This window comes from Salmo salar, chromosome 19 (assembly GCF_965601325.2).
Source record: "Salmo salar chromosome 19, fSalSal1, whole genome shotgun sequence".
Lineage (NCBI taxonomy): Eukaryota > Metazoa > Chordata > Actinopteri > Salmoniformes > Salmonidae > Salmo > Salmo salar.
Genome location: NC_138309.1, coordinates 73775196 through 73847284, shown reverse-complemented (window position 1 = coordinate 73847284; position 72089 = coordinate 73775196). Strand labels below are relative to the sequence as shown.

Genomic DNA, 72089 nt, shown 5'->3' with positions numbered 1-72089 from the left:
TGGATACACAAATCAGGTAAAGTGGGTACTGAAGCCAAAAAAGTTTGGGAACCACTGCTTAATTGTAAAAAGGTTATAATGATGGACAACCAGTAAACTGACTTACATGTACATACTGGTACCGCAGCTCTTTCACTCTATCAGAGTTCCTCTCAAATGGTACCCTGTAAATTTGCTTCATTGTCATCTGATTCTTCTTCAATATCCGGTCTATTGTGGAGTTGCTTATAGAGTTGACATTTTGGAATATGGCATTGTCTTGTAGGATTGCAGCGTGGATCTGTCTCAATGTGATGGCATTATTTTCCATCACCATGTTACAGATCTCTTGTTCTTGTTGTTCATTGAGAAGTTTTCCTCTGCCACCCGTGCAAGGTTGTCGTCCAATCCTAGATATAGAAGTCAAAGGACAACACTCCATTCGTAATGTATACCATATGTATTCCTTACAGAATGAGTTACCTATGTAATTGTTGTTTTACTTACAGTAACTTTACCACAATTCTAATGCATCACTGCACAGTGACTGGAATACTACTGTAAACTGTATCATCAATACTGTAGAAAATAAACTATTCCATAGATTATTTTCTCCATGTTTTTCTTGTCATTTTTAGTATCATAACATCCCATTGAGGTAGGATATTACTGTAGGCCTATCACACACACACACACACACACACACACACACACACACACACACACACACACACACACACACACACACACACACAGACACACACACACCACACACACACACACACACACACTAAATGAATAGGTAAATGTGTAAATAAATATATTTCTTGCTCTATGCACAGTGTCCTGTCCTATACAACATATAATTCCATCATTGACTGACTACATACCTGTTTTCCCTGCGAAAGGTTTGGATGATGGAGGAGACTGTTGAGCGAGGCACATTAGGCTGCACTCGGCGACCTGCCTCCGCCATTGTGAGGCCATGGTTGATAACATGGTCTATAATTGTGGCCCGAATTTCATCCGGGACAGCATGGTGTCTTCGTGCTCCTCGGCCTCTTCCCCCTATTCCACCACCACGCACCCTTACTCCTCCTCCTCCTCCTCTTCTTCTTCCTCTTCCTCTTACTCGAGCAGGCAGTTGCCCTTGTTCATTTACTTGGCCAGGTGCCTCCATGTTCAGAAATTGTACTGGTCCTGCATGGTCAAGCTCTTTACATACATGTTTGGCAGCATTCACAGTCATGGACAGCACCTGTCAGGTAACTAAACATACTGTTTGATTGGTCATCTGAGATGTGTGAAACTCCTCCTTCGTTAGTCAAGTTCTAGTTTCACCTGACTGTCAATTGCTGTAATAAATGTATCAAATGTTCCAAGGGATTCATATATGGTATTCATGGTATTATGTTCTTGACTAATTTTGACAATTGAACAGACTATTGTGCATGTGATGACTTATACAATGAAATGACGCTGACACGTTTTGGAGCGAACAACCATTAGACTGAGAATCAACAATCAGTTTAGATCGATAAGATCTATTCACTTGGAAATTGTGCTAAATGTAGGCTACATGTACTTAATCATTTGCAAAGATGTACTGAGACATTGAGACATGTACTTAGACATTTGCAATTTGATGAAATGAATGAGAAATTCAATTCTGTTGTGAACAATTGCCAAGTGGTTTGGAGGTTTGTCCATGTGTAACCGATGTGAAATGGCTAGTTAGTTAGCGGTGGTGCGCGCTAATAGCGTTTCAATCGGTGACGTCACTCGCTCTGAGACTTGAAGTAGGGTTGCCCCTTGCGTTGCAAGGGCCGCGGCTTTTGTGGCGCGATGGGTAACGATGCTTCGTGGGGTGTCAGTTGTTGATGTGTGCAAGGGTCCCTGGTTCGAGCCCAGGTTGGGGCGAAGAGAGGGACGGAACCTACACTGTTACACATGTAGTTTTGAGAATGTAATTTCTGTTTCAAGAAATGAGCCAAACCAATGGAGAAAAACTGTAAGTTGGAAAAATAGGATGATCGAGCAGCAGTGAGGGCTCTTCGATACTTCACGGTACTGTCTTTCCAAGCTAGTCAGAAGACTTCCAGTTTGGTGTGGCGCCTTTTTCGTTCCAATTTTATGGAACAGGTGTTTTCTGTATACCAGGGAGCTAGTTTCTTATGACAAATGTTATTTGTTTTTAGGGGTGCGACTGCATCTAGGGTATTGGGCAAGGTTAAATTGAGTTCCTCAGTTAGGTGGTTAACAGATTTTTTGTAATCTGACGTCCTTGGGTAGGCAGAGGGAGTCTGGAAGGGCATCTAGGAATCTTTGGGTTGTCAGTGAATTTATAGCACGACTTTTGATGATCCTTGGTTGGGGTCTGAGCAGATAATTTGTTGCGATTGCAAACGTAATAAAATGGTGGTCCGATAGTCCAGGATTATGAGGAAAAACATTATTAAGATCCACAACATTTATTCCACGGGACAAAACTAGGTCCAGAGTATGACTGTGGCAGTGAGTAGGTCCGGACACATGTTGGATAAAACCCACTGAGTCAATGATGGCTCCGAAAGCCTTTTGGAGTGGGTCTGGACTTTTCCATATGAATATTAAAGTCACCAAAAATGTGAATATTATCTGCCATGACTACAAGGTCCGATAAACATTCAGGGAACTTAGTGTATATGGCCCAGGAGGCCTGTAAACAGTAGCTATAAAGAGTGATTGAGTAGCTGCACAGATTTCATGACTAGAAGCTCAAAAGACGAAAACGTTGTTTTTATTTGTGTAAATTGAAATTTGCTATCATAAATGTTAGCAACAGATCCGCCTTTGCAGGATGCGCGGGGGATATGGTCACTAGTGTAACCAGGAGGTGAGGCCTCATTTAACACAGTAAATTCATCAGGCTTAAGCCATGTTTCAGTCAGGCCAATCACATCAAGATTATGATCAGTGATTAGTTCATTGACTATAACTGCCTTGGAAGTGAGGGATCTAACATTAAGTAGCCCTATTTTGAGATGTGCGGTATCACAATCTCTTTCAATAATGGCAGGAATGGAGGAGGTCTTTATACTAGTGAGATTGCTAAAGCGAACACCGCCATGTTTAGTTTTGCCCAACCTAGGTCGAGGCACAGACACGATCTCAATGGGGATAGCTGAGCTGACTACACTGACTGTGCTAGTGGCAGACTCCACTAAGCTGGCAGACTGGCTAACAGCCTGTTGCCTGGCCTGCACCCTATCTCATTGTGGAGCTAGGGGAGTTAGAGCCCTGTCTATGTTCGTAGATAAGATGAGAGCACCCCTCCAGCTAGGATGGAGTCCGTCACTCCTCAACAGGCCAGGCTTGGTCCTGTTTGTGGGTGAGTCCCAGAAAGAGGGCCAATTATCTACAAATTCTATCTTTTGGGAGGGGCAGAAAACAGTTTTCAACCAGCGATTGAGTTGTGAGACTCTGCTGTAGAGCTCATCACTCCCCCTAACTGGGAGGGGGCCAGACACAATTACTCGATGCCGACACATCTTTCTAGCTGATTTACACGCTGAACCTATGTTGCACTTGGTGACCTCTGACTGTTCCATCCTAACATCGTTGGTGACGACGTGGATAACAATATCCCTATACTCTCTACACTCGCCAGTTTTAGCTTTAGCCAGCACCGTCTTTAGATTAGCCTTAACGTCGGTAGCCCTGCCCCCTGGTAAACAGCGTATGATCGCTGGATGAGTCGTTTTAAGTCTAATACTGCGGGCAATGGAGTCGCCAATGACTAGGGTTTTCAATTTGTCAGAGCTAATGGTGGGAGCCTTCGGCGTCTCAGACCCCGTAATGGGTGGAGGAGAGACCAGAGAAGGCTCGGCCTCTGACTCCGACTCGCTGCTTAATGGGGAGAACCGGTTGAAAGTTTCTGTCGGTTGAATGAGCGACACCGGTTGAGCATTCCTACAGCATTTCCCTCCAGAAGCCATGAGAAAGTTGTCCGGCTGCGGGGACCGTGCGAGGGGGTTTATACTAACGTTACTATCTGTACTTACTGGTGGCACAGATGCTGTTTCATCCTTTCCTACACTGAAATTACCCTTGCCTAACGATTGCGTCTGAAGCTGGGCTTGCAGCACAGCTATCCTCGCCGTAAGGTGATCGTTCTCCTGTATATTATGAGTACAGCGACTGCAATTAGAAGGCATCATGTTAATGTTACTACTTAGCTGCGGCTGGTGGAGGTCCTGACGAACCACGTCCAGATAAAGCGTTCAGAGGGAAAAAGTTGAATGAAAACAAGTCGAGCGAGGGAAAAACTAAAAATATAAACGGTAATTAACTTCTATGGGCTACGTGGGACGCTAGCGTCCCACCTGCGGGACACAGCCAGTAAAATATCAGGGCGGCAAATTCCAAAACAACAAAATGTCATAATTCAACTTTCTCAAACATACAACTATTTTACACCATTTTAAAGATACACTTCTCCTTGATGTAACGACATTGTCCGATATCAAAAAGGCTTTACAGCGAAAGCAAAACATTAGATTATTTACATTTTTACATTTTAGTCATTTAGCAGACGCTCTTATCCAGAGCGACTTACAAATTGGTGCATTCACCTATAATATCCAGTGGAACAACCACTTTACAATAGTGCATCTAAATCTTTTAAGGGGGGGGTTAGAAGGATTACTTTATCCTATCCCAGGTATTCCTTGAAGAGGTGGGGTTTCAGGTGTCTCCGGAAGGTGGTGATTGACTCCGCTGTCCTGGCGTCGTGAGGGAGCTTGTTCCACCATTGGGGTGCCAGAGCAGCGAACAGTTTTGACTGGGCTGAGCGGGAACTGTGCTTCCTCAGAGGTAGGGAGGCGAGCAGGCCAGAGGTGGATGAACGGAGTGCCCTTGTTTGGGTGTAGGGCCTGATCAGAGCCTGAAGGTACGGAGGTGCCGTTCCCCTCACAGCTCCGTAGGCAAGCACCATGGTCTTGTAGCGGATGCGAGCTTCGACTGGAAGCCAGTGGAGAGAGCGGAGGAGCGGGGTGACGTGAGAGAACTTGGGAAGGTTGAACACCAGACGGGCTGCGGCGTTCTGGATGAGTTGTAGGGGTTTAATGGCACAGGCAGGGAGCCCAGCCAACAGCGAGTTGCAATAATCCAGACGGGAGATGACAAGTGCCTGGATTAGGACCTGCGCCGCTTCCTGTGTGAGGCAGGGTCGTACTCTGCGAATGTTGTAGAGCATGAACCTACAGGATCGGGTCACCGCCTTGATGTTGGTGGAGAACGACAGGGTGTTGTCCAGGGTCACGCCAAGGCTCTTAGCACTCTGGGAGGAGGACACAAGGGAGTTGTCAACCGTGATGGCGAGATCATGGAACGCGCAGTCCTTCCCCGGGAGGAAGAGCAGCTCCATCTTGCCGAGGTTCAGCTTGAGGTGGTGATCTGTCATCCACACTGATATGTCTGCCAGACATGCAGAGATGCGATTCGCCACCTGGTTGTCAGAAGGGGGAAAGGAGAAGATTAATTGTGTGTCATCTGCATAGCAATGATATGAGAGACCATGTGAGGATATGACAGAGCCAAGTGACTTGGTGTATAGCGAGAATAGGAGTGGGCCAAGAACAGAGCCCTGGGGGACACCAGTGGTGAGAGCACGTGGTGCGGAGACAGATTCTCGCCACGCCACCTGGTAGGAGCGACCTGTCAGGTAGGACGCAATCCAGAGGAGCGGTGCCGGAGATGCCCAGCTCCGGAGAGGGTGGAGAGGAGGATCTGATGGTTCACGGTATCAAAGGCAGCAGATAGGTCTAGAAGGATGAGAGCAGAGGAGAGAGAGTTAGCTTTAGCAGTGCGGAGAGCCTCCGTGACACAGAGAAGAGCAGTCTCAGTTGAATGCCCAGTCTTGAAACCTGACTGATTAGGATCAAGAAGGTCATTCTGAGAGGGATAGCAAGAGAGCTGGCCAAGGACGGCGCGTTCAAGAGTTTTGGAGAGAAAGGAAAGAAGGGATACTGGTCTGTAGTTGTTGACATCGGAGGGATCGAGTGTAGGTTTTTTCAGAAGGGGTGCAACTCTCGCTCTCTTGAAGACGGAAGGGACGTAGCCAGCGGTCAAGGATGCGTTGATGAGCGAGGTGAGGTAGGGGAGAAGGTCTCCGGAAATGGTCTGGAGAAGAGAGGAGGGGATAGGGTCAAGTGGGCACGTTGTTGGGCGGCCGGCCGTCACAAGTCGCGAGATTTCATCTGGAGAGAGAGGGGAGAAAGAGGTCAAAGCACAGGGTAGGGCAGTGTGAGCAGGACCAGCAGTGTCGTTTGACTTAGCAAACGAGGATCGGATGTTGTCAACCTTCTTTTCAAAATGGTTGACGAAGTCATCCGCAGAGAGGGAGGAGGGGGGGGGGGAGGGGGAGGAGGATTCAGGAGGGAGGAGAAGGTAGCAAAGAGCTTCCTAGGGTTAGAGGCAGATGCTTGGAGTTTAGAGTGGTAGAAAGTGGCTTTAGCAGCAGAGACAGAAGAGGAAAATGTAGAGAGGAGGGAGTGAAAGGATGCCAGGTCCGCAGGGAGGCGAGTTTTCCTCCATTTCCGCTCGGCTGCCCGGAGCCCTGTTCTGTGAGCTCGCAGTGAGTCGTCGAGCCACGGAGCAGGAGGGGAGGACCGAGCCGGCCTGGAGGATAGGGGACAGAGGAAATCAAAGGATGCAGAGAGGGAGGAGAGGAGGGTTGAGGAGGCAGAATCAGGAGATAGGTTGGAGAAGGTTTGAGCAGAGGGAAGAGATGATAGGATGGAAGAGGAGAGAGTAGCGGGAGAGAGAGAGCGAAGGTTGGGACGGCGCAATACCATCCGAGTAGGGGGAGAGTGAGAAGTGTTGGATGAGAGCGAGAGGGAAAAGGATACAAGGTAGTGGTCGGAGACTTGGAGGGGAGTTGCAATGAGATTAGTGGAAGAACAGCATCTAGTAAAGATGAGGTCAAGCGTATTGCCTGCCTTGTGAGTAGGGGGGGAAGGTGAGAGGGTGAGGTCGAAAGAGGAGAGGAGTGGAAAGAAGGATGCAGAGAGAAATGAGTCGAAGGTAGACGTGGGGAGGTTAAAGTCACCCAGAACTGTGAGAGGTGAGCCATCCTCAGGAAAGGAACTTATCAAGGCGTCAAGCTCATTGATGAACTCTCCAAGGGAACCTGGAGGGCGATAAATGATAAGGATGTTAAGCTTGAAAGGGCTGGTAACTGTGACAGCATGGAATTCAAATGAGGAGATAGACAGATGGGTCAGGGGAGAAAGAGAGAATGTCCACTTGGGAGAGATGAGGATTCCAGTGCCACCACCCCGCTGGCTCGATGCTCTAGGGGTATGCGAGAACACGTAGTCAGACGAGGAGAGAGCAGTAGGAGTAGCAGTGTTATCTGTGGTGATCCATGTTTCCGTCAGCGCCAGGAAGTCTAGGGACTGGAGGGTAGCATAGGCTGAGATGAACTCAGCCTTGTTGGCCGCAGACCGGCAGTTCCAGAGGCTGCCGGAGACCTGGAACTCCACGTGGGTCGTGCGCGCTGGGACCACCTTGTTAGAGTGGCAGCGGCCACGCGGTGTGGAGCGTTTGTATGGCCTGTGCAGAGGAGAGAGAACAGGGATAGGCAGACACATAGTAGACAAGCTACAGAAGAGGCTACGCTAATGCAAATGAGATTGGAGTGACAAGTGGACTACATGTCTCGAATGTTCAGGAAGTTAAGCTTACGTTGCAAAAATGTTATTGACTAAAATGATACAGTACTGCTGGCTGGTGGAGTAGGCTAGCTAGCAGTGGCTGCGTTGTTGACTTTGAACGTGTAGCTGGCTAGGTAACCTCGGTAGTTTCAGTACTACACCTTGTCATGATACAAAGCAACTTTGTAGCTAGCTAGCTAACATAACACTAATCAAGACGTTCCTTGTAGTGTATTTAGTTTCAACAATGCTGCTCGTCGGTAATAGTTGGCTAGGTTAGGAAAAATGGCGTCGCGGGGGACGGAAATAGCTGGCTAGCTAACCTCGATGGCTGGCTAGCTAACAATTATCAATTAACAATTATCAAGCTATGACAAAGACAACTAGGTAGCTAGCTAGGTAACACTGCACTAGTCAAATCGTTCCGTTGTAAAGTATTAGTAACTACAGCGCTGCTAGTCGGTAACGGTTGGCTAGCTGGCAGTGGGTTAATGATGACTAGGTGTGTTGAGTAAGTCTGGCGCCGCGTCGCGGCTGGCTAGCACACCTCGATAATACTCAAACTCAAACTACACAATTATCTTAGATACAGAGACAGCAAAGACAACTATGTAGCTGGCTAACTAACACTAACACCACACTAATCAAGTCGTTGCGTTGTAATGTAATAGTTTCTGCGGTGCTGCTAGTCGGTAGAAGTTGGCTAGCTAACAGTGATGACTAGCTAGCTAGCAGCTAGCAGTGTTGACTACGTTAGGAGGACGAAGATAGCTAGCCTCGATAATTACTCAGTTACTCTAAACTACACAATTATCTTTGATACAAAGACGGCTATGTAGCTAGCTAAGAAGAATTGCTCAGATCAAACAAATCAAGCCGTTGTAATGTAGCGAAGTGTAATATTACCTGTGGAGCGAAGCGTGGTGCGACTGCTCACTCCAAACCGGAAGTCACTATTATGTTAGGAGAGTACATAGACAAAAATAATCACACAGCCATTTTCCAAGCAAGCATATATGTCACAAAAACCCAAAACACTGCTAAATGAAGCACTAACCTTTGATGATCTTCATCAGATGACACTCGTAGGACATTATGTTATACAATACATGCATGTTTTGTTCAATCAAGTTCATATTTATATCCAAAAACAGCTTTTTACATTGGCATGTGATGTTCAGAACATGCATTCCTACCCAAAACTTCCGGTGAATTTACTAAATTACTCATCATAAATGTTGACAAAATACATAACAATTATTTTAAGAATTATAGATACAGAACTCCTTTATGCAATCGCTATGTCAGATTTTAAAATAGCTTTTCGGCGAAAGCACATTTTGCAATATTCTGAGTACATAGCTCAGCCATCACGGCTAGCTATTTTGACACCCGCCAAGTTCGGGGCACGCTAAACTCAGAATTACTATTACAAAAATTGTATTACCTTTGCTGATCTTCATCAGAATGCACTCCCAGGACTGCTACTTCCACAAGAAATGTTGTTTTTGTTCCAAATAATCCATAGTTATGTCCAAATACCTCTGTTTTGTTTGTGCATTCAGGTCACTATCCAAAGGGTAACGCGGGAGTGCATTTTGAGACAAAAAAATTCTAATTGTTCCATTACCGTACTTAGAAGCATGTCAAACGCTGTTTAAAATCAATTTTTATGGTATTTTTCTCGTAAAATAGCGATAATATTCCAACCGGACAATAGTGTATTCATTCAAAGAGGAAAAGAAAAAACAGCGTGCTCACTTGAATGCGCATATCCAATCTCTTTGTCACCAGGCAGACCACTGACAAACTGAGCTACTATACTCTGCCCAGAGACAGAAGACGCCTCAATCCGCTTTCTGAAGGCTTTAGAGAGCCAATGGAAGCCTTAGAAAGTGCTACGTAACCCCACAGATACTGTAGTTTTGATTAAGAATCAAAAGAAGAACTACAAATTCTCAGACAGGCCACTTCCTGCTTGGAATTTTCTCAGGTTTTTGCCTGCCATATGAGTTCTGTTATACTCACAGACACCATTCAAACAGTTTTAGAAACTTCCGAGTGTTTTCTATCCAAATCTACTAATAATATGCATATTCTCGTTTCTGGGCAAGAGTAGTAACCAGTTTAAATCGGGTATGTTTTTTTCATCCGGCCGTGAAAATACTGCCCCCTATCCCAAACAGGTTAAAAAGTAAAAACCGTAAAGTTGTCAGGTAGCAAAGAACGGTTAGCAACAAAAAGATATCTCGTCCAAGAAATTGACTCAAGTTTGCCAAAAAGCACCTGGAAGCACCTGGATGATCATCAAGACTCTTGGAAGAATGTTATGGACAGATGAGTCACAAGTATAACTTTTTGGACAACATGCCCCATTATGCCTGTGCTTAGCAAAATTCTGTTTCTTTTTTTATCTTGAAAAACTCTCCAGTCCTTAACAACAAGCATACCCATAACATGACGCAACCACCATTATGCTTGAAAATATGAAGAGTGGTCCTCAGTAATGTGTTGTATTGGATTTGTTCCAAACATAACACTTTGTATTCAGGAAAAAAAAGTTAATTGCTTTGCCACATTTTTGCAATATTATTTTAGTGCTTTTTTTGCAAACAGGATGTATGTTTTGGAATATTTGTATTATTTTCCCTCTGTCACTTAGGTTAGTATTGTGGAGTAACTACAGTGTTGTTGATCCTCAGTTTCAGTTTATCACAGCCATTCAACTCTGTAACTGTTTTAAAATCACCATTGGCCTCATGGTGAAATGCCTGAGCGTTTTCCTTCCTGTACGGCAACTGAATTAGGAAAGATTCCTGTATCTGTGTAGTGACTGATACACCATCCAAAGTGTCATTAATACCCTGCTCAAAGGGATATTTCATGTCTGCTTTTTTTTAAAACCCATCTACCAATAGGTGCACTTCTTTGTGAGGTATTGGAAAACCTCTCTGGTCTTTGTGGTTCAATCTGTATTTTAAAATCATTGCTTGAATTTACAGATAATTGTATGTGTGGGGTACAGTGATGAGGAAGTCATAAAAAAAACTTGTTACACACTATTATTACCAGTGGTGGAAAAAGTACTCAATTGTCATACTTGAGTAAAAGTCTGAAAGTATTTGGTTTAAAATATACTTAAGTATCAAAAGTAAATGTAATTGCTAAAATATACTTAAGGATTGAAAGTGAAAGTATAAATCATTACAAATTCCATATATTAAACAAACCAGACAGCACCATTTGATTTTTAAATTTTTTATTTACGGATAGCCAGTGGCATACAGTACTCCAACACTCATACATCATTTACAATCAAAGCATTTGTGTTTAGTGAGTCCGCCAGATAAGAGGCAGAGAGATGCCAGGGATGTTCTCTGTTTAGTGAGTCTGTCAGATCAGAGGCAGTAGAGATGACCAGGGATGTTTCTGTTTAGTGAGTCTGTCAGATCAGAGGCAGTAGGGATGACCAGGGATGTTCTCTGTTTAGTGAGTCTGTCAGATCAGAGGCAGTAGGGATGACAGGGATGTTCTCTTGAGAGGTGCGTGAATTGGACCATCTTCCTGTCCTTCAAAATATAACTCGTACTTTTGGGTGTCAGGGAAAATGTGTGGAGTAAAAAGTACATTATTTTCTTTAGGAATGTAGTGAAGTAAAAGTAAAAGTTGTCAAAAAATATGAATGGTAAAGTGAAGTACAGATACCCTAAAAAACGACTTAAGTAGTACTTTAAAGTATTTTTACTTAAGTACTTTACACCAGTGATTATTGCACACAGAGTGAGTCCATGCAACTTATTATGTGACTTGTTTAGCACATTTTTACTCCTGAACTTTAGGATTGCCATTACAAAGAGGTTGAATACTTATTGACTCAGCTTTTGACATTATGGGTTATTGTATGTAGGCCAGTGACAACAAAACAATCTAAATTTAATCAATTTTAAGTTCAGGCTGAAACACGAAAAATGTTGATAAAGTCAAGGCACTGTATATACATATCTACTGCATTTAGATTACTGAAGCACAGTGTAATTTGGCTTGTTAACTGAATTCATCCTGACTGTCGCGATTTCTTGTTTTTTAGTTTTACAATTATTGTTTTTCTGTACTTGTTTGACATTTTTACTGCTTTGTTAGGAGCAAGTAAACACAAGCATTTTGCTGCAGCCACTATAACTTCTGCTAAACTGTGTTACCTTGAAAGAGGCAACGCTTTTATCTGTGCAATATTTAAATACTATTAGGATAAACTTTGATTCGATTTGTTTGCTATTGCAGATATCAACATGCAGACGTCAGTATGCAAACCAACACGGATATGTATACACACAAACCAACACGGATATGTATACACACAGACCAACACGGATATGTATACACACAGACCAACACGGATATGTATACACACAAACCAACACGGATATGTATACACACAGACCAACACGGATATGTATACACACAAACCAACACGGATATGTATACACACAGACCAACACGGATATGTATACACACAGACCAACACAGATATGTATACACACAAACCAACACGGATATGTATACACACAGACCAACACGGATATGTATACACACAAACCAACACGGATATGTATACACACAAACCAACACGGATATGTATACACACAAACCAACACGGATATGTATACACACAAAGCAACACGGATATGTATACACACAAACCAACACGGATATGTATACACACAAACCAACACGGATATGTATACACACAAACCAACACGGATATGTATACACACAAACCAACACGGATATGTATACACACAGACCAACACGGATATGTATACACACAAACCAACACAGATATGTATACACACAAACAGATTATGGTCTCATCCTCTTTTTACATCCATATGCTCTATGCTCTCTCTCTCCCCCTCACACACAATTGCACGCACGTGCAACACACACAACACACACACACACACACACACACACACACACACACACACACACACACACACACACACACACACACACACACACACACACACACACACACTTTCAGTGTTAGGTGTGAGGTGATGATGTGTGGGTTGCGGTAGGTGAGCAGGTGTAGATCTCTAAGTGGATTCAGTGTTGCTGGTGTTCCTTCCACTGCCCTGACTGGCTCCACTCTCTCCATCTATCCCCTCCTAGCCATCACTCTGCCCTCTCTCTCTCTCTCTCTCTCTCTCTCTCTCTCTCTCACTCTCTCTCTCTCTCTCACCCTGCCTTTGTCCTTTCATCTTCTCTCCTTTTCTTGTCTTTATCTCACTCTCTTCCTTTTGTCTTTCTCTCTCTCTATCTTCAGCCCTCCATCCATCTTCTCTTTCTCCCTCTCTATCTTCAGCCCTCCATCCACCTTCTCTTTATCTCTCTATCTTCAGCCCTCTATCCGTCTTCTCTTTATCTCTGTATCTTCAGCCCTCCGTCCATCTTCTCTTTATCTCTCTATCTTCAGCCCTCTATCCATCCCTCTCTTTATCTCTCTATCTTCAGCCCTCCGTCCATCTTCTCTTTCTCTCTCCAACTTCAGCCCTCCATCCATCTTCTCTTTATCTCTCTGTCTTCAGCCCTCCATCCATCTTCTCTTTATCTCTCTGTCTTCAGCCCTCCATCCATCTTCTCCTTCTCTCTCTCTATCTTCAGCCCTCCATACATCTTCTCTTTCTCCCTCTCTATCTTCAGCCCTCCATCCATCTTCTCTTTCTCTCTCTATCTTCAGCCCTCCATACATCTTCTCTTTCTCCCTCTCTATCTTCAGCCCTCCATCCATCTTCTCTTTATCTCTCTGTCTTCAGCCCTCCATCCATCTTCTCTTTCTCCCAATCTATTTTCAGCCTTCCATCCATCTCTCTCTCTATCTTCAGCCCTCCACCCATCTCTCTCTATATCTTCAGCCCTCCATCCATCTCTCTATCTTCAGCCCTCCATACATCTTCCCTTTTTCTCTCTCTATCTTCAACCCTCGATCCATCTTCTCTCTCTCTATCTTCAGCTCTTCATTCATCTTTTCTCTCTCTGCCTTCAGCCCTCCATCCATCTTCTCTTTTCTTTACCATCTCTCTACATGTTTCTGTGGTTTCTCTCAGGGCTCAGCTGGGGTCCAGCTGTGATACTGCCCCAGAGCCCAATCTTCCTCTCCACACCACATGTACCGCTCACTTTCTCTCTCCACACTCTCTGTGTGTGTGTGAGAGTGTGTGTTTTGTGTGAGTGTGTGTTTTGTGTGTGTGTGTGTGTGTGTGTGTGTGTGTGTGTGTGTGTGTACAGATGACAAGTAGCCAATGAGAAGTGCTTAATTTAGCTTTTATTCACCACAACACAGAGAAGCTTTTCTCATCTATGACAGCCCCGCCCACCTCACCATTCACACCCGTGTCTGATTCACTGGCACTACAAAGCCCCGCCCCCTGAGGACGCCACTATCAAGGAACAGAGAGCTTCAGATATTTTTCAACCCAGCAGGCATGGCTAAACCAGAGGCTTATCAAAAAATCTAACAGTGGCACAAAGAACCGTTTTCAAAACGCCTCCTCTGTGATCCATAAGTGTTGACATCGATTTAAATGACTCCAACAGCAATCCAAACATCTCTCACATCCAGATATAAAAGGACTCATTGTGATTCAGATGGACGGAGCCTTTAAGCGACTCTTGAATGAATTCACAGTGATTCAAATATAAACAGCTTGATGACTGTGACACGCATGCAGAGGCGGACAGAGCCATATAGTTCTCTAAATACATGGTGGTGGGTGGATTTTTTTATTTTTTATTTAACTTTTATTTAACTAGGCAAGTCAGTTAAGGACAAATTATTATTTACAATGATGGCCTACCCCGGCCAAACCCTAACCTGGACGACGCTGGGCCACCTTATGGGACTCCCAATCACAGCCGGTTGTGATACAGCCTGGAATCAAACCAGGGTCTGCAGTGACACCTCTAGCACTGGGATGCAGTGCCTTAGACCGCTACACCACTCGGGAGCCCTGGATGATGTCAGTAGTAATAGTAAGTACTGCTGTTTTGAATATAATAGGCCCAATCACCTCAGTGAACCTTAGAAATAAATTGGACTGTGCAGCCCTTGCTACAGTACATGTATACAGTAGCTCTGAGTCATCAGTTAGAGTAGTGTAGGAGACAGAGCTGTGAACTCTAGGGTTGCGTCATAAATGGCACCTTATTCAAACTACGTCTGGTCAGGAGTAGTGCACTATGTAGGAAATAGGATGTGATTTGGGACGCATCCTAGATCTGTGCTTGAGCTGTGAGTTGTAGACTCAAATAGTAATACACTGAGGCAAGGAAGACTCTGTGCTTTGATTGACACATGACGTCAGCATTTGTGGCCTGGTCATAACACTGTTCCAGGCATCCAACGGAGGATTGTGATTGGGACTGATCTGTGTGAGTATTACTGACTGAGGGTCTTTCTTCATGCCACCTTTTCAACCAGATTTATATTTGGACCAACAAATGCCTTAAAACACCAACACCAGGTCAGCGTTCCTTGTACCTCAAACAAAGATCACATTAGACCAGGGGTCTTCAACCTTTTCCTGCCCAGGGACCTGCTCCCAGGCAAACCGGCGACCCAGGGATCCCCATAATACGTTAACAAAAAAACTTTTCTTATCATCAGGTGAATGATAATGGCAAGGAGAAGTAACCAACATATTAAAATTTATTGATTTGGTAGATCGTTTTCATTATTTTGAATTCTAATTTGAAGAGGAAGTGTAAACTCTAACAGCCTATTAGCTTGAAAGGTAACTCCAAACACATTTTCACTAAGAGCAGTTGGCAAAAATGAATGTCAAAGTCAAATGAATGTCAAAGCAGCCATCGGCACTCACTGGTAGCCTGTTCAAAGCTGCTTTTTCAAAGTCTGTCAGATACTCCAGTGAGTGTAATTGCCTCCAGTGAGTGTAATTTGCTCAATATTAGGAGTTAAGAAATAAGGTTGACATCATTAGAAATAAGATATTCTCCTCTTTCTACTGTAGGTACAGTGCCTTCAGAAAGTATTCATACCTATTACATTTTCCACATTTTGTTGTGTTACAGCCTGAATTCTAAATGTATTAAATAGGTTGTTTTCCTTACCAATCTACATATAATCCCTCATAATGACAAAGTGGAAACATGTTTTTAGAAAATGTTGCTAATGTATTGAAAATGAAATACAGAAATATATCATTTATATACACTAACGTACAAAAGTTTGTGGTCACTTAGAAATATCCTTGTTTTTGAAAGAAAAGCACATTTTCTATCCATTAAAATAACATCAAATTGATCAGAAATACAGTGTAGACATTGTTAATATTGTAAATGACTATTGTAGCTGGAAACAGCTGATTTTTAATGGAATATTTACGTAGGCGTACAGAGGCCCATTATCAGCAACCATCATTCCTGTGTTAGCTAATCAAAGTTTAGTACCCGCAAAACACCAGTCTCAAAGGCAACAGTGAAGAGGCAACTCCGGGATGCTGGCCTTCTAGGCAGAGTTCCTCTGTCCAGTGTCTGTGTTCTTTGGCCCATCTTAATCTTTTCTTTTTATTGGCCAGTCTGAGATATGGCTTTTTCTTTGCAAATCTGCCTAGAAGGCCAGTATCCCGGAGTCGCATTGTTGACGTTGAGATTGGTGTTTTGCGGGTACTATTTAATGAAGCTGCCAGTTGAGGACTTGTGAGGAGTCTGTTTCTCAAACTAGACACTCTAATGTACATTCCTCTTGCTCAGTTGTGCACAGGGGCCTCCCACTCCTCTTTCTATTCTGGTTAGAGCCAGTTTGCGCTGTTCTGTGAAGGGAATAGTGCACAGCGTTGTAAGAGATCTTCAGTTTCTTGGCAATTTCTCGCATGGAATAGCCTTCATTTCTCAGAACAAGAATAGACTGAACGAGTTTCAGAAGAAAGTTATTTGTTTCTGGCCATTTTGAGCCTATAATCGAACCCACAAATGCTGATGCTCCAGATACTCAACTAGCTAAAGAAGGCCAGTTTTATTTCTTCTTTAATCAGGACAACAGTTTTCAGCTGTGCAAACATAATTGCAAAATGGTTTTCTAATGATCAATTAGCCTTTTAAAATGATCAACTTGGATTAGCTAACACAACGTGACATTGGAACACAGGAGTGATGGTTGCTGATAATGGGCCTCTGTACGCCTATGTAGATATTCCATAAAAAATCTGCAGTTTCCAGCTACAATAGTCAATTACAACATTAAATACATACACTGTATTTCTGATCAATTTAATGCTATTTTAATGGACATAAAATGTGCTTTTCATTCAAAAACAAGGACATTTCTAAGTGACCCCAAACTTTTAAACGGTAGTGTACATACTCACACCCCTGAGTCAATACATGTTAGAATCACCATTGGCAGCGATTACAGCTGTGATTCTTTCCCGGGTAAGTCTCTAAGAGCTTTGCACACCTGGATTGTACAATATTTGCACATTATTACTTAAAAAACTCTTCAAGCTCTGTGAAGTTGGTTGTTGATCATTGCTAGACAGCCATTTTCAAGTCTTGCCATAGATTTTCAAGATGATTTAAGTCAAAACTGTAACTAGGCCACTCAGAAACTTTCAATGTCCTGTCTTGGTAAGCAGTGCGTATTTCACCTTGGGTTATAGGTTATTGTCCTGCTGAAAGGTGAATTTGTCTCCTGGTGTCTTTTGGAAAGCAGACTGAGTCAGGTTCAGGATTTTGCCTGTGCTTAGCTCTATTCCATTTATTTTTATCCTAAAAAAAACTCTCTAGTCCTTGCCGATGACAAGTATACCCATAACATGATGCAGCCACCACCATGCCAGAAAATATGGAGAGTGGTACTCAGTGATGTGTTGGGTTGGATTTGCCCCAAACATAACGCTTTGTATTCAGGACATAAAGTTAATTTCTATGCCACATTTTTTTCAGTTTTACTTTAGTGCCTTATTACAAACAGGATGCGTGTTTTGGAATATATTTATTGTGTACAGGCTTCCTTCTTTTCACTCTGTCATTTAGGTTAGCATTGTGGAGTAACTACAATGTTGTTGATCCATCCTCAGTTTTCTCCTATCAAAGCCATTCAACTCTGTAACTGTTTTAAAATCACCATTGGCCTCATGGTGAAATCCCTGAGCGGTTTCCTTCCTCTCCGGCAACTGAGTTAGGAAGGACGCCTGTATCTGTAAATAAAAATTCAAGCTGTAACACAACAAAATGTGGAAGAAGTATGTCATAACAAAATGGTTTAATCTGTTGTTGCTGGGGATATTCACAACAACATTTAAATAAAAATTGTATTTCTTCCACTTTATTTTTTCTTCCACTTTATTTTGCATTTATTGTCGCGGAGCCCCTGTAGTACCTCCGGCTGAATACCCTTGCATTAGGCAGGAAAGGGCATTCGGTGTCTTTTGATGGCTGTACATTGTGTCATATGGATGTTTGGAACTCTACTTCTCTCCATTTCCTTTGTTGCATTTGTCCTCTTTTCTCTATAAAAGTATTTTCCCCACCTCTGAATCACCAGTATTGTAGCAGTAATTTGTATGGTTTGAATTTAACTCCCATACCCTCCCTTCATGTCTCTTGCTCGCTGTGTACAGTATAACACAGGTAGAGCAGGTCCTTGCCCAGCTAACTAGCAGCCAAGTCAGATACAGTGCCTGTAGTTCAGCTCAGGTGTGCTATAGTGTGCTGAGAGGTTCAGTGGAAGAGCATGGTCAGACATGGTCTTTATGGATCTGTCCTCTCAGCTGGAGATGATTTCAATGAAGACGAGTCATTGACCCTAAAGATGGACGGGTCATGGCTCATGTATCCATGGCTCAGGTACAGTATCCATTATCCATGCTCAGGTGTGCACATCAGGTGTGCCGGGACTAAGGTCCAGTACAGGTCATAAGCCTTGCCTGACATGGTTATGGTGGACCTATTCGCCTCTCAGCAGCAGATGATCTTATTGAAGGAGAGTCATTGCCTCCGATAATATGCAGTCAGGCTCAGGCCATGACTCATGCGTTTTATTCATACTCAGGTATGCCGGGCCCAAGGCCCAGTACAGTTTAGGTGCATGGCCATTAGCCTGACATGGTCATGCTGGACCAACTCTGTTCTCAGCAGCTGAGGATCTTGATGAAGGCGCGTCTGAACTCAATATTGAAGGTGGTGTAGATGACGGGGTTAAGGGCGCTGTTGACGTAGCCCAGCCAGGTGAAGGCGCTGTAGAGCTCCGGGGGAATACGACACGTCCTGCAGTGGGTGTTCAGGATGTGGGTCACGAAGAACGGCAGCCAGCAGATCAGGAACACTCCTGGAAGATGGAGAGAGAGGGATGAGAGAAAGAGGGAGGGAAGGGGAGGGAGAGATGGAGCGATGGAGAGAGAGAAAGGGATGGAGAGAGAGAGAGAGAGAGAGAGAGAGAGAGAGGGAGGGAAGGGGGAGGGAGAGAGAAAGGGATGGAGAGAGAGAGAGGGAGGGACGGGGAGGGAGAGATGGAAGGATGGAGAGAGAGAGGGAGGGAGGGAAGGAAGGGGGAGGGAGAGATGGAGCGATGGAGAGAAATCAATGGAGAGAGCAAGAGGGATGGAGAAAGAGGGGGAGGGATGAGGAGATATGGATGGGGAAGAGGGAGAGCATGATGGAGGGAGAGAGAGAGAAAGGGATGGAGAGAGAGGGGGGGACAGAATGAGAGATCGAGCGAGACAGCGGAAAGCGAGATGAAGAGGAGGGAGTGAAAAAGTAAAAGAGTGAGTCAGAATTATGACTTGAAACACCTTCATTCCTCATGAACCTGTACAGTGTGTGGTGTATACATTAGCCTTACGGTCAGCTAATGCACACTACAGCAGCCACAGAGAGCAAACCTGGTCTACAGGGTTAATGGGTTTAACTTATGCTCCTATACAAACATCCTCCAGCAAGTTAACACACAGCAACTTCAACACACTGACAGAATTCCAAGTAGACCCATACCCCCATAGACACTTTATGTACAGATGTAGGATCTTAATTTGACTGGTTTCGTTGAAGGAGTAAAATAATCCTGCAGCAGGAGGATTTGATTATTATCATAAAAGTGATAATTTCTAATGGGAAACTAGTTTTGATAGGCTACAGTAGGCTATGGTTTAGAGTCCGATTGCATTTCGGATACACTTGTACGTCATAGTGGAGAGACCAATATCTCTCTTGTGTCATTAAAGATGCGTTATAAAGGTTTCGTATCATTTCTGCCAGTAGTTTTGAAAGTAGCACTCACGAGCCAAAACGTCTCCCCGAAAATTGTAAACAATTTCATATGATATACTGTATTAAAACCTCTTGGGGATCCCTGCCCGGTATTGGGATTCATTGTCAAGAGACCATGGAAATTCAAAACTGCAAGAATCTAATAATTTCAATTTCTCAAACAATCAACTATTTTTCACCATTTGAAAGATAAACATCTCCTAAAAACATCTCCTAAATCCAACCACATTGTCCGATTTCAAAGAGGCTTTACGGCGAAAGCATAAAGTTAGGTTATGTTAGGAGAGTACATTGAAAATAGCTGTGTGTAATGTTTTGTCAATTCAAAGACAGGCGTCACCAAAAGCAGATAACCAGCTAAAATTATGCACTAACCTTTGACAATCTTCCTCAGATGACACTCCTAGGACATTATGTTATACAATACATGCATTTTTTGTTCCATCAAGTTCATATTTATATCCAAAAACAACATTTTACAGTAGCGGTGAAATTCAGATTTTTTTTTCCCTCAAATGCTTCCCGGTCAATCAACGTTACAATTTACAAAATTACTATTCGAAAACATTGGTAAATTATAATATTGTCATTCAAATAATTATAGTTTAACATTTCGTAAATGCTACTGCATTGCCAGATTTCAAAATAACTTTACTGGGAAATCACACTTTGCAATAAACCGGGTGCTGTGCTAAGAACAATAGGCTAGGCTATACAGGTTAGCACCATCTTGTAACCATGTAATATCAATAATACTATTGTCAATAATCCCTTACCTTTGATTATCTTCATCCATTGGCACTTCCAGGAATCCCAGGTCCACAACAAATGTGGTTTCTTTCAACAAAGTTCATAATTGATGTCCAAATAACTCCAAGTTGTTAGGCTTCGGTGGCTACTAAAAAGTAGGGGGGGGGGGAAGTCACGACGAAAAGTAAAAAAAATCATCTATTTACGTTCGTTCAAACATGTCAAACGTTGTTTAGCATCAATCTTTACGTCTTCCATAGGGTCTCAGAGCCCGGGAAAAAGTTGAACGATATCGAGGCAGGCTCTGGTTGAAACACTTTATCGCTTTTGGCAAGTGGCCACTCAGAGTACTATGGGCTTAGGCGCGTGCCCGCTTCGACCGAATGCTTTCTTTTCCTTTGTCTGTTTATCTAAACGCAGATTCCCGGTCGGAATATTATCGCTTTTTTATGAGAAAAATGGCATAAAAATTGATTTTAAACAGCGGTTGACATGCTTCGAAGTATGGTAATGGAATATTTAGAATTCTTTTGTCACGAATTGCGCCATGCTCGTAACCCTTATTTAGCCTTTAGGATAGTGTCTAGAACGCACGAACAAAACGCCGCTGTTTGGATATAACGATGGATTATTTTGGACCAAACCAACATTTGTTATTGAAGTAGAAGTCCTGGGAGTGCATTCTGACAAAGACAACAAAGGTAATAACATTTTTCTTATAGTAAATCTGACTTTGATGAGTGCTAAACCTGCTGGGTGTCTAAATAGCTAGCCCTGTGATGCCGGGCTATCTACTGAGAATATTGCAAAATGTGCTTTCACCGAAAAGCTATTTTAAAATCGGACATATCGAGTGCATAGAGGAGTTCTGTATCTATAATTCTTAAAATAATTGTTATGCTTTTTGTGAACGTTTATTGTGAGTAATTTAGTAAATTCACCGGCAGTGTTCGGTGGGAATGCTAGTCACATGCTAGTCACATGCTAATGTAAAAAGCTGGTTTTTGATATAAATATGAACTTGATTGAACAAAACATGCATGTATTGTATAACATAATGTCCTAGGGTTGTCATCTGATGAAGATCATCAAAGGTTAGTGCTACATTTAGCTGTGGTTTGGGTTTATGTGACATTATATGCTAGCTTGAAAAATGGGTGTCTGATTATTTCTGGCTGGGTACTCTGCTGACATAATCTAATGTTTTGCTTTCGTTGTAAAGCCTTTTTGAAATCGGACAGTGTGGTTAGATTAACGAGAGTCTTATCTTTAAAATGGTGTAAAATAGTCATATTTTGGAAAAATTGAAGTAATAGCATATCTAAGGATTTGAATAACGCGCCACAGGATTCAACTGGCTGTTGAGTAGGTGGGACGCAAGCGTCCCACCTAGCCCATAGTTAACAATGACTCGAAAAAATAGTACAGCCACAAAATTATTTTGTTTTTCTCAGGTTTTTGCCTGCCATATGAGTTTTGTTATACTTACAGACACCATTCAAACAGTTTTAGAAAATTCAGAGTGTTTTCTATCCAAATCTGGTAATAATATGCATATCCTAGCTTCTGAGTTGGTGTAGGAGGCAGTTAAAAATGGGCACATATTTTTTTTTTAATTCTCAATACTGCCCCCTAGCCCCAACAGGTTAAATCCTGCAAAAATATTATACAGTGCCTTCAGAAAGTGTTCTTACCTGTCGACTTCTTCCATATTTTGTTGTGTTACAGCTTGAATTCAAAACTGATTAAAAAAAATACATCTCACCCATCTACACACAATACCCCATAGCGACAAAGTGAAAACGTTTTTGACATTTTTGCTAATTTACGAAAATGAAATACAGAAATATCTCATTTACATAAGTAATCACACCCCTGTGTCAATACATGTTAGAATCACCTTTAGCAGCGATTACAACTGTGAGTCTTTCTGGGTAAGTCTCTAAGAGCTTTGCACACCTGGATTGTACAATATTTGTACAATATTATTCCTTAAAATTCTTTAAGCTCTGTCAAGTTAGTTGTTAATCATTGCTAGACAGCCATTTTAAAATATTTCCATAGATCTTCAAGCCAATTTAAGTCAAAACTGTAACTAGACCACTCAGGAACATTCAATGTAGATTTGGCCTTGTGTTTCAGGTTATTGTCCTGCTGAAAGGTGAATTCATATCCCAGTGTCTGTTGGAAAGCAGACTGAACCAGGTTTTCCTTCAGGATTTTGCCTGTGCTTAGCTCTTTTCTGTTTATTTTTATCATAAACTGCCTAGTCCTTGCCGATGACAAGAACATCTATAACATGATGCAGCCACAACCATTCCTGAAAATATGAAGAGTGGTAATCAGTGATGTGTTGTATTGGATTTGGCCCAAACATAACGCTGTGTATTAAGGACATACATTTGCCACATTTTTTGCATTATTACTTTAGTGCCTTATTGCAAACAGAAAGCATGTTTGGGAATATTTTTATTCTGTACAAGCTTCCTTCTTTTCACTTTGTCATTTCGGTTAGTATTGTGGAGTAACTACAATGTTGTTGATCCATCCTCAGTTTTCTCCTATCACAGCCATTAGACTTTAACTGTTTTAAAGTCACCATTGGCCTTGTGGTGAAATCCTTGAGCGGTTTCCTTCCTCTCTGGCAACTGAGTTAGGAAGGACAACTGTATCTTTGTGGTGATTGGGTGTATTGATACACCATCCAAAGTATAATTAATAACTTCAACTTTAACTTCAGGAGGTTGGTGGCACCTTAATTGGAGAGGACAGGATTGTGGTAATGACTGGAGCAGAATAGGTGGAAAGGTATCAAATACATCAAACACATGGTTTCCATGTGTTTGATGCCATTTCATTTGCTCCTTTCCAGCCATTATTATGAGCCGTCCTGCCCTCAGCAGCCTCCACTGACCTAAAACTTTCGAAAAACACAATTCCACTTTGACATGATGGGGTATTGCGTGTAGCCCAGTGACGCAAAGTCTCAATTTAATAAATGTTAAATGCAGGCCGTAAGACAACAACATGTGGAAAAAGTCAAGAGGTGTGAATATTTTCTGAAGGCGCTGTATGTTATGAATTCCAATTCATACAATATCTTACGAATTTGTAAGTGCTTAAGATTTAGTTCAATCGCTTTAAGCTATATAAAACAATGGTTGTTGATGTGTATGGCTGCATTTAAGATACTGTACATTTGAATGTCGCAGTAGTAGGACCTAGTAGTAGGAAATGTATTCTGTCTGGTGCTTTAGTGATTAAGCGAGCGATAAAGAAAGAGAACTGCAGAGTTTCAGTGAATTTATGTAAATCACGGGCTCATTTGACGACGCAGAAAAATTCTCACCGACAACAGAGTGATCAAATTAAGATACCGCAGGCTAGGTGTCGATTTGGAATTCAGAAAGTGTCTCCCCCACAGTTCAAAGTCGTCCAAGTCATGTGACATGGCTGACCGATCCAATTCTCTCTAGGCCAGAGAAGCTAGGGAGTGTGTCAGGCTGAGGACATCTGCTCTCTGTGTGTGTGTGTGGTATGTGTGCGTACGTGACTCTTCTGTCTAATTAAGCAGACACCTTTGATTAGCTTCAGTCTTACTCAGTAGGGCTTGGACTCGCCAACATGCCAGCTCTCACAATGAACAGCCTGGACCAATGGCGGCTAACAAAATCCACTAATCATTACAGTGTGTATGTTTGTGTGTGTATGTGTGTTCGGTGCATGCGTGTGTGCAGGTGTGTATACATGTGTCTGTGTGTGTGCGCTTGCGTGTGTGTGAAAGAAAAATAGAATGGTAAGGTGCTATTGCAGGTGTTTCACCTCATAGAGTGGATATCTATCTTTAGATCCACCCACCCTATTTACATATCTATCTTTAGATTCACCCACCCTATTTATATATCTATCTTTAGATCCACCCACCCTATTTACATATCTATCTTTAGATCCACCCATCCAATTTACATTTCAGCTTTACCATGGTCTGTTCTGATTTAATAAAGTCTCACTAGAACTGCAGACAAACTAGTGCTAGGCACCCAGTAGTGAAGGTAATGAATTGTAACTGATATTCTACAAAGGCAATACAATGGTATTGTATGGCTCTGCAGACATTGTTCTATTATTCTGCAGAGTAAAATGGTGTTATAATGGCGGGAATAGATCTGGGAGGGAGAGTGATTCTGACCTCTGACCCCCATGTCCATAACCCCAGTATTCTACAACAGTATTCACAGTCTATCATCCCCAGCTTCTGATTGGCCCATTTGACTCCTTTGTCTCTCCTCTCCTTTCCACTCTTCCCCATGTGGTCCATATGTTCTCAATCAAATCATGTGGTAGAGTTCATAGAGATGAATGAATAATACACATGGTGATAGTCCTAATAGAGAGAGTACTACTTCTTACCAAGAACAATGGCCAGCATCTGCGTAGCCTTCTTCTCCCTGTTCTGCATGCTCCTGATTCCATGTTGTTGTTGTTGTTGGCCAGCCAGGGACTGGGAGCAGTGGGCGGGGCGGAGGGCCGTGTGAATGCGTCCATTGGACAACTCCTTGACCTCACAGCTCCTCCTCACCGGTCTACGCGCTCTCTCTTTGGCCAACTCCTCCTCTTCTTCGGCGTGGTCCTGCTCGTGCTTGGTGCGGCCACAGGAGGCGTGGCTGATGCTGCAGTAGTTCTGGATGTCCACTGGGGGCAGCAGAGTGTTCTCCACGGGGGCAGTCCGGGTACGCTTACGCCTCAGGCACCCCGACAGGAGGCGAGTTTTAGGGGGCACTGCCGGTTCCACACTCTCCTGGAAGGAACACAGTCAGTCATATCTGAAGGTGCTGACCAATGACCCTACTGTTGATCTGGTCCAAAAACAACCCATTGTCTGATTCCAGAGGGAGGGGATGGGGGTATGCAGATTAAGGTCTGCAATACTGTTTGCTTTCATATTTCCACTCTAATCAGGGACTTTTTCAGACCTGGGACACCAGGTGACAGGATTCCCTGACACTTACTCCTGATTCAACACGTGTCTGTCCCTGATCTCCACCCCTTACTTTCAGAGACCCCAGCCCTTCCTAGTTCCCTGCTCCTTCCTTCCTGTTTCTCATGTTTCCGCCTGTCAGTCTGAACACACATCTAACAGCCGAGCCTCACAGCCCTGTTCTCAGGAGGAAATTAAAGCTTGTCATTTTCTCCATCTTTGAAGTAATTTGTGGATTATGCGCCAGTTGGTGTGACAAATAAAGTGTGAAACTTTAAGATTGGGATCGGAGTTTAGAGGCAGTAGGCGAGGAGCTTCATAATTCAGATTTTCAGCTCCCTCGCAGCCCTGGGGCTAAGAAAAAGTAATGACACACACACACACACACACACACACACACACACACACACACACACACACACACACACACACACACACACACACAATGCTAAAAAGAGAACAGACACTCACCGCCAAGAATATCTGATTATGCCACCTGATTCATTGAGAGTCAGTGAGTTATTTAGATTCTGTTTAAACCAACAACAGTGCAGCTTGAATACCCATCCAAAAACTCAGGTTGTCTATCTATCTGCCTCGAAGCTGTCTATCTCACATACACTCTTATTATTAGTGGTGACTCAAGAAACCCTGGAGATCCTCAAGGAACCCCTGGAGTTCCTAAAGGAGCCATTGCAAGTTGCTAGTCAATTGTACATATTTGCACCTTCGGTTGGTCAAAAGGCCAATTAGTGAGAAAGAAAATCAGAATTGGGCTGCCTGTGTAAACATACCCTCAGTTCTTCAAGAGTCTATTCAAATCCCAAAGTTGGAATAGTTAACACTTTATTACTATGTATAATCAGCGATGTTAATATTATTAATATTATATTAGAATACGTAATATGCATAAATATTCAAGGAAAATATGTACAAACTTAACATGATGAACAGGAATGACATTTACTCTAACATTTGGCCAAAAATAACTATTTGAAAGCCATGCCTTCTGATAGAGCTGCCACCTCTACAAAATATTATTAAAAAAGTAAAAAATTGAACCCCTCCCATCACAAAAAGGTTCCAGTTTGAACCTTTACACAGGGATTCCTCTTTTCAGAGAGGTTCCCGAGGAACCTTTTTGAACTGGAAAGGTTCCCTGTGTGGCAATTTTTAGAACCCCAAAAGGTTCTTCCAGGCTCCTTTACTTCTAAAAGTGTACTGTACTCTCTCGTACTTTCCAACATAAACAAAAACCTACATGCAGACCGCATAAAGACATACACGCATGGAATCAGATATACACACACACACGCACTCAGACACACACATATACACACACACACACACACACACATATCACATATACACACTACTCTTACCACTTTGATCCTGATGGGAGACAGGTCTCTCTTCTCCTTGGGGGTTTCCTCCTGCAGACACGTCTCCTGGGAGAGGTGGATGAAGGGAGAGAGAGAGGGATGAATGGAGCGAGAGAGGATGAATGTAGCGAGAGAGGGATGAATGGAGTGAGAGAGGGATGAAGGGAGAGAGAGAGGGATGAAGGGAGAGAGAGAGGGATGAAGGGAGAGAGGGATGAATGGAGCAAGAGAGGGATGAATGGCGAGAGAGAGGGATGAATGGCGAGAGAGAGGGATGAATGGCGAGAGAGAGGGATGAATGGAGCAAGAGAGGGATGAATGGAGCGAGAGAGGGATGAAGGGAGAGAGAGGGATGAATGAAGGGAGAGAGAGGGATGAAGGGAGAGAGAGGGATGAAGGGAGAGAGAGGGATGAAGGGAGAGAGAGGGATGAATGGAGCAAGAGAGGGAGTCCTACACTACAATCAGAGCCAGACAATGATCAGCTAGGGGGACATCAGATTATCACAATTATGATGCCATATTTAGAATTATATAAACAACTCATTTTCCACCAACAGGTTTCTCTGCCAATGCACCACACAAGCAATAAACAAAGCATACCGACTTCAGCTGCTTCAATATCATGATATGCGTTTTCAATACCACGATAGACTACGTCAATCTTGACAAACAGAAAATACATCCCCCCCTACCTTGTAGGCCTACCCAGTAACCGAGGTCTGTTTCCATTTATCAAATGCCCGCTGCACAGTTTGGATTGATTTTATTTGCCAGTTACAAAATATATACATACTGTATATATACTGAGAATTGGGAAAGTATTCAGACCCCTTGACTGAGCACTCTGGAGCAGGTTTTCATCAAGGATCTCTCTGTACTTTGCTCTGTTCCTCTTTCCCTCAATCCTGACTAGCCTCCCAGTCCCTGCCACTGAAAAACATCCCCACAGCATGATGCTGCCACCACCATGCTTCACCGTAGGAATGGTGCCGGGTTTCCTCCAGACGTGACGCTTGGCATTCAGGCCAAAGAGTTCAATCTTGGTTTCATCAGACCAGAGAATCTTGTTTCTCATGGTCGGAGAGTCATTTAGGTGCCTTTTGGCAAATTCCTAGTGGGCTTTCATGTGCCTTTAACTGAGGTGTTGCTTCCTTCTGGCTACTCTACCATAAAGGCCTGATTGGTGGAGTGCCGCAGAGATGGTTGTCCTTCTGTAAGGTTCTCCCATCTCCACAGAGGAACTCTGGAGCTCTGTCAGAGTGACCATCGGGTTCTTGGTCATCTCCCTGACCGAGGCCCTTCTCCCCTGATTGCTCAGTTTGACCGGGCGGCCAGCTTTAGGAAGAGTCTTGGTGGTTCCAAATTTCTTCCATTTAAGAATGATTGATGGAGGCCACTGCGTTCTTTGGGACCTTCAATACTGCAAAAACGTTTTGGTACCCTTCCCCAGATCTCTGCCTCGACACAATCCTGTCTCGGAGCTCTACGGACAATTCCTTCAACCTCATGGCCTGGTTTTTGCTCTGACATGCGCTGTCAACTGTGGGATCTTATATAGGCAGGTGTGTGCCTTTCCAAATCATGTCCAATCAATTGAATTTAACACCAGTGGACACCAATCAAGTTGTAGAAACATCTCAAGGATGATCCATGGAAACAGGATGCACCTGAGCTCAAATTCGAGTCTCATAGCAAAGGGTCTGAATACTTATGTAAATAAGGTATTTTCACTGCAGCCTAGAGTAGAATTTTGTACTCACTTAAAAATAATAATGCAATTATTAATTGTGGTGTTGTAGGCTAGTTTTGTTAGGAGAATTGTATTGTCCCTAAACAAGATCAATAGGGGAGCTTTTTCAGCTGTGTGTCTCATGTCTTCACTGTTCTTTCATGCGCAATGATGCAACTGGCCTCGCCACTGCCTATCAGCTATTCCTATTTGTTCTTGTGGATTCATACTGAAAATGTATGCAGCTTTGAATGCTTTTATCTGTGGTATGATTGCTAGTTAGCCTATTGCAGATCTGGACAAATGATCCACCAACTCCTATTGTCACTATGAATGGTGGATAGAGGGCAGGATAGACAGACTGCTAGACCATATTGACCTGTAGTATAGTAAAAGTTAGCACACAGAAAATCATAGTGCATAAAGGAAGTACCAAAACACCTTGATATATTTTGGAGGTGCATGTAAGCAGATGAGGAAACTTGGCTATATGGAGAAATTATATACCGTAATTTCCGGACTATGAAGCGCACCTGAATATAAGCCGCACCCACTGAATTTAAAAAATATATATATTTTGAACATAAATAAGCCGCACATGTCTATAAGCCGCAGGTACCTACCGGTACATTGAAACAAATTAACTTTACACAGGCTTTAACGGAACACGGCTTGTAACAAAAATAAATAGGCTTTAACGAAACACGGCTTGTAACAAAAATAAATAGGCTTTAACGAAACACGGCTTGTAACAAAAAAATAATAATTAGCAGTAAGCTTTAGTTGTCTTTTTGCACTGAGTCAATTCCTAACGCTGCTGTTTCCAACGTCTTATCATGGACTCATTAAGACCAAGCTCCCGTGCAGCAGCTCTATTTCCTTTTCCAACAGCCAGATCAATCGCCTTCAACTTGAAAGCTGCATCATATGCATTTCTCCGTGTCTTTGCCATGATGAGGGTGACAAAATGACTACCGTAATCAGAATGATGAAGTTTGAGAGTGCTTTTAATCTAAACAGTAAACAAAAAAGTTGTTTGACCTTACCCGTTCGGCAATTTCATTGGTCTAATGAAAGCTTCATGCCGCCAAAAAACTGAACACGTCACAGAATGTGTTTTTTTGGAGAAAAAAAAATTGAAAGCGGGAAAAATCCATATATTAGCCGCGTCATTGTTTAAGCCGCGAGGTTCAAAGCCTGGGAAAAAAGTTGGGGCTTATAGACCGGAATTTACGGTAGTAAACCTGCAAAAGAGCGAATGTTAACAAGGGAAAAAACGCACTACCATCCTCTATGCCCAATGAAACAATACACAACCCTCACCAAAGCAAAACAAAAGTTAGTCAACCCTCCCCTATTTTGGACCCCACCCCCCCACCCCAGTAAATTTCAAACTGTCCCTAAACACATGAGGCAAAATAGAGGGAGGGAGAGGAGGGAGAGAGGATTGGCAGTGTCAAGGTGTTGGGTGCGTACTGGTAGCGAAGTCAGGTGCAGGAGAGCAGAGAGTTGTGAACAGGCGCACACTTTTATTGAGGCAGGAGAAAACAGCAGACGGACGCAACTGCGTCAAAACCTCCAGCCACAATAGCAAAAGTGCAGAGCGCAAAACACAGTCACAAAAGCAAATGATATCAAATAAACATACTACGTGCAATAACATGGATCATAAACACCAGCCTGGCGCATAACCTCAAACACGTAACACGAAACAATTTCACACAAAGACATGGATGGGAACAGAGGAATAAATACATGCAGTGTGATTGAGAATGTAAACCAGGTGTGCAGGGAACAAGACAAAACAAATGGAACAATGAAAAATGGAGCGGTGATGGCTAGAAAGCCGGTGACGTCAACCGCCGAACGCCCCTCGAACAAGGAGAGGAGCCGACTTCAGCGGAAGTCGTGACAGTACCCCCCCGACGCGCGGCTCCAGCGGTGCACCGACACCGGCCTCAGGGACGACCCGGAGGGCGAGGCGCAGGGCGATCCGGCCGGCGACGGTGGAACTCCCGCAGCAGTTCAGGGTCCAACACATCCGCCACCGGAACCCAGCACCTCTCCTCCGGGCAGTACCCCTCCCACTCCACGAGGTACTGAAGGCCCCCCGCCCGACGCCTCGAATCCAGGATGGATCGAACGGAGTACGCCGGGGCCCCCTCGATGTCCAGCGGGGGCGAAGGAACCTCCCGCACCTCAGATTCCTGGAGTGAACCAACCATCACCAGCCTGAGGAGAGACACATGGAACGAGGGGTTAATGCGGTAATTGGGGGGAAGTTTAACCTGTAACACACCTCGTACACTCTCCTCAGGACTTTGAATGGCCCCACAAACTGCGGGCCCAGCTTATGGCAGGGCAGGCTGAGGGGCAGGTTTCGGGTCGAGAGCCAGACCCGGTCCCAAGGTGCGAACACCGGGGCTTCACTGCGGTGACGGGCGCAGCACGGCGCAATGAAGGTGGACAGGGCACGAATGCTGCCCACTCCCCCGGCCGGTCCTGGCAATAGGACATCAGAAACCAGCCCACATCCTGGTTTACTCTCTCCACCTGCCCGTTACTCTCGGGGTGAAAACCTGAGGTAAGGTTGACCGAGACCCGCAGACGTTCCATGAACGCCTTCCAGACCCTCGACGTGAACTGGGGACTCTGATCAGACACTATATCCTCAGGCACACCGTAGTGCCGGAAGACGTGTGTAAACAAGGCCTCCGCAGTCTGTAGGGCCGTAGGGAGACCGGGCAAAGGGAGGAGACGACAGTCAGGAAATCTACCACGGCCGTTGTGGAATGGGTAAGGGTTGTAACTTACCTCTGAGCAGGTGCCTAGGAGCCTTGCACTGGGCGCACACCAAGCAGGAGGAAACATAAACCCTCACGTCCTTAGCCAAGGTGGGCCACTAGTACTTCCCAGTCAGACTGCGCACCGTCCGACCGATTCCCAGATGACCAGAGGAGGGTGACGTGTGGGCCCAATAGATCAACTGGTCACGGACAGCAGACGGAACGTACAGACGCCCAACAGGACACTGGACAGGAGCGGGCTCTGTACGCAACACCTGCTCAATGTCCGTGTCCAGCTCCCACACGACCGGCGCTACCAGGCAGGAGGCCGGGAGTATGGGAGTCTGATCCATGGGCCGCTCCTCTGTGTCATACAGCCGGGACAGTGTGTCTGCCTTCATATTCTGGGAACCTGGTCTGTAGGACAGGGTAAACACAAAACGGGTAAAAAACAAGGCCCACCTTGCCTGACGAGGATTCAGTCTCCTCGCTGCCCGGATGTACTCCAGGTTGCGGTGGTCAGTCCAGATGAGAAAAGGGTGTTTAGCCCCCTCAAGCCAATGTCTCCACGCCTTCAAAGCCTTAACCACAGCCAACAGCTCCCGGTCCCCCACATCATAGTTTTGCTCCGCCGGGCTGAGCTTCTTCGAGAAGAAAGCACAGGGGCGGAGCTTCGGTGGCATGCCCGAGCGCTGAGAGAGCACGGCTCCCATCCCAGCCTCGGACGCGTCCACCTCCACTATGAACGCCAAAGAGGGATCCGGATGGGCCAGCACGGGAGCCGAGGTCAACAGAGCTCTTAGGTGCCCAAAAGCCCTGTCCTCCTCAACCGACCACTGCAGACGTACAGGACCCCTTTCAGCAGTGAGGTAATGGGAGCCGCCACCTGGCCAAAACCCTGGATAAATCTCCGGTAGTAATTGGCAAACTCTAAAAACCGTTGCACCTCCTTTACCGTGACAGGCAGAGAGGAAATATCTCACCTGGCTCACCCTTCAAAAGGTAAACAAATCTATCTTAGCACCCAATCCTCAATCCATCCATCCGTCAATATAAATAGCTGTTAACTAAACCACGTAGCACAGGGCCCTCGAACACCTTAAACCAGATTCCTCAAGTTTTTAACGTCTTTGCCTGCTGTGTTGCAGATAATCTTGCTCTAATCTCTGATTGACTCTACTGAAATTGGATGGGGAGAAAAAATTGCATTCCATTTATATCAAAATCAAAATAAATCAGGGCAGCATTGAAAGCTTTTCTCTCCATATCACATTTTTCTTCAGTTAGCTGGAACTAAATCCTGTTCCAACATTCCCAAACAGCACCGTTAGTTCCCTCATCCCAGATGTCTCCTGGGACGTGATCCGACTACACAAACATCTCGTAATGGTTATGATCAAACCTGGGCTCAATGACTGGAAATGATGCTGCAACCCGCCACTCAAATGAAGGGTCTGATCTTATAACCAGCCCCAATGTCACTGATTCAATTCTCTTTATTTGACTTCCCCTCCAGATGGTGTTGCTTGGTATTTACTAAGACATTATGTGGAGCAATTGGCACCCTTTGGAACTAAATACAACATAATGCCTCCTATTTTAATGAATCCCAATTAAACAAAACAGTAATTAGTTTATAATTACCATGTAATTACCATTTATTTGACATTGTAATTTCTAAGTCGGTAAAGAGCGGACTGTAACATAAACTATCCTTCCACCTGCTACTGTCACATTATGGGCATGACCTTACAGTCACCTCTAGTGTGATGGAAATGACCCTAAAACCTGCCTGAACGTGAATGTAATGATCAAAGGAACTCCAACAAGCCCACGGATCCTCAGATCCCACATTATTATATCATCATCCCTCCTCCTGCAACCACGACAAGCCTAATAGCTGGATAACCTCCTCTCTACATCAGATCTCTCCAAGATCTCTGTTTTCGTGCACGCTCTGTATGATGGTGGTAGACATTTCATTGTGGTTGTGTCACATGACAGATGCCACTTGTGACATTGGCTATTCATGAGTGAAATGTTGATGTGAGCGTGTAGTGCTTTTTCATTCATTTATCTATGTGAGTCCCATTGAGATTGCCATCTCTTCTGTAAGGAAATCCTTACACACCTATGTGCAGATGTAATGAGAGTATGCACTCACTTCAATGTACATTTGCACTATCACTGTGGGACCATTTGGATGTGTTCTCACCACTGAGGGCAGGGCCGAACCTGGCTGGACTTTTCCACTTCTGGCCTGGCGGAAGGCGATCCTCTTCCTCCTTTTTCGCAGGAAGACGTAGATGCGGACATACACCAGCAGGGTAACAGTGAAGGGCAGGTAGAAGGACACCACCGACGAGTAGATCACAAAGTCAGGGTTGGAGATGGAGCACACCGTCGGGTCGTCTGAGGAAGAAGAAAACAACCATTCGGAGAACACGACCATGGTCTAATTACTAAACACTTATAGTACGCCTCTACCTGATCTGAGCTGAACATCTAGTCCAGTGGTTCCCAAGCTGTGGGTCGGGACCCACCTGTGGGTCGCAGCAAGGTTTCATTAAAAAAACTCCGGAACATTCATTACGCACACTCGTCCCCTACTTCCCACTGATTAGTACTTGTATAAGTGTGCCCTTTGGTTTCCATTGGGCTGTACATTACTGTTACAATGTCTGTTGGTGCATGTGAGTACCTGTGCTGTGTGTTTGGGCTTTCGTGCCCTTGTGGATTGCGCAGATGATTACGGATCTCGTACCGTGTGTTAATCATTGTGCGCGTGTGTTATTTATTCGAGGTACAACTCGCTCTTTTGTTTTGGGTTTCTACCCTGTGTTTTGTTACGTGTTTGTTTGGTCTTCATCCCCGTGCCGTAATTTGAGTTCAATAAAAAAAAGATTACTCATTCTTGCGCCTGTCTCCCGAATCTCTTCATACCAGCGTGGCATAATAATGGACCATTGAGGAAGACAGCGGGAATGGTCCATCCGATATTGTTACAATGTCCGTTGGTGCATGTGAGTACCTGTGCTGTGTGTTTTGGGCTTTCGTGCCCTTGTGGATTGCGCAGATGATTACGGATCTCGTACCGTGTGTTAATCATTGTGCGCGTGTGTTATTTATTCGAGGTACTCCTCGCTCTTTTGTTTGGGTTTCAACCCTTTGTTTTTGTATAGTGTTTGTTTCGTCTTCGTTCCCGTGCCTTTACACGGCACGCCGTAATTTGGGTACAATAAAAAACTCTATGACCCATTCCTGCGTCTGTCTCCCGAATCATTTATACTTGTTTACGCTGCTGTGCGTTTTTGTTGCCGATCTTACTTTGATACCTGACGGTTTTTTACTCTTTCATTACCGTATATTTTTACTTTTTCCCTCACTCAACTTTTTTCATTCAACTTTTTCACCCCGGAGGTTTTATCTGGACATGGTTCGTCAGGACTTCAAACAGCCGAAGCTAAGTAACATTAACATGATGCCTTCTAATTGCAGTCGTTGTACTTATAATATACAGGAGAACGATCGCCTTACGGCAAGGATAGCTGTGCTGCAAGCCCAGCTTCAGACGCGATCGTTAGGCAAGGGTAATTTCAGTGTAGGAAAGGATGAAACAGCGTCTGTGCCACCAGTAAGTACAGATAGTAACGTTAGTATAAACCCCCTCGCACGGTCCCCGCAGCCGGACATCTTTCTCACGGCTTCTGGAGGGAAACGCTGTAGGAATGCTCAACCGGTGTCGCTTATTCAGCCGACAGAAACTTTCAACCGGTTCTCCCCATTAAGCGAGTCGGAGTCGGAGGCCGAGACTTCTCTGGTCTCTACTCCTCCCATTGTGGGGTCTGAGACGCCGAAGGCTCCCACCATTAGCTCTGACAAATTGAAAACCCTAGTCATTGGCGACTCCATTACCCGCAGTATTAGACTTAAAACTAATCATCCAGCGATCATACACTGTTTACGAGGGGGCAGGGCTACCGACGTTAAGGCTAATCTAAAGACGGTGCTGGCTAAAGCTAAAACTGGCGAGTGTAGAGAGTATAGAGATATTGTTATCCACGTCGGCACCAACGATGTTAGGATGAAACAGTCAGAGGTCACCAAGCGCAACATAGCTTCAGCGTGTAAATCAGCTAGAAAGATGTGTCGGCATCGATTAATTGTCTCTGGCCCCCTCCCAGTTAGGGGGAGTGATGAGCTCTACAGCAGAGTCTCACAACTCAATCGCTGGTTGAAAACTGTTTTCTGCCCCTCCCAAAAGATAGAATTTGTAGATAATTGGCCCTCTTTCTGGGACTCACCCACAAACAGGACCAAGCCTAGCCTGTTGAGGAGTGACGGACTCCATCCTAGCTGGAGGGGTGCTCTCATCTTATCTACGAACATAGACAGGGCTCTAACTCCTCTAGCTCCACAATGAAATAGGGTGCAGGCCAGGCAGCAGGCTGTTAGCCAGCCTGCCAGCTTAGTGGAGTCTGCCACTAGCACAGTCAGCGTAGTCAGCTCAGCTTTCCCCATTGAGACCGTGTCTGTGCCTCGATCTAGGTTGGGCAAAATTAAAAATGGCGGTGTTCGCTTTAGCAATCTCACTAGTATAAAGACCTCCTCCATTCCTGCCATTATTGAAAGAGATTGTGATACCTCACATCTCAAAATTGGGTTACTTAATGTTAGATCCCTCACTTCCAAGGCAGTTATAGTCAATGAACTAATCACTGATAATAATCTTGATGTGATTGGCCTGACTGAAACATGGCTTAAGCCTGATGAATTTACTGTGTTAAATGAGGCCTCACCCCCTGGTTACATTAGTGACCATACCCCCCGTGCATCCGGCAAAGGCGGAGGTGTTGCTAACATCTACGATAGCAAATTTCAATTTACAAAAAAAAAAACAACAATGACGTTTTCGTCTTTTGAGCTTCTAGTCATGAAATCTATGCAGCCTACTCACTCACTTTTTATAGCTACTGTTTATAGGCCTCCTGGGCCATATGCAGTGTTCCTCACTGAGTTCCCTGAATTCCTATCGGATCTTGTAGTCATAGCAGATAATATTCAAATTTTTGGTGACTTTAACATTCACATGGAAAAGTCCACAGACCCACTCCAAAAGGCTTTCGGAGCCATCATCGACTCAGTGGGTTTTGTCCAACATGTCTCTGGACCTACTCACTGCCACAGTCATACTCTGGACCTAGTTTTGTCCCATGGAATAAATGTTGTGGATCTAAATGTTTTTCCTCATAATCCTGGACTATCGGACCACCATTTTATTACGTTTGCAATTGCAACAAATAATCTGCTCAGACCCCAACCAAGGAGCATTAAAAGTCGTGCTATAAATTCTCAGACAACCCAAAGATTCCTTGATGCCCTTCCAGACTGCCTCTGCCTACCCAAGGACGTCAGAGGACAAAAATCAGTTAACCACCTAACCGAGGAACTCAATTTAACCTTGCGCAATACCCTAGATGCAGTTGCACCCCTAAAAACTAAAAACATCTGTCATAAGAAACTAGCTCCCTGGTATACAGAAAATACACGAGCTCTGAAGCAAGCTTCCAGAAAATTGGAACGGAAATGGCGCCACACCAAACTGGAAGTCTTCCGACTAGCTTGGAAAGACAGTACCGTGCAGTATCGAAGAGCCCTTACTGCTGCTCGATCATCCTATTTTTCCAACTTAATTGAGGAAAATAAGAACAATCCGAAATTTCTTTTTGATACTGTCGCAAAGCTAACTAAAAAGCAGCCTTCGCAAATGGAGGATGGCTTTCACTTCAGCAGTAATAAATTTATGAACTTCTTTGAGGAAAAGATCATGATCATTAGAAAGCAAATTACAGATTCCTCTTTAAATCTGGGTATTCCTCCAAAGCTCCATTGTCCTGAGTCTGCACAACTCTGCCAGGACCTAGGATCAAGGGAGATACTAAAGTGTTTTAGTACTATATCTCTTGACGCAATGATGAAAATAATCATGGCCTCCAAACCCTCAAGCTGCATACTGGACCCTATTCCAACTAAACTACTGAAAGAGCTGCTTCCTGTGCTTGGCCCTCCTATGTTGAACATAATAAACGGCTCTCTATCCACCGGATGTGTACCAAGCTCACTAAAAGTGGCAGTAATAAAGCCTCTCTTGAAAAAGCCGAATCTTGATCCAGAAATTATAAAAAACTATCGGCCTATATCGAATCTTCCATTCCTCTCAAAAATTTTAGAAAAAGCTGTTGCACAGCAACTCACTGCCTTCCTGAAGACAAACAATGTATACGAAACGCTTCAGTCTGGTTTTAGACCCCATCATAGCACTGAGACTGCACTTGTGAAGGTGGTAAATGACCTTTTAATGACGTCAGACCAAGGCTCTGCATCTGTCCTCGTGCTCCTAGATCTTAGTGCCGCTTTTGATACCATCGATCACCACATTCTTTTGGAGAGATTGGAAACCCAAATTGGTCTACATGGACAAGTTCTGGCCTGGTTTAGATCTTATCTGTCGGAAAGATATCAGTTTGTCTCTGTGAATGGTTTGTCCTCTGACAAATCAATTGTAAATTTCGGTGTTCCTCAAGGTTCCGTTTTAGGACCACTATTGTTTTCACTATATATTTTACCTCTTGGGGATGTCATTCGAAAACATAATGTTAAATTTCACTGCTATGCGGACGACACACAGCTGTACATTTCAATGAAACATGGTGAAGCCCCAAAATTGCCCTCGCTAGAAGCCTGTGTTTCAGACATAAAGAAGTGGATGGCTGCAAACTTTCTACTTTTAAACTCGGACAAAACAGAGATGCTTGTTCTAGGTCCCAAGAAACAAAGAGATCTTCTGTTGAATCTGACAATTAATCTGGATGGTTGTACAGTCGTCTCAAATAAAACTGTGAAGGACCTCGGCGTTACTCTGGACCCTGATCTCTCTTTTGAAGAACATATCAAGACTGTTTCAAGGACAGCTTTTTTCCATCTACGTAACATTGCAAAAATCAGAAATTTTCTGTCCAAAAATGACGCAGAAAAATTAATCCATGCTTTTGTTACTTCTAGGCTGGACTACTGCAATGCTCTACTTTCCGGCTACCCGGATAAAGCACTAAATAAACTTCAGTTAGTGCTAAATACGGCTGCTAGAATCCTGACTAGAACGAAAAAATTTGATCATATTACTCCAGTGCTAGCCTCCCTACACTGGCTTCCTGTTAAGGCAAGGGCTGATTTCAAGGATTTACTGCTAACCTACAAAGCATTACATGGGCTTGCTCCTACCCATCTTTCCGATTTGGTCCTGCCGTACATACCTACACGTACGCTACGGTCACAAGACGCAGGCCTCCTAATTGTCCCTAGAATTTCTAAGCAAACGGCTGGAGGTAGGGTTTTCTCCTATAGAGCTCCATTTTTATGGAATGGTCTGCCTACCAATGTGAGAGACGCAGACTCAGGCTGTGCTTTGACAAAGTGGGTGGGGTTATATCCTGCCTGTTTGGCCCTGTCCGGGGGTATCATCGGATGGGGCCACAGTGTCTTCTGATCCCTCCTGTCTCAGCCTCCAGTATTTATGCTGCAGTAGTTTATGTGTCGGGGGGCTAGGGTCAGTCTGTTACATCTGGAGTATTTCTCTTGTCTTATCCGGTGTCCTGTGTGTATTTAAATATGCTCTCTCTAATTCTCTCTTTCTCTCTTTCTGTCTTTCTCTCGGAGGACCTGAGCCCTAGGACCATGCCTCAGGACTACCTGGTATGATAACTCCTTGCTGTCCCCAGTCCACCTGGCCGTGCTGCTGCTCCAGTTTCAACTGTTCTGCCTGCGGCTATGGAACCCTGACCTGTTCACCGGACGTGCTTGTTGCACCCTCGACAACTACTATGATTATTATTATTTGACCATGCTGGTCATTTATGAACATTTTAACATTTTAACATTTTGACCATGTTCTGTTATAATATCCACCCTGCACAGCCAGAAGAGGACTGGCCACCCCTCATAGCCTGGTTCCTCTCTAGGTTTCTTCCTAGGTTTTTGGCCTTTCTAGGGAGTTTTTCCTAGGGAGTTTTTCCTAGCCACCGTGCTTCTTTCACATGCTTTGCTTGCTGTTTGGGGTTTTAGGCTGGGTTTCTGTACAGCACTTTGAGAATATCAGCTGATGTACGAAGGGCTATATAAAAATACATTTGATTTGATTTGATTTGATTTATACCAGTGTTACAGGGATGGAAAAACGCTTTCAGTCTAAAGTTAAACAATTTAAACCAAATAGAAAATATATAGAAAAGATAATGGACCTACAGTACCAATCAAAAGTTTAGAACACCTACTCATTCAAGGGTTTTCATTTATTTTTACTATTTTTTACATTGTAGAATAATAGTGAAGACGTCAAAACTATAAAATAACACATATGGAATCATGTAGTAACCAGAAAACCATTAAACAAGTCAAAAGATATTTTATATTTGAGATTCTTCAAAGTAGCACCCTTTGCCTTGATGACAGCTTTGCACACTCTTGGCATTCTCTCAACCAGCTTCACCTGGAATGCTTTTCCAATAGTCTTGAAGGAGTTCCCACATATGCTGAGCACTTGTTGGCTGTTTTTCCTTCACTCTGCGGTCCAACTCATCCCAAATCATCTCAATTGGGTTGAGGTCAGGTGATTGTGGAGGCCAGGTCATCTGATGCAGCACTCCATCACTCTCCATCTTGGTCAAATAGCCCTTACACAGCCTGGAGGTGTGTTGGGTCATTGTCCAGTTGAAAAACAAATGATAGTCCCAATAAGCGCAAACCAGATGGGATGGTGTATTGCTGCAGAATGCTTTGGTAGCCATGCTGGTTGTGTGCCTTGAATTCTAAATAAATCACTGACAGTGCCACCAGCAAAGCACCCCCACACAATCATACCTCCTCCTCCAAGCTTCACGGTGCGAACCACACATGCGGAGATCATCCGTTCACCTACACTGCGTCTCACAAAGACATGGCTGTTAGAACCAAAAATCGCAAATTTAGATTCATCAGAATGAAGGACAGATTTCCAGTGGTCTAAAGTCCATTGCTCATGTTTCTTGGCCCATGCAAGTCTCTTCTTATTATTGGTGTCCTTTAGTAGTGGTTTCTTTGCAGCAATTCGATCATGAACGCCTGATTCATGCAGTCTCCTCTGAACAGTTGATGTTGAGATGTGTCTGTTACTTGAACTCTGTGAAGCATTTATTTGGGCTGCAATCTGAGGTGCAGTTAACTAATGAATTTATCCTCTGCAGCAGAGGTAACTCTGGGTCTTCCTTTCCTGTGGCGGTCCTCATGAGAACCAGTTTCATCATGGTGCTTGATGGTTTTTGCGACTGCACTTGAAGAAACGTTCAAAGTTCTTGACATTTTCCGAATTGACTGACCTTCTTGTCTTCAAGTAATGATGTATATTCGTTTCTCTTTGCTTATTTGTGCTGTTCTTTCCATAATATGGACTTGATCTTTTACCAAATAGGGCTATCTTCTGTATACCACCCCTACCTTATCACAACACAACTGATTGGCTCAAACGCATTCACTTTTAATAAGGCACACCTGTTAAATGAAATGCATTCCAGGTGACTACCTCATGAAAATTATTGAGAAAATGCCAAGAGTGTGCAAAGCTGGCATCAAGGGAAAGAGTGGCTACTTTGAAGAATCTCAAATCTCAAATATATTTTGATTTGTTTAACACTTTTTTGGTAACTACATGATTACATATGTGTTATTTCATAGTTCTGATGTCTTCAATATTATTCTACAATGTAGAAAATAGTAATATTAAAGAAAAACCCTTGAATGAGTAGGTGTGTCCAAACTTTTGAATGGTACTGTATATGAAGCAACTTTTTAAAGAGAGGGGAGAGTTGCGATAGCATATGATTTTCCTTTCTATTTTGTATATATGGACATGAAGTTTATGCCAATCAATGCCAGGGGGATACGAAACCGGTTGAAGAGGAAAGCTTTATTTTTAAGGACTGCAACGCAGATCTTATATTCGTTCAAGAAACATTCATGCAGAGGACTAGAATTTTGGGAAAAATGTAATCAAATAAAATGTGTCACATGCGCTGAATACGACAGGTGTAGACCTTACAGTGAAATGCTTACTTACAAGCCCTTAACCAACAATGCAGTTTAATTTTTTTTTCTTTCTATTGTACCAAAAAAAAAATACGAATAAGAAATATAGATCAATAAAAATCAGCGGGGCAGTGACATTTTGTTGTCCACGGGACTAATCATGCAGCTGGGGTTGCAATTTTAGCACACAATTTCAAAGGGACATTTTTGTTTACTCAGATGGACACCAATGGACATTGGCTAGTAGCGGTCATCAACCACATGGACAGATTCTGTGTGTTGTGTAATGTGTATGGATCCTGTTCTAGTCCTCCAAATCACTTACTTCTTCTGAGAAAATATCCATCCAGTCAGATTATAGTTGGTGGGGATTTTAATATGGTTTATTATAATGAGACTGATAGATTACCCCATAGACCTAACATTGGTGTGAACAAATTGGTGAATTTCTGAAAAAGCCTGGACTTAATTGACATATGGAGAGAAACAACACACACTGAGTAATAGAGATCATTCACTACAATCAAGAACTGACACACTGGCTAGGGAGGCAGTTTTCCAGGGGTATAGAGGCTCACTGGATAGTGGTTCATTTCAAACTCTGTAGGTGCGAGGGGGTGTGGGTGTGTCTCACCTGTACTCACGTGTCTCACCTGATGTGTTAAATCCGAACAGCAGGGGGCAGGATACAGCAAAGGCCAGGATCCACACTGTCGCGATCATGACAGAGACCCGCTTCCTGGAGCTGTGTGTGGTGTTGTAGAGGACAGGCATCACCACCGCTGTGTACCTGGAGATGGATCACACAGACAGACGGGTTATACTAACTAAACCTAACCGTATCCCTGGAAATGGATCAGTCACCACAAACAGACTGGTTATGCTAACTAACCCTAACCCTGGAAATGGATCAGTCACCACAAACAGACTGGTTATGCTAACTAACCCTAACCCTGGAAATGGATCAGTCAGGTTATACTGATCTGTGACAAGATCTCTCACTCTGAGAGAGAAAGTTTGTGTTTGAGAGAGAGACAGAGAGAGATAGAAAGAGACAGATGGTGAGAGAGAGAGAGAGAGAGAGAGAGAGAGAGAGAGAGAGAGAGAGAGAGAGAGAGAGAGAGATAATTTGTAAAAGGGAGAGGCCAATTAAGTTAGAAAAATTTGAAGTTAACAGAAAGAGAAAGAAGCAAATGAAATTCCAATAAGCATTATATCAAGTTCCACAATGGAACAGCAAATGAAGCATTTCTATATTGAAATTGTTTCACAATTACTCAATTTGGCTATTCAGCAATAAGGCCAGGAAAGCTTGATAAAATTCATAAACCTTGTGTTGTATGCCAAGAATAAATAATGGCTGGTGGCATTGTCATGCTGGAGGGTCATGTCAGGATGAGCCTGCAGGAAGGGTACCACATGAGGGAGGAGAATGTCTTCCCTGTAAAGCACAGCGTTGAGATTGCCTGCAATGACTTCAGAACACTTCAGATCACTTCAGAACACTTCAGAACACTTCAGATCACTTCGACGTTGAACTCAGAAAATGTGAAACGTAATGAAAAAAAAAGTGTATGTTTCTCATGAGCCAAACCGTATGAGTCAGTCCAACCCCTGGACCTGCATCATCACATTATCAATCACTTTCTATCTATTTTTGATATATTTATCCTAATATATTGTATTACAATTTTTTTGCGATTGCTTACACACTTTTTGCGGAATTTGGCTCATTGTGTCAAAACTCTACACACAAGCCAAATAAGACACAACACTTGGAGATAAACATCTCACTTCTATGTCAAAATGAAACTCTGTTTTCCCAATGATTGCAAGAAATGTCATTCTTGATGGAAAGTGTCTAATGTAAGAAACAGTGTGTAGTGTTTTGCAAGTGTTTTGCAGAATTGTAAACAAAGTGCAATCAAAGTGCAAAGTGTGTTGCAGAATTGCAAACAAAGTGGAAAGCAGAAAATGTGTTTGTACTTTTGGTGCCTTTGTTTACAGTTTTTTCCAACTGCTTACACACAAAATCTTTTCATGTCACACGATTTTTGAAACCTCTCACTCAAAGTGCAAAACTAGACACCAAATATCCAAAACCATAAGCTATTTCTCAGCCTTTGACTCAGTTGTCAATTGCATAAAACACTTTTTTCAAAACACTACACACAATTCTCTACCTAAAACACAAAAATCTAACAGGAAGTGACTTGCTTTCCTTTTCCAAACACAACCAACCAAAATGCTACACTTATTCACCAGGTCACACACACAATAGTACAGAGGGCAATTACCAATGTCCCTGGACAGCATGGGGGTAATATAACTATGTGTGCTGCCGTCACACAAAACGGGGTCCTCCATCACAATGCCACACTGGGTCCGTACAACACCGGCCATATGCTTACTTTTCTGGATGCAATTTACACAATGCTTGTCCCTGATCCAGATCAGGAGCCTGCTAGATTTGGGGTTTTATGGGACAATGTTAGTTTTCACCGGGCTGTTCTGGTCCAAAACTGGTTTGCCACCCATCCACAATTTGTAGTTTTGTACCTACCCCCATATTCACCTTTTCTAAACCCCATAGAGGAATTCTTCTCAGCCTGGCGCTGGAAAGTGTATGATCGCCAACCCTATGCCCGCATGCCGCTTCTCCAGGAAATGGAGGACGCATGTGGGGACATAGAGGTTGCCTCTGTCCAAGGTTGGATACGCCATGCTAGGAGATCCTTCCCCCGATGTTTGGCAAGAGAAAATGTATCTTGTGATGTGGACGAAGTATTGTGGCCAGACCCAGCCCGGAGAAGAGATGAAGCGTAGCTTAGCACTGGTGACTGCCCCCCCACCACCAATTCCTGGACTGCCCCCCCCCTGGGACCCCACACACACAATTGTGTTCTTTACTGTATTCTAAAGAATATACTTTTGGTTTACATATGTTTATGGTTTTGTTGTATGCTACTGTATACAACAGTAATGTTTGGCCTAATAAATATTTTCTGTTTCTACATTGCATTGGTGTTTACAGTGTACTTGTTACCCCTCTCAGCAGATTACTTTCACTGTAGAACATTGTATTGAAATGTAGATATAAGCCTATGAAAGACCAAAGAGCTTTAGATTTAGAACAACAGTGTTTACATGGTATATCCAAAAATGTACTATTATGAAAGCAGTGTTTGCCATTTGATGCAAATGCTTCATTCTGACATGTGTTTATGGCATTTTGAATGCAGTGTTACATTTTGAAGGAGATGTGAGGCATTTTGCATTTTGTGTGTGCAGTTTAGGGAATTGTGTGTAGAGTTTTGAAAAAAAGGAGACAGTTTTGAAAACGTGTGTAAGCAGTTGGAAAAAACTGTAAGGCATGGTTACAAAAGTTAAGGTTTTGATGCTTTTGTCTAAGCATTCACCTTCAGTGTGTAAGCAATCGGCAAAAACTGTAACAAACAGCATAAACTATGGGACATTATGAATGTACTGCATTTACTTCAAACGTAGCGTAATACCACTGCATTTATGTGTTTTGGGTCACGCTTTAAATAACATTCAGCTTATAAAGGCTTCATAGATCCTTTATAATGCCTCCATAAGTACTACATAAATGTGTTACAAAGCATCTATAACCATATGTCATGCTTTATAAAGTGTTCATAAATGTGGCATAACTGTGTGACATAATCACCAATGTCAAATGTGACATACCCACTATGTTGAATATGATATAGACATGCTCTGTGATAAGAGTCACTGACTCAAAGCCACAAGAAGGTAGAACATATTTCAAACGTTGCTTGTTAGGGGGAGTTAGTTGCAGAAACGTTGGAATGGTTTAGTGAAGTCACGTTATTCACATTACACCTAATTGTTTTTCTGTTGTGCTATCTGGGATCCTTGGTACGTCCCTCCCCTAAACCCTAACCCTAACCTTAGGGTTTAGGGGAGCCACCTCCAGTACACCTACAGCACCCGATGTCACAGGAAGGCCAAAAAGATAATTAAGGACATCAACCACCCGAGCCGCAAACGGTTCACCCTGCTATCATCCAGAAGGCGAGGTCAGTACAGGTGCATCAAAGCTGGGACCGAGAGACTGAAAAACAGCTTCTATCTTAAGGCCATTAGACTGTTAAATAGCCATCACTAGCTGGCTTCCACCCGGTTACACAACCCTGCACCTTAGAAGCTGCTGCCCTATATACATAGACATGGAATCACTAGTCACTTTAATAATGTTTAAATAATGTTTACATACAGTATATACATATGAGATGAGTAAAGTAGTATCATATTCTACTGTATTTAGGCAATGCCACTCAAACATTGCTCAATCTAATATTTATATATTTCATAATTTCATTCTTTTACTTTTAGATTTGTGTATTGTTGTGAATAATGTTTAGATACTACTGCATTGTTAGATACTACTGCACTGTTGGAGCGAGGAACACAAGCATTTCGCTACACCCACAATTACATCTGCTAAATATGTGTATGTGACCATTCAAATTTGATTTGATTTGATTTAACCCTGCCCTTACCCTAACCTTAACCATAGTCATAACTCTTACCTAATCATAACCGTAAGCTCCCAAAACACCTTCCCCAATGAGTCTTGGCAATAAAGAGATTGTGTTTGTAACTCTCATTGGGATAGTATTCCACACAAGCGCAACACACATCGACCACAGATTTTAAGGGCGTAGTCTTCTTCTTCTTGGTGGAGCATTTAGCTTGCTAGCTATGTCCTTTGCTAATTAGCTAGCTGGAAGGTAGGACCTGTTGTTAGCTTGCTAGCTATGTCCTTTGCTAATTAGCTAGCTGGAAGGTAGGACCTGTAGTTAGCTTGCTAGCTATGTCCTTTGCTAATTAGCTAGCTGGAAGGTAGGACCTGTTGTTAGATTGCTAGCTATGATACACTTACCTTGATGAAAGACCCCAACCTAAAGAAATTGAAAGTGTCTTTATTTATATGTTCCTCAGTACACAAACACAACAAAATGACGAGCCATACCGTGGGGCACTGGGCATAACGAGCCATACTGTGGGGTGCTGGGCCCAGTCAGGTCTCTGATACAACAATATAACAAGCCATACCGTGGGGTTCTGGACCCAGTCAGGTCTTTAATACAACAACATAACAAGCCATACCGTGGGGTTCTGGACCCAATCAGGTCTTTAATACAACAATATAACAAGCCATACCGTGGGGTTCTGGGCACAGTCAGGTCTTTAATACAACAATATAACAAGCCATACCGTGGGGTGCTGGACCCAGTCAGGTCTTTAATACAACAATATAACAAGCCATACTGTGGGGTTCTGGACCCAGTCAGGTCTCTGATACAACAATATAACAAGCCATACCGTGGGGTGCTGGACCCAGTCAGGTCTTTAAAACAACAATATAACAAGCCATACCGTGGGGTGCTGGACCCAGTCAGATCTCTGATACAACAATATAACAAGCCATACCGTGGGATGCTGGGCCCAGTCAGGTCTTTAATACAACAATATAACAAGCCATACCGTGGGGTTCTGGACCCAGTCAGGTCTTTAATACAACAATATAACAAGCCATACCGTGGGGTTCTGGACCCAGTCAGGTCTCTGATACAACAATATAACAAGCCATACCGTGGGGTGCTGGACCCAGTCAGGTCTTTAATATAACAAGCCATACCGTGGGATGCTGGGCCCAGTCAGGTCTCTGATACAACAATATAACAAGCCATACCGTGGGGTGCTGGACCCAGTCAGGTCTTTAATACAACAATATAACAAGCCATACCGTGGGGTTCTGGGCCCAGTCAGGTCTCTGATAAAACAATATAACAAGCCATACCGTGGGGTGCTGGGCCCAGTCAGGTCTTTAATACAACAATATAACAAGCCATACCGTGGGGTTCTGGACCCAGTCAGGTCTTTAATACAACAATATAACAAGCCATACCGTGGGGTTCTGGACCCAGTCAGGTCTTTAATACAACAATATAACAAGCCATACTGTGGGGTTCTGGACCCAGTCAGGTCTCTGATACAACAATATAACAAGCCATACCGTGGGGTGCTGGACCCAGTCAGGTCTTTAAAATAACAATATAACAAGCCATACCGTGGGGTGCTGGGCCCAGTCAGGTCTTTAATACAACAATATAACAAGCCATACCGTGGGGTTCTGGACCCAGTCAGGTCTCTGATACAACAATATAACAAGCCATACCGTGGGGTGCTGGACCCAGTCAGGTCTTTAATATAACAATATAACAAGCCATACCGTGGGGTTCTGGGCCCAGTCAGGTCTTTAATACAACAATATAACAAGCCATACCGTGGGGTGCTGGACCCAGTCAGGTCTTTGATACAACAATATAACAAGCCATACCGTGGGATGCTGGGCCCAGTCAGGTCTCTGATACAACAATATAACAAGCCATACCGTGGGGTGCTGGACCCAGTCAGGTCTTTAATACAACAATATAACAAGCCATACCGTGGGGTTCTGGGCCCAGTCAGGTCTCTGATAAAACAATATAACAAGCCATACCGTGGGGTGCTGGGCCCAGTCAGGTCTTTAATACAACAATATAACAAGCCATACCGTGGGGTTCTGGACCCAGTCAGGTCTTTAATACAACAATATAACAAGCCATACCGTGGGGTGCTGGACCCAGTCAGGTCTTTAATACAACAATATAACAAGCCATACCGTGGGGTGCTGGGCCCAGTCAGGTCTTTAATACAACAATATAACAAGCCATACCGTGGGGTTCTGGACCCAGTCAGGTCTTTAATACAACAATATAACAAGCCATACCGTGGGGTGCTGGACCCAGTCAGGTCTCTGATACAACAATATAACAAGCCATACCGTGGGGTGCTGGGCCCAGTCAGGTCTTTGATACAACAATATAACAAGCCATACCTTGGGGTTCTGGGCCCAGTCAGGTCTCTGATACAACAATATAACAAGCCATACCGTGGGGTGCTGGGCCCAGTCAGGTCTCTGATACAACAATATAACAAGCCATACCGTGGGGTGCTGGACCCAGTCAGGTCTTTAATACAACAATATAACAAGCCATACCGTGGGGTGCTGGGCCCAGTCAGGTCTCTGATACAACAATATAACAAGCCATACCGTGGGGTGCTGGGCCCAGTCAGGTCTTTAATACAACAATATAACAAGCCATACCGTGGGGTGCTGGGCCCAGTCAGGTCTTTAATACAACAATATAACAAGCCATACCGTGGGGTGCTGGACCCAGTCAGGTCTTTAATACAACAATATAACAAGCCATACCGTGGGGTGCTGGACCCAGTCAGGTCTCTGATACAACAATATAACAAGCCATACCGTGGGGTTCTGGACCCAGTCAGGTCTTTAATACAACAATATAACAAGCCATACCGTGGGGTGCTGGACCCAGTCAGGTCTTTAATACAACAATATAACAAGCCATACCGTGGGGTGCTGGACCCAGTCAGGTCTTTAATACAACAATATAACAAGCCATACCGTGGGGTGCTGGACCCAGTCAGGTCTTTAATACAACAATATAACAAGCCATACCGTGGGGTGCTGGGCCCAGTCAGGTCTCTGATAAAACAATATAACAAGCCATACCGTGGGGTGCTGGGCCCAGTCAGGTCTTTAATACAACAATATAACAAGCCATACCGTGGGGTGCTGGATCCAGTCAGGTCTCTGATACAACAATATAACAAGCCATACCGTGGGGTTCTGGACTCAGTCAGGTCTTTAATACAACAATATAACAAGCCATACCGTGGGGTGCTGGGCCCAGTCAGGTCTTTAATACAACAATATAACAAGCCATACCGTGGGGTTCTGGACCCAGTCAGGTCTTTAATACAACAATATAACAAGCCATACCGTGGGGTGCTGGACCCAGTCATGGTCTTTAATACAACAATATAACAAGCCATACCGTGGGGTTCTGGGCCCAGTCAGGTCTCTGATACAACAATATAACAAGCCATACTGTGGGGTGCTGGACCCAGTCAGGTCTCTGATACAACAATATAACAAGCCATACTGTGGGGTGCTGGACCCAGTCAGGTCTTTAATACAACAATATAACAAGCCATACCGTGGGGTGCTGGGCCCAGTCAGGTCTCTGATACAACAATATAACAAGCCATACTGTGGGGTGCTGGACCCAGTCAGGTCTTTAATACAACAATATAACAAGCCATACCGTGGGGTGCTGGACCCAGTCAGGTCTCTGATACAACAATATAACAAGCCATACCGTGGGGTGCTGGACCCAGTCAGGTCTCTGATAAAACAATATAACAAGCCATACCGTGGGGTGCTGGACCCAGTCAGGTCTTTAATACAACAATATAACAAGCCATACCGTGGGGTGCTGGGCCCAGTCAGGTCTTTAATACAACAATATAACAAGCCATACCGTGGGGTGCTGGACCCAGTCAGGTCTTTAATACAACAATATAACAAGCCATACCGTGGGGTTCTGGGCCCAGTCAGGTCTCTGATAAAACAATATAACAAGCCATACCGTGGGGTGCTGGACCCAGTCAGGTCTTTAATACAACAATATAACAAGCCATACCGTGGGGTTCTGGGCCCAGTCAGGTCTCTGATAAAACAATATAACAAGCCATACCGTGGGGTGCTGGGCCCAGTCAGGTCTTTAATACAACAATATAACAAGCCATACCGTGGGGTGCTGGATCCAGTCAGGTCTCTGATACAACAATATAACAAGCCATACCGTGGGGTTCTGGACTCAGTCAGGTCTTTAATACAGCAATATAACAAGCCATACCGTGGGGTGCTGGGCCCAGTCAGGTCTTTAATACAACAATATAACAAGCCATACCGTGGGGTGCTGGACCCAGTCAGGTCTTTAATACAACAATATAACAAGCCATACCGTGGGGTTCTGGACCCAGTCAGGTCTTTAATACAACAATATAACAAGCCATACCGTGGGGTTCTGGACCCAGTCAGGTCTTTAATACAACAATATAACAAGCCATACCGTGGGGTGCTGGACCCAGTCAGGTCTCTGATACAACAATATAACAAGCCATACCGTGGGGTGCTGGGCCCAGTCAGGTCTTTGATACAACAATATAACAAGCCATACCGTGGGGTTCTGGGCCCAGTCAGGTCTCTGATACAACAATATAACAAGCCATACCGTGGGGTGCTGGGCCCAGTCAGGTCTTTAATACAACAATATAACAAGCCATACCGTGGGGTGCTGGGCCCAGTCAGGTCTCTGATAAAACAATATAACAAGCCATACCGTGGGGTGCTGGGCCCAGTCAGGTCTTTAATACAACAATATAACAAGCCATACCATGGGGTTCTGGACCCAGTCAGGTCTTTAATACAACAATATAACAAGCCATACCGTGGGGTTCTGGACCCAGTCAGGTCTCTGATACAACAATATAACAAGCCATACCGTGGGGTGCTGGACCCAGTCAGGTCTTTAATATAACAAGCCATACCGTGGGATGCTGGGCCCAGTCAGGTCTCTGATACAACAATATAACAAGCCATACCGTGGGGTGCTGGACCCAGTCAGGTCTTTAAAACAACAATATAACAAGCCATACCGTGGGGTTCTGGGCCCAGTCAGGTCTCTGATAAAACAATATAACAAGCCATACCGTGGGGTTCTGGACTCAGTCAGGTCTTTAATACAACAATATAACAAGCCATACCGTGGGGTGCTGGGCCCAGTCAGGTCTTTAATACAACAATATAACAAGCCATACCGTGGGGTGCTGGACCCAGTCAGGTCTTTAATACAACAATATAACAAGCCATACCGTGGGGTGCTGGACCCAGTCAGGTCTTTAATACAACAATATAACAAGCCATACCGTGGGGTTCTGGGCCCAGTCAGGTCTCTGATAAAACAATATAACAAGCCATACCGTGGGGTGCTGGGCCCAGTCAGGTCTTTAATACAACAATATAACAAGCCATACCGTGGGGTTCTGGGCCCAGTCAGGTCTCTGATACAACAATATAACAAGCCATACCGTGGGGTGCTGGATCCAGTCAGGTCTCTGATACAACAATATAACAAGCCATACCGTGGGGTTCTGGACTCAGTCAGGTCTTTAATACAGCAATATAACAAGCCATACCGTGGGGTGCTGGGCCCAGTCAGGTCTTTAATACAACAATATAACAAGCCATACCGTGGGGTGCTGGACCCAGTCAGGTCTCTGATACAACAATATAACAAGCCATACCGTGGGGTTCTGGACCCAGTCAGGTCTTTAATACAACAATATAACAAGCCATACCGTGGGGTGCTGGGCCCAGTCAGGTCTCTGATACAACAATATAACAAGCCATACCGTGGGGTTCTGGACCCAGTCAGGTCTTTAATACAACAATATAACAAGCCATACCGTGGGGTTCTGGGCCCAGTCAGGTCTTTGATACAACAATATAACAAGCCATACCGTGGGGTTCTGGGCCCAGTCAGGTCTCTGATACAACAATATAACAAGCCATACCGTGGGGTGCTGGGCCCAGTCAGGTCTTTAATACAACAATATAACAAGCCATACCGTGGGGTGCTGGGCCCAGTCAGGTCTCTGATACAACAATATAACAAGCCATACCGTGGGGTGCTGGACCCAGTCAGGTCTTTAATACAACAATATAACAAGCCATACCGTGGGGTGCTGGGCCCAGTCAGGTCTCTGATACAACAATATAACAAGCCATACCGTGGGGTGCAGGGCCCAGTCAGGTCTTTAATACAACAATATAACAAGCCATACCGTGGGGTTCTGGGCCCAGTCAGGTATTTAATACAACAATATAACAAGCCATACCGTGGGGTGCGGGGCCCAGTCAGTTCTTTAATACAACAATATAACAAGCCATACTGTGGGTGGCTGGACCCAGTCAGGTCTTTGACACATTCACCCAGTCCCCTACTGAAAGATCAGCCACAAAATGTTGGCACCTTTGTAACAGGTTGTAATCAAGCCCTGGTCTTCAGCATGGAAACAGAAGAGCCTTCCCTGTAGCTCAGTTGGTAGAGCATGGTGTTTGCAACGCCAGGGTTGTGGGTTCGATTCCCACGGGGGGCCAGCACAGAAAAAAAAAAAATGTATGAAATTGTATGAAATGTATGCATTCACTACTGTAAGTCGCTCTGGATAAGAGCGTCTGCTAAATGACTAAAATGTAAAAATGTAAATGTAAGAGGAATACCTGGTGTGGTAGTCTCAGTTACTGTAGGACTACTCCAAATCATCTTGGCTCTGACATACCCACACGCACACACACACACGCACACAAGCTTTGCAGGTCCATCAACCTATCTAAACACCTCTCACACCCCAGTAACCTGTGGATCATGAGAGAACCTTCATAAATCAGCAGAACATTTATAACCTATTGATTGAGACTTTATGCATTATCCTGTAATACTTTGTTTGAAGTGAGACACCTTCGGTCATTCATAACTAGGGCTGTTGTGGTGACCGTATTACCGCCACACCCGCGGTCATGAGTCATGAAGGCAGTTAAATTCCATGTGACCGTTCAGTCACGTAATTAGGCTTCTCCAAGCTCTGATGCTGGTCATTAGTAGCCTACCAAACTTGCTAACTGCCTGGTACTCAGCACTCTATTGTCCCTCTAATCACTCTGACATCAATGCAAATGTAATCGCAGCGCCTAAATTTCAGGTTTGGGGAAGACAATTTTCACCATACAAATGCACCTTTATAATAAAAATATTACATGCATAATTGCATTTGCAATCACTTTGGATTATTTATTTCTCGCACAGAATAGAATAGGTTGACTTTTGTACTATGGAGGATAGTAGATTGACATAGGCTAGTGCTTTTGCTGTTCGTTAGGCCTACTCATCATGTTGGCTGATGAAAAGGAAATGTGGACAGTTTTTCCAATATCTTCAATATGCACCTCGGAATTGGATAAGGACAAGCGCAGATGCTTCCCCGATGTCTGTCTTCACTTGTAGCCTGTGAGAAACACCCAATCACTGATGGAGAGCCATGTGAGTGAGAGGTACTTCGGAGCGCATGGAGAAGGGCACAATGGCCACTGGCCGCAAAAGGCATGTTTTTTTAGGCTGCATTACGGCCACACAAAGGGGATGCCGCCGTGAAATTCTAGATATTATCAAGTGCTTGTCAAATTGTGAATGAGTGAAGGATATAGTGTGTACTTTTTTGAAATCATCATTAGAGTCTCATCATGCAGCCTTACAATGTATTACACATCAAAACATATAGCCCAACATTTGTAGAACAACTAAAGTTATATTAACAACTCTAAATTAAGCATATAGGAGTACCTATTTCTTTGTTAACCGCACAACACAGAATAACCACGTGTTCGCAGTCCAAATTGTTTGGAGAAAATATCCTTTCTATTTTATTCAACTTTGTTCAATTCTATTCTTCATATTATAAAATAATGCCCTGGAATTCTAAACAAATCTTGTCTGCTAAATGAACTAGTGTAGCCAACAGCCATTTGGCATAGCAAGATCAGGACCTAACATAAGGACAACTCAGAGTATGCTATTCTGTTCTTCTGAAATAGACTACATTTTCTTTATATCATGCTTCTTTAGACCTGTCTAAAATAAATAATGGATTTATTGTGAAAGTGTAAGCTAAATTACATTGATTTATTATACTTTTTTAAATGTAGATGTTCAGTATTAGCTTGTAGTCTATGTGTGGAAGCCAGGAGATGCTAAATGGGTTTATGTTAATTTATTGGTCAATTACTGTGAGACCGACAGTTATTTGCTTGACAGTCACCGGCTGATGGAATTTTGTGATCACCACAGCCCTATTCATAACACGTCTATAAAGACTCTACATCGCATGACGCTGTACTTGCTTTAAAGGCAGACCGCTTTGATAATTTATAACACATTCATAAATGCCTTATATCATATGACGCTGTACTTATTATAAATTCAGACCTTCATTCATTCATAACACATACATAACGACTAAATGTATTAGGGAATTATCACTAACTGCTAAACCAAATAAACATTAAAGACAAGTTTAAACCATACATTTCCTCTTATTTTTACAGTTTTAAAACAATGCAAATACATTGTTTAAAAAACTCAAGAAATGCAATTACTAAACATTACACAGGGCAGTGAATAATATATCTTGTTCCTGAGCTGGCGGACAAATGGTTCTTGCCTCTGCTGGAGGTACTGCATGTTGGTTCCAACCTAACAACAAAGAAAGTTAGAAGATCTGTTAGGAAATGCATTTGTATCACCATCTGGGTTAGGGTAGCAGGTCTGTTAGGAAATACATTTGTCTCACCATCTGGGTTAGGGTAGCAGGTCTGTTAGGAAATACATTTGTCTCACCATCTGGGTTAGGGTAGCAGGTCTGTTAGGAAATACATTTGTCTCACCATCTGGGTTAGGGTAGCAGGTCTGTTAGGAAATACATTTGTCTCACCATCTGGGTAAGGGCATTTCTGTGATGCACAATAAATACTCTAAATGAGGAGATGGGAAACTTAATTTGATTCGTATTATTATATTCCTCTTTAATTTACAAATCTCATGACTTGACTATGAGACGTGGCTGTATCTAGGGAGATTTGTATTTAGCTGAGCCTGCTAGCAAGCTAAATGTTGTATTGGTATAGCTAACTAGCTAACGTATGCTGCTAACATAGCTAGAAATGCTATTTAGTCACAAATTATTTGAAATAACGATTGAGGTAGCTATGGTAGCTATCTATATATCAAATATAAAATTTGATTTGATTTATGTAATCTAACTCAACACTTAACTACTACAAACTCATTTCAATTACAATAAATAAAGGTTAACTTACTTGTTTTTCGCTGTCCAATGGCAGCACAAGTGGGCATTTGAGTTGCAAACTGCATCATGTGAGCTTACTGCTCTACAGAAACACCACATGAATGAAAGGGTAACTACTCTCAAAAGTTTCTTTGATTTTTCCCAGACCTCAAAAGTTATCTCCTGATGTGTTTTATGCATTGCTGTGAACACAGAAAATCCAATTTAGTTGTTTTCTATTAAAAACGTGTGAAAAAAAACTGGGGGGGAAACGAGAAACAAAATGGAGGGAAATCCGAAACTTGGAAAAATGAAATAGAAAAAACGGAATTTGGGGGAAAAAAACGAATTAGGCAAAAAATAAAAACAGATTTTAAAAGGCCCATGACTGCACTTTAGAGTGTGTGTCATCACACAGCACAGCATTTTGGGTAAAGTTGAGGTCAGGTCCAGTATTGTCTATGCACCCAAGGGGGAAAGAGGTTGGGCCATCCTAGAAATGTTTTAGATTAATATAATATAAAATAATATATGCCATTTAGCAGAAGCTTTCATGCAAAGCGACTTACAGCCATGCGTGCATCCATTTATACGTATGGGTGGTCCACTATCCTGGTGTTGCAATGCTCTACCTAGATGCATGACAAGGTTATAAATGCTTTGTGAAGCCTCAATTAAATATGCTTTATAAAGACTTTATTAAACAGTGCTTATGCCACCCTTTTATTAAGCACAAGTTTGTCATATTTTACAAAGTGGGTTATGTCACATTTGACATTGGTGGTTATGTCACACAGTTATGCCACATTTATAAACCCTTTATAGAGCATGACATACGGTTATAGATGATTTGTGACACATTTATGTAGTGTTTATGAAGGCTTTATGAAGCTTTTATAAGCTGCATGTCATTTAAAGTGGGACCGTATTGGTCAAAGCACTCTATCAAAAACATATAAGCCCCAGGTGTTTCTGGAAAACACAGATGATAATAATACAGATGTGGTGTTTGCTTGGGAGAGCAGTGATACATCATTGGGACAGCTAATGTAATTGCATCCATACAGTGTAACACACATCTCTCTTTATCGCTCTCTCTCTCTCTCTCTCTCTCTCTCTCTCATACACACACACACGCAAACACATACATACGTGCGTGTGTCTACACACACACACACACACACACACACACACACACACACACACACACACACACACACACACACACACACACACACACACACACAGGTGAAAGGCTTAATGAATCACCTGTCAGGGTAAGCTGCTAATTAGTGATTCTCAGTATAAAGATGCACATATACAGAGAGTAACCATATGTTTTCACTCTCCCCACATACACACAGTGTTCTGCCCCCTGTGTTCCTATGTCTTTGATGGTTAACAGCACATTGTGCCCAATGGTCGTTTTGGTTCAACCCCCAAAGAGCTATTAAATATTAACTTATACATGAGTTGGAAAACTAAGCAAATAAATAATGTACATGCCCAATGCACATCAACAGTAAACATGGCAAGTAGTTTACAACATTATACAACATGCTAACCTAGAGGGTACAGGCACATCCCTCCAGCACAAATATTTAAGGCTCACTTGGAGAAAGTAGACCTGCTCTCTGGACCTGACAACTCCACAGGGCATCAAGCCAACTAGTACAGTATCAAGCCAACTAGTACTGTACAGTACAAGTAGTACTGTATATAAAGTCTACCACACACACACACACACACACACACACGTACAGTATATGCCCACTTTCTCGTTCAAAAAGAAACTCAGACACACACACTCTCACACACATGGATACAAAGACAGACACACACACACACACAGAGCGTCTTACCTGTCAATGCTGATAGCACACAGGTTGAGAATGCTGGCGGTACACATCATGACATCCAAGGTGACAAAGATGTTACAGTACATCCTGCTGAAGAGCCACGCCCCTCCGACCACCTGGACAGGTAATGCAGGGTCATATGACACACATTCACACAGCTTCATCATGATCATCATCATTATCCATATCAATCATCATTATTCATAATCAACAACACACATCAAATACATTATTCTCTGTCTCTTTTGCTCCCTCTCTCTCTCCCTCTCTCTCTCCCTCTCTCTTTCTCTGTCCAATTATGCCACCCACGTTCAAACCCTTGAAAGTACAATTACACACTCCCAGTTCCAGCCTGACTCACCCAGATAGATAGTGCTGCTCAGACAGGCCTTCCCTTAGGTGCTATAATACGTGATAACAACTGTCTGACAGAGATAAATGTGTTCTGAGCTGCAGCGCATGACATATTCCGCCCACCCCCCCATCCACATGCACCCTTCCTATCCTCTAATGCAGGTATTCCCAAACTGGGGTACGCGAATCCCCAGGGGTATGCGCAATTCCGCAATACACTACCAGTCAAAGGTTTTAGAACACCTACTCATTCAAGGTTTTTTTTTTACTTTTACTATTTCTACATTGTAGAATAATAGTGAAGACATCAAAACTATGAATTAACACATATGGAATCATGTAGTAACCAAAAAAGTGTTAAACAAATCAAGATATATTTTATATTTGAGATTCTTCAAATAGCCACCCTTTGCCTTGATGACAGATTTGCACCCGCTTGGCATTCTCTCAGCCAGCTTCATGAGGTAGTCACCTGGAATGCATTTCAATTAACAGGTGTGCTTTCTTAAAAGTTCATTTGTGGAATTTCTTTACTTCTTAATGCGTTTGAGCCAATCAGTTGTGTTGTGACAAGGTGGGGGGTATACAGAAGACTGCCCTATTTGGTAAAAGACCAAGTCCATATTATAGCAAGAACAGCTCAAATAAGCAAAGAGAAACGACAGTCCATCATTACTTTAAGACATGAAGGTCAGTCAATACGGAACATTTCAAGAACTTTGAAAGTTTGTTCAAGTTCAGTTGCAAAAACCATCAAGCGATATGATGAAACTGGCTCTAATGAGGACCGCCACAGGAATGGAAGACCCAGAGTTACCTCTGCTGCAGAGGATAAATTCATTAGAGTTACCAGCCTCAGAAATTGCAGCCCAAATAAATGCTTCACAGAGTTCAAGTAACAGACACATCTCAGCATCAACTGTTCAGAGGAGACTGTGTGAATTTTTATTTCACTTTTATTTAACCAGGTAGGCAAGTTGAGAACAAGTTCTCATTTACAATTGTGACCTGGCCAAGATAAAGCAAGCAGTTTGACACATACAACAACACAGAGTTACACATGGAGTAAAACAAACATACAGTCAATAATATAGTAGAAAAATAAGTCTATATACAAAGTGAGCAAATGAGGTGAGATAAGGGAGGTAAAGGCAAAAAAAGCCATGGTGGCGAAGTAAATACAATATAGAAAGTAAAACACTGTAGATTTGCAGTGGAAGAAAGTGCAAAGTAGAAATATAAATAATGGGGTGCAAAGGAGCAAAATAAATAAATACAGTAGGGGAAGAGGTAGTTGTTTGGGCTAAATTATAGATGGTCTATGTACAGGTGTAGTAATCTGTGAGCTGCTCTGACAGCTGGTGCTTAAAGCTAGTGAGGGTGATAAGTGTTTCCAGTTTTAGAGACTTCTGTAGTTCGTTCCAGTCATTGGCAGCAGAGAACTGGAAGGAGAGGTGGCCGAAGGAGGAATTGGCTTTGGGGGTGACCAGAGAGATATACCTGCTGGAGCGCGTGCTACAGGTGGGTGCTGCTATGGTGACCAGCGAGCTGAGATAAGGGGAAACTTTACCTAGCAGGGTCTTCTAGATGACCTGGAGCTAGTGGGATTGGCAACGAGTATGAAGCGACGGCCAGCCAACGAGAGCATACAGGTCGCAGTGGTGGGTAGTACATGGGGCTTTGGTGACAAAACAAATGGCACTGTGATAGACTGCATCCAATTTATTGAGTAGGGTATTGGAGGCTATTTTGTAAATGACATCGCCGAAGTCGAGGATCGGTAGGATGGTCAGTTTTACGAGGGTATGTTTGGCAGCATGAGTGAAAGATGCTGATGATGCGAAATAGGAAGCCAATTCTAGATTTAACTTTGGATTGGAGATGTTTGATGTGAGTCTGGAAGGAGAGTTTACAGTCTAACCAGACACCTAGGTATTTGTAGTTGTCTACATATTCTAAGTCAGAACCGTCCAGAGTAGTGATGCTGGACGGGCGGGCAGGTGCAGGCAGCGATCGGTTGAAGAGCATGCATTTAGTTTTACTTGTGTTTAGGAGCAGTTGGAGACCACGGAAGGAGAGTTGTATGGCATTGAAGCTCGTCTGGAGGGTAGTTAACACACAGTTAACACAGAATCAGTCCTTCATGGTCGAATTGGTGCAAAGAAACCACGACTAAAGGACACCAATAAGAAGAAGAGACTTGCTTGGGCCAGGAAACACGAGCAATGGACATTAAACCAGTGGAAATTTGTCCTTTGGTCTGGAGTCCAAATTTGAGATTCTTTGTCCCAACCGCTGTGTCTTCGTGAGACACGGTGTGGGTGAACGGATGAAATCTGCATGTGTATTTCCCACCGTGAAGCATGGAGAAGGAGGTGTGATGGTGTGGGGGTGCTTTGCTGGTGACACTTTCTGTGAATTATTTAGAATTCAAGGCACACTTAAACAGTATGGGTACCACAGCATTCTGCAGCAATACACCATCCCATCTGGTTTGGGCTTAATGGGACTATCATTTGTTTTTCAACAGGACAATGACCCAACACACCTCCAGGCTGTGTAAGGGCTATTTTACCAAGAAGGAGAGTGATGGAATGCTGCATCAGATGACCTGGCCTCCACAATCCCCCCACCTCAACCAAATTGAGATGGTTTGGGATGAGTCCGACCGCAGAGTGAAGGAAAAGCAGCCAACAAGTGCTCAGCATATGTGGGAACTCCATCAAGACTGTTGGAAAAGCAATCCAGGTGAAGCTTGATGAGAGAATGCCAAGAGTGTGCAAACCTGTCATCAAGTCAAATGGTGGCTATTTGAAGAATCTCAAATATAAAATATATTTCAATTTGTTAAACCTGTTAGGGCTAGGGGGCAGTATTGACACAGCTGGATAAAAAAACGTACCCGATTTAATCTGGTTACTACTCCTGCCCAGTAACTAGAATATGCATATAATTATTGGCTTTGGATAGAAAACACTCCAAAGTTTCTAAAATTGTTTGAATGGTGTCTGTGAGTATAACAGAACTCAAATGGCAGGTCAAAACCTGAGAAGATTCTGTACAGGAAGTACCCTGTCTGACCATTTCTTGGCCTTCTTTGCCATCTCTATCCATTACAAAGGATCTCTGCTGTTACGTGACACTTCCTACGGCTCACATGGTCTCTCAGAAGGCGGCAAAAAGCTGAATCGTGGCTTTGCAGGCTCTGGCTGAAAAAAAGTAGCGCGTTTGGGTAGTGGCTGGTTACAGTACTGTGAGACTCAGGCTTGTGCCCGCGTCGACCGAATGCTTTGTTTTCTTTCCTCTGTTTACCTAAACGGAGATTCCCGGTCGGAATATTATCGCTTTTTTACGAGAAAAATGGCATAAAAATGGATTTTAAACAGCGGTTGACATGCTTCGAAGTACGGTAATGGAATATTTAGATTTTTTTTGTCACGAATTGCGCCATGCTCGTAACCCTGATTAATTTAGTAAATTGTTAGTAAATTCCCCGGAAGTTTGCATTGGTTGCATTGTGCTATGTGTGTCTATCTGCGGTATAAACATATTTAATCCAGGGCACTTATTTTTATTCTCAGCATTTCTTTGTTTGATTCTATCTATGTATGCTAGTTCTGAACGTCACATGCTAATGTAAAAAGCTGGTTTTTGAAATAAATATGAACTTGATTGAACAAAACATGCATGTATTGTATAACATAATGTCCTAGGTGTGTCATCTGATGAAGATCATCAAAGGTTAGTGCTGCATTTAGCTGTGGTTTTGTTTTTTGTGACATTATATGCTAGCTTGAAAAATGGGTGTCTGATTATTTCTGGCTGGGTACTCTGCTGACATAATCTAATGTTTTGCTTTCGTTGTAAAGCCTTTTTAATCGGACAGTGTGGTTAGATTAACGAGAGTCTTGTGTTTAAAATGCTGTAAAATAGTCATATGTTTGAGAAATTGAAGTAATAGCATTTCTAAGGTATTTGAAAATCGCGCCACGGGATTCAACTGGCTGTTGCGTAGGTGGGACGAATTCGTCCCGCCTAGCCCAGAGAGGTTAACACTTTTTTGGTTTCTACATGATTCCATATGTGTTACTTCATAGTTTTGATGTCTTCACTATTATTCTATAATGTAGAAAATAGTAAAAATAAACAAAAACCCTTGAATGAGTAGGTGTTCTAAAACTTTTCACCGGTAGTGTATATATACAGTGGGGCAAAAAAGTATTTAGTCAGCCACCAATTGTGCAAGTTCTCCCACTTAAAAAGATTGTGATTTTCTGGATTTTTTTTTCAAATTTTGTCTGTCATAATTGAAGTGTACCTATGATGAAAGTTACAGGCCTCTCTCATCTTTTTAAGTGGGAGAACTTGCACAATTGGTGGCTGACTAAATACTTTTTTACCCCACTGTGTGTGTGTGTGTATATATATATATATATAATTTTTCTTCACATTTTCAAACAATCCATTTATATTTTCCAACAGGGCTATACATTTGGGTGAGTTTTTTTCTCGCCTGAGTAGCCTCGTTTCACTGCCAAAAATAAAATTAAAGCATCTAGTGTCCAGCGAAATAACAACACAATGTCAAATACAGGTAGCCTAGTCAAACAATGAATATCCAATCACATTAACCGTTACTCTCTCGTGGGAATTCCACTAACGGTCCGTAAGTAACCAAACGTAGCTGCTGCTCATTCCGTTTGCTCAAAAATTGATACATGGTTAAAAAAAAGTAAGGCCCGGGTCCATAGAAACACATACCAGCTCTACTGGTAGTACTGCTACTACCAGCAGTTCTACACCTGCACTTGTCGACGACACAAGTTGGTCTGCTTCCACGAGCATATCCAATGCTAGCATCAGTAATTCTACATTTGTGGTTAGCCCAGCTAGCATGGACACTGACAGTTGTGAATCAATTGCAGCCCTTCGGCTACCCGGGAAAGCACCGAACAACAAACAGAGACGTTGGACCATCGAAGAGGCACAAATATGATGAGAAGTACATTGGTTTGGAGTTCACTTATATTGGGAGTAGTGCCTTTCCTCAGCCACAGTGTGTTATATGTGCAAAAGTAGTATCTCACAACTCAATGAAACCACAGGAGTTTTTTGAGCGAGAATTAAGATGAATTTTGAGTAGTAAGACATGTATAAAAGCAACAGATTTAATTAGAAGGGGCTAGAAGCGTCTTATATGGTGAGCTACCGAGTGGCTAGGACAGGCAAGCCCCACACTATTGTGGTGGACTTAATTCTTCCTGCTGTCGAAAATTGTGAATAACTCACTACAGGTTAATGAGAAGGGTGTGCTTGAAAGGATGCACATAACTCTGCAATGTTGGTGTAACAGTATAGCTTCCGTCCCTCTCCTCGCCCCAACCTGGGCTTGAACCAGGGATCCTCTGCGCACATCAACAACTGACACCCACGAAGCATCGTTACCCATCGCGCCACAAAAGCCACGGCCCTTGCGGCGCAAGGGGAACAACTACTTAAGGTCGCAGAGCGAGTGACGTCACCGATTGAAACGCTACTAGCGCACCACCGCTAACTAGCTAGCCATTTCACATCGGTTACATTGGGTTGTAATGGAGAGAGTTTCAGTCTTAAATCATTATGCACACACAGTCTGTGCCTGTATTTAGTTTTCATGCTAGTGAGGGCCGAGAATCCACTCTCACATACGTACGTGGTTGCAAAGGGCATCAGTGCGATTTGCCAAGGCAGGATACTCTGAGCACAGCCCAATCCAGAAATCTGGCAGTGGCTTCTGATTAAATTACATTTTCACAGAACCGCTTATTTCAAGTTCAAGGCAGGGCATGAAAGGGATAACGAATCCAGTTGTTTGTGTCATCCGTTTCGGGAAAGTACCTGCGTAATTGCACACCCAACTCACTCAGGTGCTTTGCTATATCACATTTGACATTGTCCGTAAGCTTGAAGGAAAGATCTGTGTGTTGTCCTTGTTGATGCAGACAGAAAAGAGATCCAACTTCTTAATCATAGCCTCAATTTTGTCCCGCACATTGAATATAGTTGCAGAGAGTCCCTGTAATCCTAGATTCAGATCATTCAGGCGAGAAAAAACATCACCCAGGTAGGCCAGTCGTGTGAGAAACTCGTCATTAAGCAGTAAGTTAGCTACTGAGGTAATTATGAGTCAAGACTCTCTATAGGCCAGGCTTGTGTCTGCTTCTCACTATGACACTGTTGATTGTCATGGAACCCAAACAGCTGTCACTGTGCACTATTTTCACTTAACTCTCATAATGTATATTTTCTCAACTTCACATGGTTGAGGTTACAGAGAAATCTGACCCTGGTTCAGGCCTTAGGTGCAACGTTGTGAGTTGAGTTTGCAATAGCACCCTGTGCCTCTCGCCCGACCCTGAATGGAATCATGACCAACGATCAGCCCTCACATCCTCCCTCCTGACCAATTCAAAATGAACACATCAACACTTTAACTTCCTCCAGTCCCCCAAGCCAAGAATTATATCTAATGGACGAAACAACCCCCACTGACTATACCTCTCTAAATCCATTTCAGTAACACTCCTCACAGGGGACAATTATGTGGAGCATATAGAAGAGAAAAAATTCTTAGAAGCAATAGGCATCAATATCTTCCAGCCACTCACAGTCACTGAATGTATCACCACACCCCCTCACACCCTATAAAGGACAAAATCAAAGTAATAACATGACCATCTCCCTGCCCAGCCTTCCTCCACATCCCTGCCCTATCCTTCCTCCATCTCCCTGTCCTATCCTTCCTCCATCTCCCTGTCCTATCCTTCCTCCATCTCCCTGCCCTATCCTTCCTCCATCTCCCTGCCCTATCCTTCCTCCATCTCCCTGTCCTATCCTTCCTCCATCTCCCTGTCCTATCCTTCCTCCATCTCCCTGCCCTATCCTTCCTCCATCTCCCTGCCCTATCCTTCCTCCATCTCCCTGCCCTATCCTTCCTCCACATCCCTGCCCTATCCTTCCTCCATCTCCCTGTCCTATCCTTCCTCCATCTCCCTGTCCTATCCTTCCTCCATCTCCCTGCCCTATCCTTCCTCCATCTCCCTGCCCTATCCTTCCTCCATCTCCCTGCCCTATCCTTCCTCCATCTCCCTGCCCTATCCTTCCTCCACATCCCTGCCCTATCCTTCCTCCACATCCCTGCCCTATCCTTCCTCCATCTCCCTGCCCTATCCTTCCTCCATCTCCCTGCCCTATCCTTCCTCCATCTCCCTGTCCTATCCTTCCTCCATCTCCCTGTCCTATCCTTCCTCCATCTCCCTGTCCTATCCTTCCTCCATCTCCCTGCCCTATCCTTCCTCCATCTCCCTGCCCTATCCTTCCTCCATCTCCCTGCCCTATCTTTCCTCCATCTCTCACATCTACAGTGCATTCGGAAAGTATTCGGACCCCTTCCGTTATTCCACATTTTGTTACGTTACAGCCTTATTCTAAAATGGACTAAATGATTTTTCGCCCTCATCAATCTACACACAATACCACATAATGACAAAGCGAAAATAGGTTTATAAAATAAATAAAAAAATACCTAATTTACATTTAAATTGAGCTCAGGTATATCCTGTTTCCATTAATCGTCCTTGATATGTTTCTACAACTTGATTGGAGTCCACCTGTGGTAAGATCAATTGATTGGACATGATTTGGAAAGATAAATATACGTCTACAGTGGGGGAAAAAAGTATTTGATCCCCTGCTGATTTTGTACGTTCGCCCACTGACAAAGAAAGGATCAGTCTATAATTTTAATGGTAGGTTAGTTTGAACAGTGAGAGACAGAATAACAACAAAGAAATCCAGAAAAACGCATGTCAAAAATGTTATAAATTGATTTGCATTTTAATGAGGGAAATAAGTATTTCACCCCCTCTCAATCAGAAAGATTTCTGGCTCCCAGGTGTCTTTTATACAGGTAACGAGCTGAGATTAGGAGCACACTCTTAAAGGGAGTCCTCCTAACCGCAGCTTGTTACCTGTAAAAAAGACACCTGTCCACAGAAGCAATCAGTCAATCAGATTCCAAACTCTCCACCATGGTCAAGACCAAAGCGCTCTCCAAGGATGTCAGGGACAAGATTGTAGACCTACACAAGGCTGGAATGGGCTACAAGAACATCACCAAGCAGCTTGGTGAGAAGGTGACAACAGTTGGTGCGATTATTCGCAAATGGAAGAAACACAAAAGAACTGTCAATCTCCCTCGGCCTGGGGCTCCATGCAAGATCTCACCTCGTGGAGTTGCAATGATCATGAGAACGGTGAGGAATCAGCCCAGAACTACACGGGAGGATCTTGTCAATGATCTCAAGGCAGCTGGGACCATAGTCACCAAGAAAACAATTGGTAACACACTACGCCGTGAAGGACTGAAATCCTGCAGCGCCCGCAAGGTCCCCCTACTCAAGAATACATATACATGCCCGTCTGAAGTTTGCCATTGAACATCTGAATGACTCAGAGGACAACTGGTGAAAGTGTTGTGGTCAGATGAGACCAAAATGGAGCTCTTTGACATCAACTCAACTCGCCTTGTTTGGAGGAGGAGGAATGCTGCCTATGACCCCAAGAACACCATCTCCACCGTCAAACATGGAGGTGGAAACATTATGCTTTGTGGGTGTTTTTCTGCCAAGGGGACAGGACAACTTCACCACATCAAAGAGACGATGGACAGGGCCATGTACTGTCAAATCTTGGGTGAGAACCTCCTTCCCTCAGCCAGGGCATTGAAAATGGGTCATGGATGGGTATTCCAGCATGACAATGACCCAAAACACACGGCCAAGGCAACAAAGGAGTGGCTCAAGAAGAAGCACATTAAGGTCCTGGAGTGGCCTAGCCAGTCTCCAGACCTTAATCCCATAGAAAATCTGTGGAGGGAGCTGAAGGTTCGAGTTTTCAAACGTCAGCCTCGAAACCTTAATGACTTGGAGAAGATCTGCAAAGAGGAGTGGGACAAAATCCCTCCTGAGATGTGTGCAAACCTGGTGGCCAACTACAAGAAACATCTGACCTCTGTGATTGCCAACAAGGGTTTTGCCACCAAGTACTAAGTCATGTTTTGCAGAGGGGTCAAATACTTATTTCCCTCATTAAAATGCAAATCATTTTATAACATTTTTGACATGCGTTTTTCTGGATTTTTTGATTGTTATTCTGTCTCTCACTGTTCAAATAAACCTGCTATTAAAATGATAGACTGATCATTTTTTGTAAGTGGGCGAACGTATCAAAATCAGCAGGGGATCAAATACTTTTTTCCCCCACTGTATATAAGGTTGACAGTATATGTCCGAACAAATACCAAGCCACGAGGTCAAAAGAATTGTCCGTAGAGCTCCGAGACAGGATTGTGTCAAGAAAGAGTACCAAAAATGTCTGCAGCATTGAAGGTCCCTAAGAACACAGTGACCTCTATCATTCTTAATGGGAAGAAGTTTGGAACCACCAAGACTCTTCCTGGAGCTGGCCACCTGGCCAAACTGTGCAATCGGGGGAGAAGGGCCTTGGTCAGGGAGGTAACCAAGAACCCGATGGTCACTCTGACAGAGCTCCAGAGTTCCAATGTGGAGATGGGAGAAACTTCCAGAAGGACAACCATCTCTGCAGCACTCTACCAATCAGGCCTTTATGGTAGAGTGGGCAAACAGAAGCCACTCCTCAGTAAAAGGCACATGACAGTCCGCTTGCCAAAAGGCACCTAAAGGACTCAGACCATGAGAAACAAGATTCTCTGGTCTGATGAAATCAATATTGAACTCTTTGGCCTGAATCCTAAGTGTCACATCTGGAGGAAACCTGACACCATCCCTATGGTGAAGCATGGTGGGGGAAGCATCATGCTGTGGGGATGTTTTTCAGAGGCAGGGACTAGGAGACTAGTCAGGATCGAGGGAAACATGAACGGAGCAAAGTACAGAGAGATCCTTAATGAAAACTTGCTACAGAGCACTCAGGACCTCAGACTGGGGCGAAGTTTCACCTTCCAACAGGACAAGGACCCTAAGCATACAGCACACAGAGACCTGAAAATAGCTGTGCAGCGACGCTCCCCATCCAACGAGACCAAGAGGATCTGCAGAGAAGAATGTGAGAAACTCCCCAAATACAGGTGTGCCAAGCTTGTAGCGTCATACTCAAGAAGACTCGAGGCTGTAATCGCTACCAAAGGTGCTTCAACAAAGTACTGAGTAAAGGGTCTGAATACTTATGTAAATGTGATATTTCCGGGGTTTTTTATTACAAATTTGCAAACATTTCGAAAAACCTGTTTTTGCTTTGTCATTATGGGGTATTGTGTGCAGATTGATGAGGGGGAAAATGATTTAATCCATTTTAGAATAAGGCTGTAACATAACAAAATGTGGAAAAAGTCAAGGAGTCTGAATACTTTCAGAATGCACTGTATTTTCATTGAAAAGAATGACAACTCAAAGTGAACACATCCCCTCCCCCTCATCTCAATCCCAAAGCCATCCAGTGTCACAAACTGTCTCTTTCACTAGTTTATATAACATGAGCAGGTCTGAGGAGTGTTTCTAACCCTGGGATCTGACCAAGAAAAACATCCCAGCCCTAAACATTCCCAACAGACAGATATTGTTATGCTGGCCAACTCCTATGGTCCTATGGCCATTGTCACGCCAATTACAATAGGAGTTGGCAAGACCACCACCATCCCTGGTCCGAACCTGCTTTACCTCCTGATACCCTCCCTCCCCAACATATCCCTGGTCCTCCCACAGAGGTCGACCCTGACCTCCAAATACCCTCCCTCCCCAACTTATCCCTGGTCCTCCCACAGAGGTCGACCCTGATCTCCAAATACCCTCCCTCCCAACTTATCCCTGTCACCCCCACTCAGTGGACCCTCACCTCCAGGTATACGGCCCAGGGCATGACCAGTGAGGCCACCAGCAGGTCAGCTACAGCCAGGCTCACCACCAGGTAGTTGGTGGTGGTCTGTAGGGACCTCTCCCGCACCACAGCCAGACAGACCAGCACGTTGCCAAACACGATGGCCAGGATGAGTAGGGAGTACAGCATGGCGTAGTAGTTACGCTCCGTATCCTCCTCCCAACCACCAGAGGAATTCCACTGGAGGCCGAGGTCTTCCGGAACCTGTTCCGAGTCATTCCAGAAGAAGCGTTCAGAGCCGCTAAACATCGCCATGGAGACGTCCCGGTGACATGAGAGAAGTGCTGGGTGAGAGACCTGCATGGGAGAGAGGGACACAGCTTGAGCTGATATCTATCACATGACAACCACTAAGACAAAGAACCGTCCATACTGTACATGTGATATAAAATGTAATCCTCATAGGGAAACCCTGAGTCACATGCACATCTAATACATCCCCATGACCAAGATCAATATACAATATTGCACCCTTCCTATCCTCTGGGTTCCAGTGAGACACTACATCAGGCTCCCTCTTCCAGACATGACCATACTGTATGGTTCAGAGCTGTCTGCTCTCTGCATATCATCACTAATGTGACCTCTATGTACAAGACAGACAGGACCAGCATCTGTCTGCAGCGTGACGTACTGGATGTATGTGGGATGTATCTAATGATGGCGTGTTTTAGCCTTAATACTAATAAGTGGACAAATTAAGTTGAGGACATATTATTAGAATCGGATTATCTACTTTGCATTGAATAATTGGCACTTGGCCAAAGCAGTAAGTTAGCTACTGAGGTAATTATGAGTCAAGACTCTCTATAGGCCAGGCTTGTGTCTGCTTCTCACTATGACACTGTTGATTGTCATGGAACCCAAACAGCTGTCACTGTGCACTATTTTCACTTAACTCTCATAATGTATATTTTCTCAACTTCACATGGTTGAGGTTTTAGAGAAATCTGACCCTGGTTCAGACCTTAGGTGCAACGTTGTGAGTTGAGTTTGCAATAGCACCCTGTGCCTCTCGCCCGACCCTGAATGGAATCATGACCAACGATCATCCCTCACATCCTCCCTCCTGACCAATTCAAAATGAACACATTAACATCAGAGGTTTTACAGCTTAATGTCATAGATGTGAATCTGAGGAAGGCTGCTAGAGGTTAATGTTTTCTGCCAGAGCACTGCAACAGAGAGCACTGCGACAGAGAGCACTGCGACAGAGAACACTGCAGCAGAGAGCACTGCAACAGAGAGCACTGCAACAGAGAGCACTGCAACAGACAGCACTGCAACAGACAGCACTGCAACAGACAGCACTGCAACAGACAGCACTGCAACAGACAGCACTGCAACAGAGAGCACTGCAACAGACAGCACTGCAACAGAGAGCACTGCAACAGAGAGCACTGCAACAGAGAGCACTGCAACAGAGAGCACTGCAGCAAAGAGTACTGAAACAGAGAGCACAGCAATTCAAACCAGGGACTGCAGTGACGCCTCTTGCACTGAGATGCAGTGCCTTAGACCGCTGCACCACTTGGGAGCCCATAGGGCGCACTGCAACAGAGAACACTGCTGCAAAGAGCACTGAAACAGAGAGCACTGAAACAGAGAGCACTGAAACAGAGAGAACTACAGCAGACCCATCACAGTAAATAGCTGTGGATTATTGCTTGTATTAAATGGCTACAACGCTAAATTGAAACATGTTAATATAATGCAGTCCTGTTACGGTAAACCCTCTCCATCAGAGAGCGCTAATAACTCCCTATCTCTCTCTCTCACTCACTCTCTCTGTGTCATAAAGTTCGTCGTCTGAGGAGGAGAAATCATCGGACAAATATGCAGCGGTGAAATTGTTCATCTTCTTATTTATTAAAGAAAGGAAAAATACTCATACAAACAAACGACGAAAAACAGTCCTGTAAGGTGCTCAGACTATACACGGAAACAACTACCCACAAAACCCATGAAGAAAAAACCCCTACTTAAATATGATCTCTAAACAGAGGCAACGAGGATCAGCTGCCTCCAATTAGAGATCAACCCAAACATACACAACATAGAAATAGAATAACTAGAAAGGAAAACATAGAAATAGATAACATAAATGAAACCCAAAATCACAAAACACACAAAACAAACATCCCCCTGCCACGCCCTGAACATACTATAATAACAAAATAACCTCTTTACTGGTCAGGACGTGACACTCTGGCTATGGTCCCTGTCATCATCCCTCCCTATCTCCATCCCTTCACCCACTTCTCTCCATCAATTCCCCCTACCCTTCTCCTATTCATGGCTGGACTCCAGGTATCAGCAACATGGTAATGCCTACACCTGTGCAGTCCAAATCCCCGCTCCATGCATAACGTACCTTTGTTATGCAATGGTTGACACTTGTACCTGGCCCTGTGGTATGTAGATTAAGCTAACCTACAAATACCTTCCAGCTACATTAATTTAACCTATCCAGACCTTTCAGATCCGCAGGAGGAGTGTACAAGGGCCACTCCTCTCACCTTCTCTTGTCTCCCCTCCTTTCCTCCCCTCCTTTCACATTCCCTCTTCTCCTCCTGCTTTATTGTCCCACAGAGCTCCCACTACTCCCCACAATACTAACCTGGTTGTCCCAGACTCCCTCCTGTGTCTCCTCCTCTCTACAGCTGTAATGATGCACTCAGCTCTATTCTCAATCCCTCTCTATTCCCTAAACATTTACTCTATATTCCTCTATATCTATGTTCTACTTCCTGATGTTACACATGCATGAACAATACCTTCAGAAAGTATTCACACCCCTTAACTCCACATTTTGTTGTGTTACTGCAATATGCCTGTGTGTAGCTGGTGTAGAGGAGTCAGGCGCAGGACAGCAGATATGAGTAATAAACGTCATTTACTCAAGGAATCAATAATACAACGCAATAATCTAGCCCACAATAACGGACCGTATTACATACAAACAATCACTCACAAACATGGGGGAACAGAGGGTTAAATAATGAATAAGTAATTGGGGGAATGAAACCAGGTGTGTAAGACGAGGACAAAACAAATGAAAAGTGGATCGGCGATGGCTAGAAGGCCGGTGACGTCGACCGCCGACCGCCGCCCGAACAAGGAGAGGAACCGACTTCGGCGGAAGTCGTGACAGTTACAGCCTGAATTCAAAATTGATTAAAATAGTTTGTTTTTTTTTATCTCACCCATCTACACACGATACCCCATTATGACAAAGTGAAAACATGTTTTTGTGCAAATTTATTGAAAATGAAATACAGAAATATCTCATTTACAAACAGTACCAGTCAAAAGTTTGGACATACCCACTCATTCAAGGGTTTTTT

General features: G+C 43.6%; 1 protein-coding gene across 1 annotated transcript; it reads right to left on the bottom strand.

Moving 5' to 3' along the window:
• Positions 1-17079: 17079 nt before the first annotated feature.
• Positions 17080-69031, bottom strand: drd3 (dopamine receptor D3). Its single transcript, XM_082965952.1, has 7 exons — positions 68701-69031; positions 57439-57551; positions 42361-42497; positions 33807-34003; positions 27069-27140; positions 25125-25512; positions 17080-19026 (listed from the first exon to the last, which is right to left on the bottom strand). The coding sequence occupies exons 1-7, from the start codon at positions 68995-68997 to the stop codon at positions 18830-18832; spliced, it is 1401 nt and encodes a 466-aa protein (XP_082822078.1). The 5' UTR covers positions 68998-69031; the 3' UTR covers positions 17080-18829.
• Between the last annotated feature and the right edge of the window lie 3058 nt (positions 69032-72089).

What these genes read in the sequence shown, in the direction of transcription:
- drd3 (XM_082965952.1), bottom strand. Translation starts at nt 68,997, where the DNA reads ATGGCGATGTTTAGCGGCTCTGAACGCTTCTTCTGGAATGACTCGGAA. An exon ending in TGTGCTATCAGCATTGACAG is followed by an intron (nt 42,498 to 57,438) that starts GTAAGACGCTCT and finishes ATCCATCTCCAG; the next exon opens with GTACACAGCGGTGGTGATGC. An exon ending in TCAGGATCAAAGTGGTAAGA is followed by an intron (nt 25,513 to 27,068) that starts GTAGTGTGTATA and finishes TGTTCCTTCCAG; the next exon opens with GAGAGTGTGGAACCGGCAGT.